This window comes from Cyanistes caeruleus, unplaced genomic scaffold, assembly GCF_971803275.1.
Source record: "Cyanistes caeruleus unplaced genomic scaffold, bCyaCae1.hap1.1 HAP1_SCAFFOLD_78, whole genome shotgun sequence".
Lineage (NCBI taxonomy): Eukaryota > Metazoa > Chordata > Aves > Passeriformes > Paridae > Cyanistes > Cyanistes caeruleus.
In genome coordinates this window covers 1457073-1527090 of record NW_028255889.1, presented here as the reverse complement: position 1 = coordinate 1527090, position 70018 = coordinate 1457073, and the positions used below count along the sequence as shown (strand labels likewise).

Below are 70018 nucleotides of genomic sequence, written 5' to 3'. Positions count from 1 at the left end.
ACAGTTTAGTAAAATTATACAGTTTAATAAAAAATTAAAATTTATATATATAATCTACTAGCAATTAAGTATGATTAAAGCATAAGCAAAACCGTCCAGGGTACGGAGGCTTCCCACCCTGCTTCACGTTCAAAACAAAGCACTTCAAGCTAAACTCATATACTGTATGCTTATACATATTCATTAATGTTTCCTGTAAGTTTCCTCCTATTTCTGATTTTTCTGACTTTACATCATTTTCCTTCACGGCACATGCCTCGCTTGTTGTTAGGAGGTCTTCAGTCTTCTTTTGGTGGTCTTTTGGCAAAGGCTTCTCCTCTTCCTCATGGTCCTTTGGATAACCTTACAGGTTTGTATGTGCGTACTAAGCCTTGTGTTATATTAATCTACTAATTAGCCTTATATTTACTAGTCCTTACGTCCAATGCTTAAATTTGTTCTAATTTTGGTCCATCTCAAGGCCATTTTGGTCTTGAGACACCATTTATCTTCTAAACTACATCCTGTACCTTAATTTTGACATGTAACATCTGCAAAGGGGCACATCTGCTTTGTAACACTGATTCTTGATTGTTTCTAATAATAACTTTAATAACAGCTACAATTTAGTTAGCACAAACCAATTCCATTTATTACCACTGCAAATACGCCTTATGCACCTTTTTATTGGTTTCCATGCTAACGGCCTTGCTTTCTTCCTTGCTATGGATAAACCTGTATTTTCTCAATTTCTTCTTTTGCTCCCTCAATTGTTTGGCCTGCAGACCAGTTGCTAAGCCCATCCACATTCACCTCTTAGTCTTCAGAGGGAAACTTTGAGCACAGTGAGAATCTCCCAGTGTGCAAGAGGGTCCCTGTGTGCCAGCTGCAGCTGGGGCCTCAGCCATCTCCTCTCTCAACAGGTTCCCCTCTGCAGCTTCACAGGAAAAGCCAAACACCTCCCTCAGGGACACCTGCACCACACATTTCACATCTCCATGCCCATACGTGATGTCCCTGTCACAGCTGCATTACCAGCTTGCTGCTGTGCAGATGCTGCCACCACCCAAAGCAAGGCCCTGTGTCCCTGAAGGGACCCGCCCTGCTCTGTGGCCTGGACTGAAGGTGGGTCCCTCCTGCCAGGGCAGGGCCTGACACAGCTCTTCTGTTCCAATAAAGAGATGGAGCTGTCACCCCAGTGTCTGGCTGGTACCACCAGCAAAGCCCACACAGCACCAGCCCTGGCTGAGCTCCATGTCCAGGAGCAGGCAGGGCTGACCACGGTGTGGGCAGGCAGGAGCCAGGCAGGGGCTGCTGTGACCAGCGGCAGGGCCCCGAGGGGCTGGGGGAGTCTGTGTTGAGTGTCCCTGGGCTGAGGGCACATTTCCTTCAGTGGCATCACCTGGGCCTGGACCTCCTCCAGTGCCATGCCCAGGAAAAGAGGCAACCATCAAGAGCATCTCCTGGGACAGAACATGACCAGCAATGTCAGCAGGCAAAACCAAGGTTTTGTTTAGCAATGACCCTTTGATGAAGTCAAATATTTACAATCAGTCCCGTACAGTTTGGAGTACAGATGGGAGTACACTCGGGGGGTACAGCCAAGGCCATGAGGTCACAGCAGTCTCTGGGGTGACAGCAGGCTGAGGTGACAGCAGGCTCTGAGGTCACAGAGGTCCCAGAGCCCCGTGGTTGCACAGCACCACAAGAACCGAGCAGTCAGTCCTTGACCACGACTGTTGTGGCAGCAGCGGCGGCGGCAGCAGCGGTGCTGACATTGGGACAGCAGTGTCAGGACAGTGGTGGCAGCAAGAGCTGCAGGACTGGCAGTGGACAAGGCACCATGGCCTTTGCTCTGCACCTCTTCCTCCTGCTCCTCCTGGCAGTGGCCCTGCCTGACAGGGCTGCCCAGGCTGCTCCGTGGCGAGCAAGGCGAGCAGGTGAGCCCAGGGCCTGGCTTCCCTTTCCTGAGACAGCACTTCCTTCTCCCTGGGAAGCGTTGGGGATGGTTTTCCCCAGGGCTTCAGGGAGGGTTTCCTCTATGGATGGGAGAGAGTCCCCAGGGGCCCTGGGCTGGTCCCGCTGCCCCACCAGGGATGTTGCATGGGGCCTGCAAAGAGGGTGGAGAGTGTTCAGAGCCAGCCCAGAGCTCTCCAGGCCCCTCTGCAACTTTGGCCATGTCCATTGACATCTGGCTCCCACGGCCTTTCCCAACCCCCTTGCAGTGCCCAGTTCCCTAAGGCAGAAGGGGGTCCCAGCACACCATGGAATGGTTCTGATCTGTGCTCCCTTCTAGATGAGGGTGGTAGGAAGGCTTCTCCAGCAGCTTGGCTTCATGAAGATTTTCTGCCTCTGGAGCCCCATGCAGGTATGTTCTCACTGTCCCAACAAGAAATAATCATTGACAACCTGTCACGAACCAGGTGACAGAAGCTTCTGTGGCTGTTGAGTTACAGGTGTGTCTGCATCAAGGACATTTCAAGCTCCTTTTCTGGTTGCTGCACGCAAGCCCAGCTCCCATCACGGGGGTGAGTGGTGTGTCCTTGCAGATCCCACAGGCTAGAGCCCTGGTTCTGTGGGATCCATTCATCTGAAATGGAAATACTTTTTGTTAAGGTTCTCTGAGAGGGAGGAATAAACCCACAGAAGACAAGATGCTGAGTGAACTGGATAGACGCTATGGTGGGTCCATGTCCTTCAGCCTTCTCCTGAGACTCAGCAGCCGGGGGCTTTCTCTGCACATCTGGACATGCCGTGCCTGGCACAGTGGGAAGGGATCCATGGCAGCCTTGCTGCCCCGCTGCTGCTTTCTTGGCCTTCAGGGCTGTTTCCCAGCCTGGCCTGGCTACAGCTTCTCCCCAGCCTCTGCAGGAAGGCATTTGGCATCAGCTGACAGGGAGCCCAAACTGCAGCACAGGCCATGCAGAGCCAGAGATCCCTTGCAATTTCCCAGTCTTGGGGTAGATGTGGAATGGCAGCTCTTTGGAGGAGGGAAGGCCCTGGCCTGGCTCCGAAGTTTTGATGGCTTCCTGAACCTTATTCATGACTTGGACAAGTATTGCCTTTTGAAGATGCCACCTTCCTGTTGGGGAACAGCCCCACCTGATCCAGCTGTGGCTCTTCTTTTCTCCAGAGATGAACCCTAAGGCTGTGCTGAAGGCAGCGTTTCCCGGAGGAAGCAGTGGCTCATGGGCAGCCTCTGCTGCAGGAAGGGAGGCCATGCCAGGCACAGTCCCAGGAGGTAATTGCTGTGCCTCTGGGCCTGAGCCCTGCTGAGGCTTGAGCTGCCATCTCTGTTGCTTGGCTTTGTGAGCACAGTGCAGAGGAATTATCCTGAGCAGGCTCAGGGCACTCGGCTACTGAGCAGTTCTGCTGAAGTCCCTCCATGGGAGACACATCCCAAAACCTGGCAGCGGCTGCAAGGAATGCCCATGGTGGGGAAAGGGCTGAGGGGAGGGTAAAGCTCCAGTGTGCCCTGAGAGGGCCTGGCTCTGTCCCCTTGGGCTGGGGGAGCTGTCCCAGCTGAAGGACGGAGGGCAGGAGAGAGGGCAGGACGGAGGTAGGGATGTCTGTGGCACTGAATGCTGCAGTTTGGCCCAGGGCTTAATGGTTTCCTCTGTGGCAGGGAGAGCCCCTGGGCCCTGGGCTGGTGCCGCTGCCCCACCAGGGATATTGCACAGGGCCTGCAAAGAAGGTGGAGAGTGTCCAGAGCCAGCCCAGAGCTCCCCAGGCCCCTCTGCAGCTTTGGCCATGTCCACTGACATCTGGCTCCCTTGGCCATCCCCCGACCCCCTTGCAGTGCCCAGTTTCCTAATGCAGAAGGGGGTCCCAGCACACCATGGAATGGTTCTGATCTGTGCTCCCTTCCAGATGAGGGTGGTAGGAAGGCTCCTCCAGCAGCTTGGCTGCATGAAGATTTTAAGCCTCTGGAGCCCCATGCAGGTATGTTCTCACTGTCCCAACAAGAAATAATCATTGACAACCTGTCACAAACCAGGTGACAGAAGCTTCTGTGGCTGTTGAGTTACAGGTGTGTCTGCATCAAGGACATTTCAAGCTCCTTTTCTGGTTGCTGCACGCAAGCCCAGCTCCCATCACAGGGGTGAGTGGTGTGTCCCTGCTGATCCCACAGGCTGAGCCCTGGTTCTATGGGACCCATACATCTGAAATGGAAATACTTTCTGTTAAGGTTCTCCGAGAGGGAGGAACAAACCTACAGAGGATAGTAAGTCGCTGGAGACATCCAAACACATGGATAAGATGTTGAGTGAACTGGAGAGACGCCATAGTGAGTCCATGTCCCTCAGCCTTCTCCTGTGACTCAGCAGCCGGGGGCTTTCTCTGCACATCTGGACATGCTATGGCTGGCACAGCAGGAAGGCATCCATGTCAGCCTCGCTGTCCCACTGCTGCTTTCACGGCCTACAGGGCTGTTTCCCAGCCTGGCCTGGCTGCAGCTTCTCCCCAGTCCCTGCAGGAAGGCATTTGGCATCAGCTGACAGGGGGCCCAAACTGCAGCACAGGCCATGCACAGCCAGAGATCCCTTGCAATTTCCTGGTCTTGGGCTAGATCAGGTGTAGGGGCTGTTTGGAGGAGGGAGGGCCCTGGCCAGCCCAAATAACCTGGCCTTTCTCCTGATCCTTAACCATGACTTTAACAAATATTGCCACTTGAACATGCCACCTCCTCAATGGGGAATGGTTCTATCTGATCGAGCTGTGGCTCTTCCTTCCTCCAGAGATGAACCCAAAGGCTGTGCTGAAGGTGCCATTTCCCGGAGGAAGCAGTGGCTCATGGGCAGCCTCTGCTGCAGGAAGGGAGGCCATGCCAGGCACAGTCCCAGGAGGTAATTGCTGTGCCTCTGGGCCTGAGCCCTGCTGAGGCTTCAGATGTAAATCTCTGCTCCTTGGCAGTGCCTGCCTTTCAGGGATTTTGCACAGAGCATGGAAAAGGTGTTGAGAATGTCCAGAGCCAGTCCAGAGCTTTCCTCAGGCCTCTCTGCAGCTTTGGCCATGTCCATTGACATCTGGCTCCCACGGCCTTACGTGACCTCCTTGCAGTGCCCAGTTCCCTAAGGCAGAAAGGGATCCCAGCACACCATGGAATGGTTCTGATCTGTTCTCCCTTCTAGACTGGGATCGTGACATGGAGCATCTGGAAGTGCTGGTAAATGGCGGTTTGAAGACCTTGCCAGATGCTGGAGGCAAGTTCTCAATGTCCCTTTCCGCACAGAACAATCCGTGTCAAGGTGGCAAAAGCTCACTCATGTGCCATTTCCCTCAAGAGTCTGAAGGTTGACGGATTCTGGAAACCTTGCCCTGCTCCCTTCTGGAGCCCTGAGTGATCCCACAGCATTGCTGTCAGTGGGAGGAAGGAGCATTTAGCTGTCAATCCTCTTCCTGTGTGTAATGCCAGTGTCTCCTTCCGTGTGCTCTGTACAGCCACGGAGAAGAGCAGAGAGGGAAGGGCTGGGCTCAGGGCTGTGCCCTGGGGCTCTGCCTTGTGTGGCTCCTTTCTGGCCCCAGGGAACCTGAGATGCTCCTGCTCCAGCTGCCAAGCCCTGGCCCTGCTTGAGGCTCAGTTCAGAGCTGCTGGCAGCTCCAGGGAGTCCTTTCTCCCCTGACTGCCGTGCAAGGGGCTCCTTCCATCCCACTGTGGGCCCACTGCAGGCACGTGGTCCCCCTGCCCTTGCTACTGAGTTGAAAGCAGAGATGAGGAAGTGCCTTGGAGGGCAGCAGTCACCTGGGTGTACTCACTGCCACTCCAGCCTGAAGAAGAATCTTCAGCAGTGTCACGGGAGTTGTTCTGTCCTGACTTTCTTTGCAGATGAACCTGATGATGAAGATGATCCGGATTACCAATCCATATCAGTTACTGAGCCTGATGATGAGGAAGATTCTGAGGGTAGGTCAAGGCCTTTCCCCCTGGGAGAGCCGCCAGCTCAGAGCCCAAGGGTCGGCCACGGTGGCATCTCTGCAGGTGCCAGGACAGAGCCGTGCATGGTTGTGCCCTCACCCTGCGTGATCCTCTCACTGCTCCTGTGGCTCAGTGCTGCCTGTGCAGATCAGCAGACATGACTGAAGCTTCTGTGGCTGTTGAGTTATAGGTGTGTCTGCAGGGAGGACTTTCCCAGCTCCTGAGCTAAATTCTGCCAGCAAGCCCAGCTCCCATCGCTGGGGTGTGTGGTGCCTCCCTGCTGATCCCACAGGCTGACCACAGGTTCTGTGGGATCCATTCCTGAGAAATGCAAATACTTTATATAATGGTCCCCTGAGAAAGAAGGACAAACCTATAGGAGATAGTAATGTAGCAATGGGGGAACTCAAATACCTGGACATAATCCTGAATGATCTGGAGGGACGCCATGGTGGGTCCATGTCCCTCAGCCTCCTCCTGACACTCAGCAGCCAGGGGCTTTCTCTGCACATCTGGACACGCCGTGCCCGGTACAGCAGGAAGGGATCCATGGCAGCCTTGCTGCCCCACTGCTGCTTTCATGGCCTACAGGGCTGTTTCCCAGCCTGGCCTGGCTGCAGCTTCTCCCCAGCCTCTGCAGGAAAGCATTTGGCATCAGGTGACAGGGAACCCAAACTGCACCATGGGGCACGCACACCTTGAGATCCCCTGAAAATTTCCAGTCTCAGGCTAGTTCAGGTTTAGGGTCTGTTTGGAAGAGGGGTGGCCCTGGAGCATTTCCAAAACCGTGGGCATTTTCCTGATCCTTATCCATGTCTTTGACAAGTATTGCCTGGAGAAGACCAGCACAGCACAGAGAAATTGTGCCATTCGAGCTCAGGGGGTTGAGCAGTCTTGTGCCAAGGGGTGGCAAGGTGCCTGCAGGCCCCAGCTCTGGGGGAAACAGAGAACGTCCTGGCTGTATCCAGCGTGCTGCCAGCTCAGCAGTGGAGCACAGCAAAGGCTCACGCTGCCCATTGCTCCCACAGATGCAGCTGGCACCACAGCACATGCTCAGAAGATCTGGGAGAGCATGAGAAGAGTTTTCTACCAGGGAACAGATGGTTTGATTAAGTTAATGGCCATTGTGGCTGGTGGAGCAGTTTTCCTGATGATGTGCTGTGCCGGAATCTGGTATTGCTGGAAGGGAAAACGGTGAGTGTTTTGCGATCTCAGCCTCAAACAGCTTCTTGAAAGGCTGCTCATAGTCAGGAAACATTCCCAGTGAGGCTGCTGTGCACTTGTGGGTAGGCCTTGGTTGCCCAAATAACTCTGCTGAGAGTTCTGCTGCTGCCCAGGCCTTTCATTGGCCTCTTAATTGCTGGGCCTTGTCCTGGGGAGCCCGCTGGGGCTGCAGCCAGTGCTGGCTCCCACTGAGGCTGCCTGGCCAAGAGCAGCCCCAGGAGCAGTGGGCAGAGGCAAAGCAAGGTGGGCAGGAGAAAGAGCGGGGACGAGATTGCCCTTGAAAGGCAGAGGTGCTCTGGGGCCCGCTCCCGGCCAGGGACCCTGCCCAGAGCCATCCCCTGCTCGCTGGGGCCTTGAGGGGCAGCTGTCCAGCTGGGCCAAGCTGTGCCAGCAGCTCCAGCGGTGCTGGGGAGCCTTGGCCGCTCTGGGCCCTGCTGTTCAGGAGGGTCCCTGAGTGCCAGCAGTAGCTGGGGGCCTCAGCCACCTCCTCTCTCCACAGGAGCACCTCTGCAGCTTCAGAAGAGCAGCCAAAGATTCCAGTGTCTGAGAAGCTGACCTGTTATCCTCGCTCTCCACATCTCTCCCTATCTGCTGTGCTGCAGCTGCAACCCCGTCTTGAGGGCATCCCAAGACCCACACCTCCCAAGCGAGACCCTCTGCCCCTGAGCCCCCTGGCCCTGTTCCCTGGCCAGGACTGAAATTGGGCAGCCCCTGTCCACCAGAGTGTTGCTGCCTGTTAGTTTACCTTCATTAAGTATGTTTGTTCACCTTCATTGAGTTTAGAGTTGGTTTGCCCCAGTTACTCCCCACTATATCGATATAGTTTGTTCCCAGTTGCCTGTCATTGTAAACCTCTCCCCTCTTTCCAGATTGTTCCCCATCCATCACTTTGGTCCTACCCCCAAGCCCTATCAATCTATGTACACCACACCTTTTGTTCTGGTTCCTTCCCTGCTCATCATCCCTTACTCGATGCCCTATTGGTTGTATAGCTATCCTACCTCCCCCAAGTCCCTACCATTGGATTTGTGTATTGTAACCCCTTCCCACAACACCTCCCCTGCTGCAATATTATTGGTTGTTGTATGAGCCGCCCACGGGCTTTAAAACCTGGCGCACAGAGGTGCCCAGGGGCTCGGCTCGGACTTTCTCCTCGAGATCCCAGCCCTGTCCCTCATCGCCTTCTCCCTGCACCTGCTGGAATAAACTTGTTCCTGGGAAATTGGAGGACTCCGAGCACTCTCTCTCCCTTTACTTCACCTCGTGTCTCCCTGCATACTATAGAGCCCAAGCCCAAAGGAGCTCTAGAGGTTCCAGGTCGAGCCACATAGTGCTCACCTGGTTCCCCACTCCTGCCGCCGACGCTTGGCACAAGCTAGCCGGGGTGTGAAGGGCCGAGCAGGCAGCGACACCAGAGCAGGGGTTGGCCCATGTTTTTTGTTCAAATAAAGAGATGGAGCTGTCACCCCAGTGTCTGGCTGGTACCACCAGCAAAGCCCACATGGCACCAGCCTTGGCTGAGCTCCATGTCCAGGAGCAGGCAGGGCTGACCATGGTGTGGGCAGGCAGGAGCCAGGCAGGGGCTGCCGTGACCAGCGGTGGGGCCCCGAGGCGCTGGGGGAACCCGTGCTGAGCATCCCTGGGCTGTGAGGGCACATTTCCTTCAGTGGCATCACCTGGGCCTGCACCTCATGAGGCACACAGGGAAAATTTGGGCTCTCTCCTAAGGTGTGCAGGGATTCCCCAGGAGGAGTGCAGTGGGGTTAAACTGAGAGGGTTTTTTACTCTTCTCAGCACAGCAAAGGGGACAGTCTTGGCCAAGGTTTTGCAGAGCTGGGAGGAAGCCTCTTGTGAGCCCTTGGGCCCGGCCTGTGGGCACAGCGGGCAGGTGGAGCCCATCCCTTGAGGCCAGTCCGGGCTGCTCGGGCCAGGCTGGGCCGGGTGAGCCGGGCCATTCTCTGGGGCACAGGAGGCACCCAGGGCTATAACTGGGGCCGTGGCTTTTCAGCTTGAAGGGAGGCTGGCTCTGTTGGTTCAGAGGGCACAGCTTAGATCCCAGTTACCTTTGTAAACCTGCTGGGGAAGTGTTGAGGGCAGAGAGTTCCAACCCTTCTCACTGGGAAGCTGGGCTGATGCTGTGGGGTTTTTTAATTTTTTGGCCTCTAAATTTGTGTCCTGGCAGAGGATTAAGTTTGCTTGCTCTCAGTAAGCCCCTTTTCTTCTTGGTGCTGTTGTAAATGAAATTAAAATCAGACAACAAGATCTATTGAGTTAACAGCAATTAAATAACAAGGGAAAAAATTATACAACTTAGTGAATTGAATACAAGGATGCAATATAATAAAATAATACTATTTAGTGGATTGAATAGAAATTTGGTATAAAAGGAAAACAATTCAGTAAAAGAGTACAATTTAGTGAATATCTTCATATATATATATATATATGTGAATATAATTTGCTAGTAATTGAGTATGATTAAAGCATGAGCAAAACTGACTGGGGTATGGGCAGGGCTTCTCACCCTGCCTCACGTACCAAAACAAAGCAATTCAAACTAAACTTATATACTGTATGCTTATACATATTCATTAATGTTTCCCCTAAGTCTCTTCCTATTTTTGATTCTTTAATTTTACATCACTATTCTTCATGGTGCAAGCCTCACTTGTTGCTAGGGGGTCTTCAGTCTCCTTTCGATGGTATTTTGGATGAAGGCTTACGCTCATCCTCATTGTCCTCTGGATAACCTTACAGGTTTTGCATGGGTACTAAGTGTTATGTAAATAAGCATTGTGTTCCACTAATTAGTCTTACACTTCATAATCTTCAGGCCTATGCCTAAAGTTGTTCCAACTTTATCCATCTCAAGGTTGATTTCTTCTTGGGACACCACTTACCTCAAAACTACATCCTGTACCTTAATTTCAACACGTAACATCTGCAAAGGGGTACATCTGCCTTGTATCACCAATTCCCTTGATTGCTTCTAAGAATAACTTTCCAAATAGTTACAATTTAGTTAGCACAAATCATTTCCATTTATTACGCTCCCCAAATTCCACTCCCAACATCTCCCCCGCTTCCAGCTCAGGATGGTGCCCCAATGAGACCCCTCCCCAAATCCCACCCCCAAGACACCTCCCCATCGCTGGAAAATCCCCCAAATCTCACTCCAAAATTGGGAATCCTCCCTGAGACCCCTCCCCAAATTCAGGCCTCCCCAAAATGCCCCTCCTCACTGGGATTAGGACCTCTCCCCATCAATGGAAATTCCCCCAAAAGACAAAAAATCCTCCCCAAATCCCCTTCCCAAAATCAGAACTCCACCAGGACCCCTGAATTTCCCCCCAAAACCACCAAATTTTCCCCCCCAAATCCCCAATTTTTTTCCCCAAATCCCAAATCCTCTCCCTAAAAACCCCAAAGTTCTCCCCAAAGTCCCAAACTTCCTCCCCAAACACCCAAATGTTAGAAAAAAAATCCTTAAATTCTTGCCCTAAAACCCCAAAATTCCCCCCAGGACCTTCAGAGTTTTGCCCCAAAACCCCAAATTTCCCTCTGAACCCCCAAATTTCTCCAATTCCACCTCAAATCCTGGGAGAACTCCCCAAAAAACAGCAAGCCTTCCCAAAACCTCCAACAAAACTGCAACTCTCTCCCTAAAAATCGCCAAAAATCTGAGAACATAAATTTTTTCACGCCGCGGGTGGGGGGAGAAACACCAGAAATCTCAGGATTTTTCCCGTTTTTTTGGGGAGTGGGGTCTCCCTGTTTCCTGTACCCCCAGGTGACCCCACCCCAAAATTCCTGCCCCTCGGCCCCCCAAATTAAGTGTAAATAAATAAAAAGATGAAAAAAGGAAAAAAAAAAAAGAGGGGGGGGGAAAGGTAAAAAAAAAAAAAAGCCAGAGAAAAAAATTAAAAAAATATTTTCTCACCTCAGTTTGGGGGGAAGGGGATGGAGGAAATATTGGGGGAGGGGGTGAACCTCCAGAAAAAAAAAAATTGAGGGACCCCCCGTGTCCTGGGTTGATTATGATGTTAAATTGTATCCCCATTCGTCCACCTAACCCAGACACAGATTTTGTATTCTTAATATTCCATCTAAAAGTGAGTGGAAAAGAAGCACTGAGCCTGTTATCAGACTGTACTTGCTCCCCCCACATCGGGAGTTTTGACTACAGCACAGACAGACAACAAGACACAGATCGCCTTGGCTTTCCAACTAGCCGGAGCAGAGAGGTCTTCCTGGACTGTTTTCTTTCCCTTTTTCTGAAACGAATCGAACCTGCTCTGGACTGGGGAGTCGGGGGAGCACCGGGAGCTTGCACCCGTGGACTACCGAGAGCCCAGCTTGGGCAGCGGCATTTTCCAGCACCAGAGGGACTGATAACAGAGCGAACACCCACAGAAAGAGACCCTCTGAAGTTTGTCATCTCTTCTGAATGGCGAGAGGTTTTGTAATTTGATATCATTAATTTTTGTGCTGGGTAGAGCTGTGCCTGTGAAATAAACAGGATTTTTCCACTTCTCTCAGAGAAATCTCTTCCGAACCGGTTGAGGGGTGGGAGAAAAGGGCCACCTGGGTTTGCTTCCCGGGGGGAGCCCCATTGGAGGTTTTCTCCCAAATTTGCCCTAAACCAGGACAGCGGCCCTCGGCAGTTGGCGGCCTTTGGGGTGGAGCCCAGTGGCACGCGAGCGGCCTTTGGTGGCTGCTGTCGGCCGGCGGCTGGGCAGACCTGCTGTCGGCCGGCGGGCCGCCGTGTGACGCGTCGAGCGGCTCTCCCCTATCGGCCTGAGCGCCTCGCCGCCTTCGCGTCTCCCTGAGAGGGAAGGAGGGAACCCTCAGAAGCCGGCGGCGCTCCCTCCCGCGTCTGGGCCCGAGCAGATGGCGGCCCTGCTCCCGCCTCGGTTTCTGCCCGGCTGGCTCGGTCAGCGGGGCTGCCGTCCGCCTGCAGGTTTCGGTGGGGCCGGCCGGGGGCGAGCGGGAAGGAAGCCGCCGTCGGAGCGAAAGCCTCCGAGAGAGCGCCGGCGAGAAAGCTTCCTCGGAAAGGGAGGAGACCGAGCCTCAAGCCGCCGGCGGCCCCGTCGGCCCGCTCCTCAGCCCCCGCAGGCGTTGTCGCGGTGCCGAGCGGCCGGCCGCTTGAGGAGCCGCCTGGGCCGTGGGCGGGGAGGGGCCGACGGCGGCGGCCCGAACCCAAGCCGCAGGGGGGCGGGGAAAGCCCGGAAGGCGGTGCCAAGGCAGGGTGACGTCAGAGGGCGGGGCCGCCCGGCGAGCCCCCGGAGGCGGGCCCGGGGCCAAAGACCTGCGCGGACCGCCGAAGAGCCGGCCTGTGCAAGCGGCCGCCCGCTCGCCGCCTCTGCCGGGGATTCGAGTCGAGTTACGCCGGGGGCCGGCGGCTTCCAGCCGCGTCCCACCGCCCGCTTCCGCCTGCTTCCTTTTCCCCGCTGTCCGCCCCGAGGTGCCGCTTGCTGGCTGGTGCCGTGTCTGCTCCCCGCGGGGTGGGGACGCCCCGTTGCCGGCCTGTGCAAGCGGCCGCCCGCTCGCCGCCTCTGCCGGCGACTCGAGTCGAGTCACTATGACTCTTAACAGAGGTAAGTTTGCATTCCTAACTGGGCTTAGCCGCTGAAATCAGACCTCCTCGTGGTCCCGCTGGATACCCGCAAGGGTAACTAGCTGATTTCTGCCCCAGTGTGAGTGAGGTTGTGTTTTTCACTGCCTCCCTGCCTTTGGACTCGCCACCCAAAGTGCAGTTTCACGATTTTGCGTCGAAAAGTTATCGGCAGAAGCTCCTTAAAAGCTCCCTGTCTGAAACCGAGCCCGCGGTCAAGTTGGGCAAAGCTGACAGCGCTTGAGGGGGTGCTGTTAGTCAATATTCCCTCAATTGGACTTAGTTTTACTTTGAAACGGCACCACGGTAAAGGCTTTAAAGCTACTCCGTGTGTCCACGGCAACTCAAACTAATTTTAAAGACTGGCATATAAAATCGCCACAAAACCCAAATTTTAAACCCTCAGAATTGGAAAGGGAGGTTTGGAAAAGTTTAAAACTGGAGTTCTACAACTCGATGCATTGTGCCGAAGAATGTAATGCCCATTGTGTGGGGCGGGAGGGGCTGGAGGAATACCCTGATGTGTACTATGATGATACAATGACTTCCTTATCTCTAGATGATAACGGGATTGATAAGAGCCAGGAAAAGACTGCCACACCCCCACCCACCCAGGAAGAAGCAGCCGTTTTATCAGAGCCAGAGGAAACCACTATTCAACCACCAAACAATGGGGAATCAGAAGACTGCCCTGTCATATCAGTTCCAGATGAGAATCCACCCTGCCCGTGCTGCGGTATTAAAACGAATAAAATGCCTGGATTAATTGAACATTTACTCAGAGCACATGGAATTAGAGAATGCAAATTTAAATGCACCAAATGTGATTTGGAAAATACAAATTTTCACAGCATTGCCTGCCACTATCCAAAATGCAAAGGTAAAATAAAAAAAACATCCCCAGGAAAATGGCCCTGCAATGTATGCCAGATGAGTTTTCAAACTAAAATTGGACTGGGACAACATAAAAGAATTGCACATCCAGCAGTCAGAAACCAGGAGAGGCTAGAAGCCATGAGACCAAAAGAAACATCAGCAAGAGGAGCCCACAAGAAATGCTGGAGTGAAGAGGAGGAAAATCTGCTAATCCAACTAATTAAACAATATGAGGGTAATAAAAACATTAATAAACTGATTGCTGAACACATCCCATCCAAAACTGCAAAACAAATCAGTGACAAGAGATGCTATCTGATGTTAAAACAACAAGCCTCAATTGGATTACAAACTAACAGAAAAACAGAAGAGCAGCCACAGGAAAAAATTCAAAAGCCATCAAAGCGTAAAGAAACCAAAATAAAGCAGTTGAAAAAACACTAGGAAGATATTATCCCATCAAAGATCAGTGATGGCACCTTCATTTTGTATCAGGAAGCCTTCCAAGAAATTCTCAAAAAGAAAAATAAGAATCCCACCCACACCATTAGTGAAATAACCAAAGACTGCATGAAGGTATTTAAAGAGATGCACAGCTGGGAAAAGAACACGGCCTCGTCCGTGGGGCTGTGCCTGGCTGTGCTGCTGGAGCTCCACAGGGACCTGATCTGCAAGGCATTCTCCATTTATTTCAAGACTGTTCTTTTATCATTTTTCTGTAGTGTATAAATAAAAGATGTGTTCTAATAAACAGACTGCAAGACTGTTCTTTTGCTGCCCAGGGTCTGCAGGGCATAGGGGAAGAGGGGGAAAAGGGTCTTTGTGCTCAGCAAGCTGCCCAGGTGTGCAGTGGTGCAGGGAAAATGGCCAGAAGCCCCTTGGCCTTTGGTGGTTCTGCTGAAGGCACAAGCCCTGTCCCAGCCTGGCAGTGCCGTCTGTGTCCTCCTGCCCATGTGGTGCTGGCTGGATTGCTGAGGGCTCCCAGGTGCATCTTGCTCCAGCTCCATGAGCAGCCCCCAGGCTTGATTTGCCTTGTTCCTGACAGCCGGCTGCTCTGGTGCTTCCCTGGGGCTCCTAACTGGAGCAGGTTTATCTGAGGGGGTGAGAATGCCAGGATGTGCCAGGACCAGAGCCCTGGGGTTTCCAAGGAAGAATCCATCAATCCCCTTTTCCAGGAGATCCCAACCCTCTGAATCACACCTGGGATAGAGAATAGCAGAATCGCTGGAGTGCTTAAGACCGGAATGCTGGGAAAAAACCTGATCTTTAATTAACCCCATTTCCTGATGGGAAATAATCCAGGAATTTGGTTCCTGGAATTGGAAAAAGAAGGAAATGTTTTTTTGGGAGGTGCCATAGGTGCTCCTGGACGGGGGATTTCCCTAATCCATCCTTCCCTGATTGAGGAATGGAAGTTTGTGGGATGAGCCAGGATTAACAGACCCCTCCCTCAGGTGTGTGATCCAGGATTTTTCTGCTTTTTCCCAGCCCAGGTGAGCCATGTGCAGCCTTCCAAATGGATTGGTTCAAACCAGGAAGGATTTTATTCCCCATGGGAATAAACCTGGGCTCCAAAACACTCCCAGAATGGCAAAATCCTGATTTTAGCAGCTTTTTCCAGCTCCACATTGGAGGAATTCATGGATCTGCTGGATGATGGGTTCTCATCCCAAATAATCTGCCTGTTTGTCGAGGAACACTCTGGTGATGGTGCTGATACAAGTTGTGCTGACTCAGTCTTCTGAGAGTTTTGGGGATTTTTTTGGGGGCGGGATTTCAGGTGTCTGAGACAGTGGGGAGTGAGGCAGGAGAGAATCCAGATCCAGAAAAATACCGGATAGTGCAGGGAATGGGGAAATCGCAGTAGAAACAAGCACAAAGGAACTGGGAAAAAAAGCATTTTTAAGAAGGGAAAAAAAGGATAACATTCCAACCAAATGCACTGGATGCATATGGATGCTGAAAGCAGGCAGGGAGCACAGAGCCTGTGTGAAACTGAGTCACACAGGCTTCTCTCTCTGGCCTGGGAAAGCATAAGAAGGAATCCCAACAGTCCTTGTTAAAGGACACCAATTGGCAGGTGTTGTTTAGTCAAGGGCTGGTGTTCCACTTAAGCAATGAAGGTGATGTGTACCTTTAATGAGCAATGGGAGTTTTACCTCTCAGACCTTCTCAACCATGTGTATAAAAGTAGATTAAGAATAATAAACTTTGCTCTCTTGGACAATGCAGCCAAGGGAGTCAGTGTCGTACTCCTCGCCGTTCCTAATACAGTGCGAGAGAAAAGAATAACTTGGAGGTGGAATAGGAGAAATTCCAACACAACAGGTTACCAAGGCCTGGGAGAGCCCAAATTTTTCATTTTAGTTGGGAAATTTTTTGGTGTTTATCAATGTTATTGCATTTTGGTTTTTTCCAGGAAAATCCCGGTTTCTTTCTGATGGGACTTGCAGTTGCCTCCTGTTCTTGTAGTTCTGATTTTGCCCATCCTCATTCCCAAAATTTTTTAGAAATTTCTGTAAAATGATGAAAATGATGATGGACTGTGGCCTTTTTTCTTTCTCCTTACTTGTGATGCTATTGCAGTGAAAAGAAGAAGAAAAAACACTGATAAGAAATGGTAAAAAAAAAGATAAAAAGATCAGCATTTTACCATGTATCAGTGCTTGGCTATTTGTTTTAAAGCTTTTTGGCAAATGTTCTTTTTGCTATAAAATAGAATTATATGAAGCCCTGAGGAGGTTTAAAAAATAAGAGAGAAAAAGTAAATTATAATTTAAAATTTAGCTTCTTTTTCAAAGGAGCAATCCTTTTAGACTACAAAAGTGTCGTGGTTTTAAAGCAGTAACTAAAAAATTACTAGAAAATTTACTTATTTCTTGCTATGAGATGTGGATTAGAACAAGAGCAAAACAGGCTTAAAACTTAAAAGGAATAAAGTAAGTTCATTAACAAAACTACAAGAATAAGAACACCAGAATAAACCTCCAGAAAAACCTTTTTATCCCCCACTACTTAACCATTCCCTTGTTCAAATGACAACATAGAGACAAAAAAGTTTGGAACTCAGGTGTTTAAAACAGTCCCAATTCCTGATAGAGTCTTTTCATCAGCCTTTGTAGAGAAACAGAAGTCTTCTTCTGCTAATCTATGGAGTTTCTCACAAGAAAACTATTTTTGTTATAGCTTTCTATTTTTCTGATGTCCAGAAATCTGTCATCATATTTTCTCCTCCCATTTCACATCACTCTGAGGTGTGTTATGGGCCATGAGTCTAGGGATGTCATTTTTAAGGATGAGTTATTCAAAGGCAAAAGTTCTCTTCATTTGTCTTTGTGAGCTTCCCTGGAAAAAAGAAATTTTCTCTTTGCCTCTCAAGGCTTCAAATCTTCAACTATTACTTCTCCCCACTCTGTTCCAGCACTTCACTGTATCACAATTCCTCCACCTTTTGCTCAAAATCTATACTTTGAACACTCCATTCCTCCCTATATACTCTGTCATGAATTGAAGGAGTTTTTTCAGGACACTATTGTCCATCTCCATAACTTTAACAGAAAAGTATTTCAGCTTAATTAAAGCATCTCCTTATTCTCTACCTCTTCTGAAGCTTAACTCTTTTCTTTACTGTCTCTGATAGTTTATAAAGTCTCTTTACATGTTGATTACTATATTTTTCTTTTTCTGGAAAAAAAGGATTAATCTGAAAGTCTCATCTGGGTGATGAAAGAGTTAAAATCTTGCCCAGGCTTTGTAGATGGTTCTGTGATCTCTGCCGGAGCAGCAGCTGGAGTTGTCTGTGATGGAAGATTGTTCATGGCTGCTCTGGAGAGTGTGGTCACTGTCTCAGCCCACCGCAGGTCAAGAGCTTCTTTTCTTTCCTTACTTGGCAGTCTCTGGTGAATTCAGTCACAGCAAAAACTGCAGCCAAGCCAGGGACCGGCCTGGCTCGGCCAGAGCCCGGGGCAAGCCCCGCAGGCCCCATCTCCCGGCCGGGAGCTGCGGCAGGCCCAGCCCAGCCCCTGCCCGGGCCGCATGGGCTGGGCCGGGGACGGGAAGCCAGCTAAAGCTCAGTTACCTTTCACAGACAGGAAACAAAGAGACCAAGAAATTCCCAGGCTTAGGTCTTAAGGTGGTGTCTCACTTTTCAATGGTTAAGAACTGCTGTCAATTCTTAGAAATGACCAGCTGTTGGCTAGGAGACAAACTCCCATCAGGCTCCAGCGGTTTGAACTTCCTTAGGTGTTTCTCTTTGTTTTCTTAAATGCCAATCCATCACAGTTTGATAGACCATGCTGGATTAAATAGCATTTGTTGTTGGCCAGTTTTCCTGATTACATAGGGTCCAGTTTCAGAAATTTTTGGAGTCATTCTAATTGGTGGCTGTGTGGTAGGTATTACAACATGAACATTAAGCTCTCCCCAATATCTGGTATTGTTTTTACCACACACAAATTTGGAGGACAATTGTACAGCTGTTAAATTCAGCCAACAATCTTGATTCCAAGTTTCACAAGATTTAACCTGGCCACGAGATCCGGCGACTTGACTGTGTACAGGCTCAGTGTGGGATCCAGTACTCAGTCATGAATTAAAGGAGTCTTTTTAAGCTACTATTGTCCATCTCCATAGCTTTAACAGAAAGGTATTTCAGCTTGTAAAGCATCTCCTTATTCTCTCTTCCCCATTTAAAACTTAACTCTTTTCCTCACTGTTTTTAGTGGTTTTATGATGTCTTCTTCATGTTGATTGTCTCTCTCTTTCTCTGTCTTTCTGGGAAAAAGGAGTAATCTGTACGTTTTATTCAGGTAGTAAAAGAATTAAAAGCTTTAGAAAAGCTGCAAGAGTTCATGGTGTCAGGTTTCAGTCCAGCAGCAGAAACTGAAAACTAAACCAGGTTGGCCGGCTCTGCTTTCTTTTCCTCCGCCCCCCCCCTTCGTCCTCTGTGGCCTTGTCCGGCCTGGAGGGCGGGGGGGGGAGAGGAGGAGGCCAAGACAGAGCCTTGTTACCTTTTCAGAAGCCAGAAACAAAAGAGGACAAGAGTGCTCTGACTTTACATCTTAAGGAGGTGTTCACAGCGTGACTCTACGTTTTAATGGTCAAAACTGCTGTCAATTGTTAGAAATGACTGATAATTGGTCTGGAGGAAAGACTGCCATCAGCCACCAGCACCTTCAACTTCCTTAGCTCTCAAAACTACCATAAAGGTAAAACCACCCCGTGACACTTTGACACAAGCGCTGTGAATGTCCCAGTTTCCACCTCTCTGTGACAGCACAGCAGGGACAGCCCCAGTGTTCTCCTCTCTGTGACAGCACAGCAGGGACAGCCCCAGTGTTCTCCTTTCTGTGACACCACAGCAAGCACAGCCCCAGTGTTCCACTCTCTGTTACGCCTGTCGTGGTTTTAAAGCATTAGTTAGAAAATCACTGTAAAACTTACTCATTTCTTGCTGTGAGATGTGGATGATGAGAAGGGCAAAAGAAGCTTAAAACCTAAAGGAATGAGTAAGTTTATTAACCAAACTACAAGGTTAAGAATGCAGAATAGAACTTCCAGAAACCCTTTTTCCCCACCACGCTGCCATTCCTGTCTTTAATTGACAACATAGAGGAAAAAAACCAAGCCCTGGTGGTTAAAACAGTCCAAACTTTGCTATAGTCTTTTCAGCAGTCTTTGTCGAGAAAAAGAAGTTCTTTTTTGTCAATCTATGGAGTTTTTCATAAGAAAACCATTTTCTCGTGGCTTCCTATTGCTCTGATGCCAGTGGCCCAGAAAACTCTGCCATCAGTCCTTTCCTCCCATTTCACACCACTCTGAGCTGTGTTCTTGGGCCATGATTCAAGGGGTGTCCTTTGAAGGATGAGATCTTCCAAGGCAAAAGTTCTCTTCATTTGTCTCTGTGACCATCTCTGGAAACAGAAATTTTTGCTTTGTCTCTTAAGAGCCACAAATCTTCAACAACTCTCACTTCTCCTTTTCTCTTCCAGCATCTCCTAGGATTACAACCACTTCACCCTTGACTCAGCTTTATCAATGAATTACTTTTGCTCAGATCTACACTTTGAAATACTCCATTCCCCCCAAAATACTCTTTCAGGAATGAAAGGAGTTTTTTCAGGACATTATTGTCCCTCTCCATAGCTTGAACAAAAGAAAACTTCAGCTTATTCAGGCATCTCCTTATTGTCTTTCCATCTGAGGGTTAATTCCTTCCCTTGCTGCCTTTGATCCTTGATGCTGTCTCTTTCCATGGTGATCCCTCTCTCTTCCCCTCTCTCTGGAAAAAGGATTAATCTGCAAGTCTCATCTGCCTAGTGAAAGGGTTAAACTCTTGCCCAGGCCTTGATCTCTGCCGAGGCAGCGGCTGGAGCCGTTTGCCAGGGAAGGTTTTTGGTAGCTGCTCTGGAGGAGTGTGGCCACTGTCTCAGCACGCCGCAGCTCAAGAGCTTTCCCTCCCCTTCCTCGGCAGTCTCTGCTGAAAGCCAGCAGCGTCAGAAACTGCAGCCGAGCCAGGAAGTGGCCTGACCCGGCAGCCCCGCTGCACAAGGCGCAGCGAGCCCTGCAAGGGCTTCAGCCCCTCTGGGAAGGGGCTCCTGTCACTTCACAGTCGCCATCCAGCACCAGGAACCGCAGAACTCCAGCCAGCCCGGCTCCCCGCCGCGGCCTTGTCTGACGTGGAGCGGCGGAGGCTGAACCAGAGCCCTGTTACCTCTTCAAAAGCCAGAAAGCAAAGAGAAAGAGAAATTCCCAGGCTTAAAATTGAAAGGGTGGTGTTCACAGGTTGATGTCACTTTTCAATGGGCAAAACTACTGTCAATTCCAGAAATGGCCAGGTATTGGCCAGGACAAAAATCTCCAATCAGTTTCCAGCAACCTTAACTTCCTTAGCTGCTTCTCTTTTTTTCATAAATGTCAATCTAACACACACTAGCACAAGTGACAGCCCCAGTGTTCCCCTCTCTGTGACACCACAGCAGGGACAGCCCCAGTGTTTTCCTATCTGTGACACCACAGCAGGGACAGCCCCAGTGTTCTCCTCTCTGTGACACCACAGCAGTGATAGCTACCATGTCCTCCTCTTTGTGACACCACTGCTGTGACTGTCCCAATTTCCCCCTCTCTGTGACACGACAGCAGGGACAGCCCCAGTGTTCTCCTCTCTGTGACACCACAGCAGGCACAGCCCCAGTGTTCCACTCTCTGTTACGCCTGTTGTGGTTTTAAAGCATTAGTTAGAAAATCACTGTAAAACTTACTCATTTCTTGCTGTGAGATGTGGATGATGAGAAGGGCAAAAGAAGCTTCAAACTTAAAGGAATGAGTAAGTTTATTAACCAAACTACAAGGTTAAGAATGCAGAATAGAACTTCTAGAAACCCTTTTTCCCCACCACGCTGCCATTCCTGTCTTTAATTGATGTCATGGGGTGGCTTTACCTTTATAGTGATTTTAGGAGCTAAGGAAGTTGAAGGTGCTGGTGGCTGATGGGAGACTTTCCTCCTGACCAGTTATCAGTCATTTTTAAGAACAATTGACAGCAGTTTTGACCATTAAAAAGTGAATTCAAACTGTGAACACCGCCCTAATATGTAAAGTCAGAGCACTCTGGTCCACTCTTTTGTTTCTGGCTTCTGAAAAGGTAACAAGGCTCTGTCGTGGCCTCCTCCTTCTCCCCTGCCCCCTCCCCTCCCAAGCCGGACAAGGCCGCAGAGGACAAAGGCGGGGGACGGGGGCGGGGGGGGCGCAGAGGAAAAGAAAGCAGAGCCGGCCAACCTGGTTTAGTTTTCAGTTTCTGCTGCTGGACTGAAACCTGACACCATGAACTCTTGCAGCTTTTCTAAAGCTTTTAATTCTTTTACTACCTGAATAAAACGTACAGATTACTCCTTTTTCCCAGAAAGACAGAGAAAGAGAGAGACAATCAACATGAAGAAGACATCATAAAACCACTAAAAACAGTGAGGAAAAGAGTTAAGTTTTAAATGGGGAAGAGAGAATAAGGAGATGCTTTACAAGCTGAAATACCTTTCTGTTAAAGCTATGGAGATGGACAATAATAGCTTAAAAAGACTCCTTTAATTCATGACAGAGTATTGGGAAGCTTGGAGTGTTCAAAGTGTGGATTTTTGAGCAAAAGAGAGAGTAATTGTGATACAGTGAGTTGCTGGAACTGAGTAAAGCGAAGATTTTGAAGCCTTGGGGGCAATGAGAAAACTGTTTTCTAGGAAAGCTCACAGAGACAGATGAAGAAGACTTTTGCCTTTGAATGACTCATCCTTAAAATGACATCCCTAGACTCATGGCCCATACACACCTCAGAGTGATGTGAAATGAGAGGAGAAGAACTGATGACAGATTTCCGGGCAGCTGGCATCAGAGCAACAGAGAACTGTAACAGAAATAGTTTTCTTGTGAGAAACTCCATAGGTTATCAGAAAGAGACTTCTGTTTCTCTACAAAGACTGTAGCAAGAATTGGGACTGTTTTTAACCACCAAAGTTCAAAATTTTTTTTGTCTCTATGTTGTCATGTATACAAAGAAATGGTCAAGTAGTGAGAGATAGAAGAGTTTCCTGGAAGTTTATTCTGGTGTTCTTATTCTTGTAGTTTGTTAATAAACTTTCTTTATCCCTTTTTAAGTTTTAAGCCTGTTTTGCTCTTGCTCTAATCCATATCTCACAGCAAGAAATAAGTAATTTTTTAGTTACTGGTTTAAAGCCATGACATCTCCTTTCAAAACCTAGTTGAAATTTTGCAGAAACAATTAGATGAAGAAAGGAATGAGATCCATCTCTTGCCAGTGGCCCGAAGAGAGGAATGGGTTAAAAATTCAAAGAATGCTTACTCACCAAAAAAACAGTGGAGAGGGAAACCCCTCTCATTAATCAAATTTAGCCTCAAAAAGAACTAACTGATGAAAAATTGTGGGCAGCACTGCTGTCCTAGCTTGAAACCTTTAATTAAAACAATATAATCATATTGTCATGGAGTTAACTTTACCTTTAAGGGAGTTGGAGTTGCTGGGAACTGCCTGGAGTCTTTTCTCCTGACCAATTATCGGTCATTGCTGAGAATTGACAGCAGTTTACGCCATTGAAAAGTGGGATCAACTTGTGAACCCTACCTTAAAGTGTAAAACCAGAGCTCTCTTGGTTCTCTTTGTTTCCTGGCTGTGAAGGGTGGCAGAGCTCCAGGCCTCCCGTTCCCTGCCCAGGCCATGCGGCCGGGCGGGGCCGGGGCCGGGGCCAGCCGCGTGTCCCGGCCGGCAGATGGCGGGGGGCCTGCGGAAGGTTTTCCTCGGGCCGGGCCGAGCCGAACCGATCTCTGGCTCAGCTGCAGGTTTTGCTGTAACTAAATTCACTGGAAAATGCCGAGAGAAGAAAGAGAGAGGCCCTGGACTTGCAGCGGGCTGGAGCGGCGACTACACTCTCCAGAGCAGCCATGAGGAACTTTCCATCGCAGACGGCTCCAGCTCCTGTTCAGCAGAGATCACCGAACCACCTACAAAAGCCTGGGCAAGATTTTAACTCTTTCATTACCCAGATGAGACTTGCGGATTAATCTTTTTATCCAGAGAGAGAGAGAGAGAGAGTGATCAACATGAAAAGAGACTTTATAAACTACCACTGACAGGAAAGAAAAGAAGCTTCAGAAAAGGTAGAGAATTAAGAAGATGCTTTAATTAAGCTGAAATATCTTTCTGTTAAAACTATGGAGATGGACAGTTCTGAAAAGAACTCCTTTAATTCATGATACAGAATCTAGAGAGGAATAAAGTGTTCAAATTGTAAATTTGAGTAAAAAGTAGAGTAATTGTGGTATAGTGAAGTGCTGGGAGATTTGAAGCCTTGAGAGGCAATGAGAAAACTGTTTTCTAGTGAAGCTCACAGAAACAGATGAAGAAGACTTTTTGCCTTTGAATAACTTATCCTTAAAAATGCTACCCCTAGACTCATGGCCCATACAAACCTCAGAGTGATGTGAAAATGGGAGGAGTGGGCTCTAATAATAGCAGCTCTGGGCAGCTAACATTAGGGCAATGGAAAACTATAACAAAAATAGTTTTCTTCTGAGAATCTCCATAAATTAACAGGAAGAAACTTCTGTTTCTCTACAAAGACTGGTGAAAAGACTGTAGCAAGAATTGGGACTGTTTTAACCATCAAAGTTCCAAAGTTTTTGTCTCTGTTGTCATGTGAACAAGGAAATAGTGAGTAGATAGGGGATGAAAAGGTTTTCTGGAAGTTTATTCTGGTGTTCTTATTATTGTAGTTTGTCAATAAACTTTCCTTTTTCCTTTAAAGTTTTAGGCCTGTTTTGCTCTTGTTCTAATCCATATCTCACAGCAAGAAATAAGTAATTTTCTCAGTTATTGGTTTAAAACCACGACATCTCTTCAAAGTCTTTCAAATTCCAGAAACATTCCACAAAATCTCCACAAATTTGTACACAAACTATGAAAAATCTTTCAAAATGATTCAAGTCTAGTCAAAATCCAACAAAATTCCACAAACATCCCAACAAACTCCCTAAATCTTCTCAAAACCCCACTAAATTCCAGAAACATCCCACAAAAACTTTACAAATTTCCACACATCCTAGAAAAATCCCTCAAAATTCTTCAAGTCTTCTTAAAATCTCACTAAATTCCAGAACATTCCACAACATTCCAAAAAAATCGCACAACATTCCAGAAACCTCCCAGAAAATTCTTTACATTTTCGCAAAACTCCACCAAATTCCAGAAACATCCCACAAAATCTCCTCCAATTAGCACGCAATCTAAGAAAAATACCTCAAAATCCTTCATGTCTCTTCAAAGTCTACCAAATTCCAGAAATTTCCCACAAAATCTCCTCCAATTTGCACGCAATCTAAGCAAAATTATTCAAAATTCTTCATGTCTCTTCAATGTCCTTCAAAATTACAGAAATTTCCCACAAAATTCCACGAACATCCCAACACACTCCTTAAACCTTCTCAAAACAACACCAAATTTCAGTAACATCTCACAAAATTCTAGAAAAATCTTGTCAAAACCCCACCAAATTCCAGAAACTTCCCACAAAAAGCTTACAAATTTCCTCACATCCTAGAAAAATCACTCGAAATTCATCAAGTCTCCTCAAAATCTCACTAAATTCCAGAACATTCCACAACATTTCAAAAAAATTGCACAACATTCCAGAAACCTCCACAAAATTCTTTATATTTTCGCAAAACTCCACCAAATTTCAAAAACATCCCACAAAATCTCCACAAATTTCCACACAATCTAAGAAAAATACTTCAAAATGCTTCATGTCTCCTCAAAGTCAAAAACCTTAAAAATTTCCACACACCATAGAAAAATCCCTCAAAATTCTTCAAGTCTCTTTAAAATCTTACCAAATTCCAGAACATTCCGCAACATTCCAAAAAAATCGCACAACCTTCCAGAAACCTCACACAAAATTCTTTACATTTTCACAAAACCCTACCAAATTCCAGAAACTTCACACAAAAACTCCTCCATTTTACACAAAGCTAAGAAAAATACCTCAAAATGCTTCACGTCTCTTCAGTCTACCAAATTCCAGAAACATCCCACAAAATCTCCTCCAATTTGCAAGCGATCTAAAAAAAATCTTTCAAAATTCTTCAAGTCTAGTGAAAATCCCACAAAATTCCACAAACATCCCAAAAAATTCCACAAACATCCCAACAAACTCCCTAAGTCTTCTCAAAACGCTACCAAATTCCAGAAACATCCCACAAAATCTCCACAAATTTCCACACAATCTAAGAAAAATACCTCAAAATTCTTCATGTCTCCTCAAAGTCTTTTGAAATTCCACAAACATCCCACACAATTCCACAAACATCCCAACAAACTCCTTAAACCTTCTCAAAGCCCTACCAAATTCCAGAACATTCCACAACATTTCAAAGAAATCACACAACATTCCAGAAACCTCCCACAAAATTCTTTACATTTTCGCAAAACTCCATCAAATTCCAGAAACATCCCCCAAAATCTCCTCAAATTTCCACACAATCTAAGAAAAATACCTAAAAATTCTCCATGTCTCCTCAAAGTCTTTCGAAATTCCACAAACAACGCACACAATTCCCTAAATCTTCTCAAAACCCTACCAAATTCCAGGAACATCCCACAAAAACTTTTCCAATTTCCACACAATCTAAGAAAAATACCTCAAAATTCTTCATGTCTCCTCAAAGTCTTACAAATTCCACAAACATCCCACAAAATTCCACAAACATCCCAACAAACTCCCCAAGTCTTCTCAAAACCCTACCAAATTCCAGAAATATCCCACAAAATCTTGACAAATTTCCACACAATCTAAAAAAAACCCTCAAAATTCTTCATGTCTCCTCAAAGTCTTTCAAATTCCAGAAACATCCCACAAAATCTCCAAAAATTTCCACTCAATTTAAGAAAAATACTTCAAAATGCTTCATGTCTCCTCAAAGTCAAAAACCTTAAAAATTTCCACACACCATAGAAAAATCCCTCAAAATTCTTCAAGTCTCTTTAAAATCTTACCAAATTCCAGAACATTCCGCAACATTCCAAAAAAATCGCACAACCTTCCAGAAACCTCACACAAAATTCTTTACATTTTCACAAAACCCTACCAAATTCCAGAAACTTCGCACAAAAACTCCTCCATTTTACACAAAGCTAAGAAAAATACCTCAAAATGCTTCACATCTCTTCAGTCTACCAAATTCCAGAAACATCCCACAAAATCTCCTCCAATTTGCAAGCGATCTAAAAAAAATCTTTCAAAATTCTTCAAGTCTAGTCAAAATCCCACAAAATTCCACAAACATCCCAAAAAATTCCACAAACATCCCAACAAACTCCCTAAGTCTTCTCAAAACGCTACCAAATTCCAGAAACATCCCACAAAATCTCCACAAATTTCCACACAATCTAAGAAAAATACCTCAAAATTCTTCATGTCTCCTCAAAGTCTTTTGAAATTCCACAAACATCCCACACAATTCCACAAACATCCCAACAAACTCCTTAAACCTTCTCAAAGCCCGACCAAATTCCAGAAACATCTCACAAAATTCTAGAAAAATCTTCTCAAAACCCCACCAAATTCCAGAAACTTCCCACAAAATCTTTACAAATTTCCACACATCCTAGAAAATTCCCTCAAAATTCTTCAAGTCTTCTCAAAATCTCACCAAATTCCAGAACATTCCACAACATTTCAAAAAAATCGCACAACATTCCAGAAACCTCCCACAAAATTCTTTACATTTTCGCAAAACTCCATCAAATTCCAGAAACATCCCACAAAATCTCCACAAATTTCCACACAATATAAGCAAAATACCTCAAAATTCTTCATATCTCCTCAAAGTCTTTCGAAATTCCACAAACTTCCCACACAATTTCCTAAATCTTCTCAAAACCCTACCAAATTCCAGAAACATCCCACAAAAACTCTTCCAATTTTCACAAAATTCCACAAACATCCCACAAAATTCCCGAAAAATCTTCTCAAAACCCTACCAAATTCCAGACACATCCCACGGAATTCCACAAAAATTTCAACAAATTCCAAAAACATCCCACGGAATTTCAGAAACATCCCAAAAAACTCACTAAATCTTCTCAAAACCTTAACAAAGTCCGGAAACATCCCACAAAAGTCTCCACAAATTACCACACAATCTATGAAAATACTTCAAAATCCTTCATGTCTCCTCAAAGTCTACCAAATTCCAGAAACATCCCACACAATTCCTTAAATCTTTTCAAAACCCCACCAAATTCCAGAAACATCCCACAAAAATTTCCACAAAATTCTACAAACATCCCGCAAAATTCCAGAAAAATCTTTTCAAAACCCTACCAAATTCCAGAAAAATCCTGCTAAATCCCTCAAAAATCACACCAAATTCCAACAACATTCCACGGAATTCCACAAACATCCCAACACACTCCTAAATCTTCTCTAAACTCTTCCAAATTCCAGAAACATCCCACAAAATCTACAAAAATTTCCACAAAATTCCACAAACATCCCACAAAATTCCAGAAAAATCTTCTCAAAACGCTACCAAATTCCAGAAACATCCCACAGAATCTTGACAAATTTCCTCACAATATAAAAAAACCCCTCAAAATTCTTCATGACTCGTCAAAATCTTTCAAATTCCAGAAACATCCCACAAAATCTCCACAAATTTCCACACAATCTAAGAAAAATACCTCAAAATTCTTCATGTCTCCTCAAAGTCTTTCGAAATTCCACAAACATCCCACACAATTCCCTAAATCTTCTCAAAACCCTTCCAAATTCCAGAAACATCCCAAAAAATCTCTTCCAATTTCCGCAAAATTAAACAAACATCCCACAAAATTACAGAAAAATCTTCTCAAAACCCTACCAAATTTCAGAAATATCCCCCAATATCTTGACAAATTTCCACACAATCTAAAAAAAACCCCTCAAAATTCTTCAGGACTCCTCAAAGCCTTTCAAATTCCAGAATCATCCCACAAAATCTCCACAAATTACCACACAATCTATGAAAACTCGTTCAAAATTCTTCAAGTCTAGTCAAAATCCCTCAAAATTCCAGAAACATCCCACCAAATTCCACAAAAATCCCACCAAATTCCAGAAACATCCCAAAAAAATCCACAAACATCCCAGCAAAATCCCTAAATCTTCTCAAAACTCTACCAAATTCCAGAAACATCCCACAAAAACTCTTCCAATTTTCACAAAATTCCACAAACATCCCACAAAATTCCCGAAAAATCTTCTCAAAACCCTACCAAATTCCAGACACATCCCACGGAATTCCACAAAAATTTCAACAAATTCCAAAAACATCCCACGGAATTTCAGAAACATCCCAAAAAACTCACTAAATCTTCTCAAAACCTTAACAAAGTCCGGAAACATCCCACAAAAGTCTCCACAAATTACCACACAATCTATGAAAATACTTCAAAATCCTTCATGTCTCCTCAAAGTCTACCAAATTCCAGAAACATCCCACACAATTCCTTAAATCTTTTCAAAACCCCACCAAATTCCAGAAACATCCCACAAAAATTTCCACAAAATTCTACAAACATCCCGCAAAATTCCAGAAAAATCTTTTCAAAACCCTACCAAATTCCAGAAAAATCCTGCTAAATCCCTCAAAATTCCCACCAAATTCCAAAAACATTCCACGGAATTCCACAAACATCCCAACAAACTCACTAAATCTTCTAAAAACCTTAAAAAATTCCAGAAACATCCCACAAAATCTCCTCCAATTTGCAAGCGATCTAAAAAAAATCTTTCAAAATTCTTCAAGTCTAGTCAAAATCCCACAAAATTCCACAAACATCCCAAAAAATTCCACAAACATCCCAACAAACTCCCTAAGTCTTCTCAAAACGCTACCAAATTCCAGAAACATCCCACAAAATCTCCACAAATTTCCACACAATCTAAGAAAAATACCTCCAAATTCTTCATGTCTCCTCAAAGTCTTTCGAAATTCCACAAACATCCCACACAATTCCACAAACATCCCAACAAACTCCTTAAACCTTCTCAAAGCCCTACCAAATTCCAGAACATTCCACAACATTTCAAAGAAATCACACAACATTCCAGAAACCTCCCACAAAATTCTTTACATTTTCGCAAAACTCCATCAAATTCCAGAAACATCCCCCAAAATCTCCACAAATTTCCACACAATCTAAGAAAAATACCTAAAAATTCTCCATGTCTCCTCAAAGTCTTTCGAAATTCCACAAACAACGCACACAATTCCCTAAATCTTCTCAAAACCCTACCAAATTCCAGAAATATCCCACAAAATCTTGACAAATTTCCACACAATCAAAAAAAAACCTCAAAATTCTCCATGTCTCCTCAAAGTCTTTCAAATTCCAGAAACATCCAACAAAATCTCCAAACATTTGCACACAATCTAAGAAAACCCTTTCAAAATTATTCAAGTCTAGTCAAAATCCCAAAAAATTCCAAAAACATCCAACCAAATTCCAGAAAAATCACACAAAATTCCACATACATCCCATCAAACTCCCTAAATCTTCTCAAAACCCTACCAAATTCCAGAAACATCCCACAAAAACTTTTCCAATTTCCACACAATCTAAGAAAAATACCTCAAAATTCTTCATGTCTCCTCAAAGTCTTACAAATTCCACAAACATCCCACAAAATTCCACAAACATCCCAACAAACTCCCCAAGCCTTCTCAAAACCCTACCAAATTCCAGAAATATCCCACAAAATCTTGACAAATTTCCACACAATCTAAAAAAAACCCTCAAAATTCTTCATGTCTCCTCAAAGTCTTTCAAATTCCAGAAACATCCCACAAAATCTCCAAAAATTTCCACTCAATTTAAGAAAAATACTTCAAAATGCTTCATGTCTCCTCAAAGTCAAAAACCTTAAAAATTTCCACACACCATAGAAAAATCCCTCAAAATTCTTCAAGTCTCTTTAAAATCTTACCAAATTCCAGAACATTCCGCAACATTCCAAAAAAATCGCACAACCTTCCAGAAACCTCACACAAAATTCTTTACATTTTCACAAAACCCTACCAAATTCCAGAAACTTCACACAAAAACTCCTCCATTTTACACAAAGCTAAGAAAAATACCTCAAAATGCTTCACGTCTCTTCAGTCTACCAAATTCCAGAAACATCCCACAAAATCTCCTCCAATTTGCAAGCGATCTAAAAAAAATCTTTCAAAATTCTTCAAGTCTAGTGAAAATCCCACAAAATTCCACAAACATCCCAAAAAATTCCACAAACATCCCAACAAACTCCCTAAGTCTTCTCAAAACGCTACCAAATTCCAGAAACATCCCACAAAATCTCCACAAATTTCCACACAATCTAAGAAAAATACCTCAAAATTCTTCATGTCTCCTCAAAGTCTTTTGAAATTCCACAAACATCCCACACAATTCCACAAACATCCCAACAAACTCCTTAAACCTTCTCAAAGCCCTACCAAATTCCAGAACATTCCACAACATTTCAAAGAAATCACACAACATTCCAGAAACCTCCCACAAAATTCTTTACATTTTCGCAAAACTCCATCAAATTCCAGAAACATCCCCCAAAATCTCCTCAAATTTCCACACAATCTAAGAAAAATACCTAAAAATTCTCCATGTCTCCTCAAAGTCTTTCGAATTTCCACAAACAACGCACACAATTCCCTAAATCTTCTCAAAACCCTACCAAATTCCAGGAACATCCCACAAAAACTTTTCCAATTTCCACACAATCTAAGAAAAATACCTCAAAATTCTTCATGTCTCCTCAAAGTCTTACAAATTCCACAAACATCCCACAAAATTCCACAAACATCCCAACAAACTCCCCAAGTCTTCTCAAAACCCTACCAAATTCCAGAAATATCCCACAAAATCTTGACAAATTTCCACACAATCTAAAAAAAACCCTCAAAATTCTTCATGTCTCCTCAAAGTCTTTCAAATTCCAGAAACATCCCACAAAATCTCCAAAAATTTCCACTCAATTTAAGAAAAATACTTCAAAATGCTTCATGTCTCCTCAAAGTCAAAAACCTTAAAAATTTCCACACACCATAGAAAAATCCCTCAAAATTCTTCAAGTCTCTTTAAAATCTTACCAAATTCCAGAACATTCCGCAACATTCCAAAAAAATCGCACAACCTTCCAGAAACCTCACACAAAATTCTTTACATTTTCACAAAACCCTACCAAATTCCAGAAACTTCGCACAAAAACTCCTCCATTTTACACAAAGCTAAGAAAAATACCTCAAAATGCTTCACATCTCTTCAGTCTACCAAATTCCAGAAACATCCCACAAAATCTCCTCCAATTTGCAAGCGATCTAAAAAAAATCTTTCAAAATTCTTCAAGTCTAGTCAAAATCCCACAAAATTCCACAAACATCCCAAAAAATTCCACAAACATCCCAACAAACTCCCTAAGTCTTCTCAAAACGCTACCAAATTCCAGAAACCTCCCACAAAATCTTTTACATTTTTGGAAAACTTTCTCAAATTCCAGAAACACCCCACAAAATCTTAACAAATTTCCACACATCCTAGAAAATTCCCTCAAAATTCTTCAAGTCTTATCAAAATCTCACCAAATTCCAGAACATTCCACAACATTTCAAAAAAATCGCACAACATTCCAGAAACCTCCCACAAAATTCTTTACATTTTCGCAAAACTCCACCAAAATTCTTCATGTCCCCTCAAAGTCTTTCGAAATTCCACAAACTTCCCACACAATTTCCTAAATCTTCTCAAAACCCTACCAAATTCCAGAAACATCCCACAAAAACTCTTCCAATTTTCACAAAATTCCACAAACATCCCACAAAATTCCAGAAAAATCTTTTCAAAACCCTACCAAATTCCAGAAATATCCCACAAAATCTTGACAAATTTCCACACAATCTAAGAAAAACCCTCAAAATTCTTCATGTCTCCTCAAAGTCTTTCAAATTCCAGAAACATCCCACAAAATCTCCACAAATTTCCACACAATTTAAGAAAAATACTTCAAAATGCTTCATGTCTCCTCAAAGTCAAAAACCTTAAAAATTTCCACACATCATCGAAAAATCCCTCAAAATTCTTCAAGTCTCTTTAAAATTTTACCGAATTCCAAAACATTCTACAACATTCCAAAAAATTCGCGCAACCTTCCAGAAATCTCATACAAAATTCTTTACATTTTCACAAAACCCTACCAAATTGCAGAAACTTCCCACTAAACCTCCACCAATTTGCAAGCAATCTAAGAAAAATCTTTCAAAATTCTTCAAGTCTAGTCAAAATCCCTCAAAATTCCAGAAACATCCCACCAAATTCCAGAAAAATCACACAAAATTCCACATACATCCCATCAAACTCCCTAAATCTTCTCAAAACCCTACCAAATTCCAGAAACTTCCCACAAAACCTCCTCCATTTTGCACACAAGCTAAGAAAAATACCTCAAAATGCTTCACGTCTCTTCAGTCTACCAAATTCCAGAAACATCCCACAAAATCTCCTCCAATTTGCAAGCGATCTAAAAAAAATCTTTCAAAATTCTTCAAGTCTAGTCAAAATCCCACAAAATTCCACAAACATCCCAAAAAATTCCACAAACATCCCAACAAACACCTTAAACCTTCTCAAAGCCCTACCAAATTCCAGAAACATCTCACAAAATTCTAGAAAAATCTTCTCAAAACCCCACCAAATTCCAGAAACTTCCCACAAAATCTTTACAAATTTCAACACATCCTAGAAAATTCCCTCAAAATTCTTCAAGTCTTCTCAAAATCTCACTAAATTCCAGAACATTCCACAACATTTCAAAAAAATCGCACAACATTCCAGAAACCTCCCACAAAATTCTTTACATTTTCGCAAAACTCCATCAAATTCCAGAAACATCCCACAAAATCTCCACAAATTTCCACACAATATAAGCAAAATACCTCAAAATTCTTCATTTCTCCTCAAAGTCTTTCGAAATTCCACAAACATCGCACACAATTCCCTAAATCTTATCAAAACCCTTCCAAATTTTAGAAATATCCCACAAAATCTTGACAAATTTCCACACAATCTAAAAAAAAACCTCAAAATTCTTCATGTCTCCTCAAAGTCTTTCAAATTCCAGAAACATCCAACAAAATCTCCAAAAATTTGCACACAATCTAAGAAAACTCATCAAAATTCTTCAAGTCAAGTCAAAATCCCTCAAAATTCCCGAAACATCCAAACAAACTCCCTAAATCTTCTCAAAACCCTATCACATTCCAGAAACATCCCACAAAACTCTCCACAAATTTCCACACAATCTAAGAAAAATATTACAATTCCATCATGTCTTTTCAGTCCTTAAAATTGCAGAAACATCCCACAAAATTCCACAAAAATCAAACAGAATTCCAGAAACATCACACATAATTCCACAATCATCCCAACAAACTCCCTAAATCTTCTCAAAACCCTACCACATTCCAGAAAAATCCCACAAAAACTTTTCCAATTTCCACTCATCCTAGAAAAATCCCTCAAAATTCTTCAAGTCTCTTTAAAATCTCACCAAATTTCAGAACATTCCACAACATTCCAAAAAAATCGCACAACCTTCCAGAAACCTCCTACAAAATTCTTTACATTTTCACAAAACCCTACCAAATTCCAGAAACTTCCCACTAAACCTCCACCAATTTGCACACAATCTAAAAAGAATTTTTCAAAATTCTTCAAGTCCAGTCAAAATCCCACAAAATTCCAGAAACATCCCACCAAATTCCAGAAAAATCACACAAAATTCCACATACATCCCATCAAACTCCCTAAATCTTCTCAAAACCCTACCAAATTCCAGAAACATCCCACAAAAATCTCCACAAATTTCCACACAATCTATGAAAATACTTCAAAATCCTTCATGTCTCCTCAAAGTCTTCCAAATTCCAGAAACATCCCACACAATTCCTTAAATCTTTTCAAATCCCCACCAAATTCCAGAAACATCCCACAAAAATTTCCACAAAATTCTACAAACATCCCGCAAAATTCCAGAAAAATCTTTTCAAAACCCTACCAAATTCCAGAAAAATCCTGCAAAATCCCTCAAAATTCCCACCAAATTCCAACAACATTCCACGGAATTCCACAAACATCCCAACACACTCCCTAAATCTTCACTAAAGTCTACCAAATTCCAGAAACATCCCACAAAATCTACAAAAATTTCCACAAAATTCCACTAACATCCCACAAAATTCCAGAAAAATCTTCTCAAAACCCTACGAAATTCCAGAAATATCCAACAAAATCTTGACAAATTTCCTCACAATAGAAAAAAACCCTCAAAATTCTTCATGTCTCCTCAAAGTCTTTCAAATTCCAGAAACATCCCACAAAATCTCCAAAAATTTCCACTCAATTTAAGAAAAATACTTCAAAATGCTTCATGTCTCCTCAAAGTCAAAAACCTTAAAAATTTCCACACACCATAGAAAAATCCCTCAAAATTCTTCAAGTCTCTTTAAAATCTTACCAAATTCCAGAACATTCCGCAACATTCCAAAAAAATCGCACAACCTTCCAGAAACCTCACACAAAATTCTTTACATTTTCACAAAACCCTACCAAATTCCAGAAACTTCGCACAAAAACTCCTCCATTTTACACAAAGCTAAGAAAAATACCTCAAAATGCTTCACATCTCTTCAGTCTACCAAATTCCAGAAACATCCCACAAACTCTCCTCCAATTTGCAAGCGATCTAAAAAAAATCTTTCAAAATTCTTCAAGTCTAGTCAAAATCCCACAAAATTCCACAAACATCCCAAAAAATTCCACAAACATCCCAACAAACTCCCTAAGTCTTCTCAAAACGCTACCAAATTCCAGAAACCTCCCACAAAATCTTTTACATTTTTGGAAAACTTTCTCAAATTCCAGAAACACCCCACAAAATCTTAACAAATTTCCACACATCCTAGAAAATTCCCTCAAAATTCTTCAAGTCTTATCAAAATCTCACCAAATTCCAGAACATTCCACAACATTTCAAAAAAATCGCACAACATTCCAGAAACCTCCCACAAAATTCTTTACATTTTCGCAAAACTCCACCAAAATTCTTCATGTCCCCTCAAAGTCTTTCGAAATTCCACAAACTTCCCACACAATTTCCTAAATCTTCTCAAAACCCTACCAAATTCCAGAAACATCCCACAAAAACTCTTCCAATTTTCACAAAATTCCACAAACATCCCACAAAATTCCAGAAAAATCTTTTCAAAACCCTACCAAATTCCAGAAATATCCCACAAAATCTTGACAAATTTCCACACAATCTAAGAAAAACCCTCAAAATTCTTCATGTCTCCTCAAAGTCTTTCAAATTCCAGAAACATCCCACAAAATCTCCACAAATTTCCACACAATTTAAGAAAAATACTTCAAAATGCTTCATGTCTCCTCAAAGTCAAAAACCTTAAAAATTTCCACACACCATAGAAAAATCCCTCAAAATTCTTCAAGTCTCTTTAAAATCTTACCAAATTCCAGAACATTCCGCAACATTCCAAAAAAATCGCACAACCTTCCAGAAACCTCACACAAAATTCTTTACATTTTCACAAAACCCTACCAAATTCCAGAAACTTCGCACAAAAACTCCTCCATTTTACACAAAGCTAAGAAAAATACCTCAAAATGCTTCACATCTCTTCAGTCTACCAAATTCCAGAAACATCCCACAAACTCTCCTCCAATTTGCAAGCGATCTAAAAAAAATCTTTCAAAATTCTTCAAGTCTAGTCAAAATCCCACAAAATTCCACAAACATCCCAAAAAATTCCACAAACATCCCAACAAACTCCCTAAGTCTTCTCAAAACGCTACCAAATTCCAGAAACCTCCCACAAAATCTTTTACATTTTTGGAAAACTTTCTCAAATTCCAGAAACACCCCACAAAATCTTAACAAATTTCCACACATCCTAGAAAATTCCCTCAAAATTCTTCAAGTCTTATCAAAATCTCACCAAATTCCAGAACATTCCACAACATTTCAAAAAAATCGCACAACATTCCAGAAACCTCCCACAAAATTCTTTACATTTTCGCAAAACTCCACCAAAATTCTTCATGTCCCCTCAAAGTCTTTCGAAATTCCACAAACTTCCCACACAATTTCCTAAATCTTCTCAAAACCCTACCAAATTCCAGAAACATCCCACAAAAACTCTTCCAATTTTCACAAAATTCCACAAACATCCCACAAAATTCCAGAAAAATCTTTTCAAAACCCTACCAAATTCCAGAAATATCCCACAAAATCTTGACAAATTTCCACACAATCTAAGAAAAACCCTCAAAATTCTTCATGTCTCCTCAAAGTCTTTCAAATTCCAGAAACATCCCACAAAATCTCCACAAATTTCCACACAATTTAAGAAAAATACTTCAAAATGCTTCATGTCTCCTCAAAGTCAAAAACCTTAAAAATTTCCACACATCATCGAAAAATCCCTCAAAATTCTTCAAGTCTCTTTAAAATTTTACCGAATTCCAAAACATTCTACAACATTCCAAAAAATTCGCGCAACCTTCCAGAAATCTCATACAAAATTCTTTACATTTTCACAAAACCCTACCAAATTGCAGAAACTTCCCACTAAACCTCCACCAATTTGCAAGCAATCTAAGAAAAATCTTTCAAAATTCTTCAAGTCTAGTCAAAATCCCTCAAAATTCCAGAAACATCCCACCAAATTCCAGAAAAATCACACAAAATTCCACATACATCCCATCAAACTCCCTAAATCTTCTCAAAACCCTACCAAATTCCAGAAACTTCCCACAAAACCTCCTCCATTTTGCACACAAGCTAAGAAAAATACCTCAAAATGCTTCACGTCTCTTCAGTCTACCAAATTCCAGAAACATCCCACAAAATCTCCTCCAATTTGCAAGCGATCTAAAAAAAATCTTTCAAAATTCTTCAAGTCTAGTCAAAATCCCACAAAATTCCACAAACATCCCAAAAAATTCCACAAACATCCCAACAAACACCTTAAACCTTCTCAAAGCCCTACCAAATTCCAGAAACATCTCACAAAATTCTAGAAAAATCTTCTCAAAACCCCACCAAATTCCAGAAACTTCCCACAAAATCTTTACAAATTTCCACACATCCTAGAAAATTCCCTCAAAATTCTTCAAGTCTTCTCAAAATCTCACTAAATTCCAGAACATTCCACAACATTTCAAAGAAATCGCACAACATTCCAGAAACCTCCCACAAAATTCTTTACATTTTCACAAAACTCCATCAAATTCCAGAAACATCCCACAAAATCTCCACAAATTTCCACACAATCTAAAAAAAAACCCTCAAAATTCTTCAGGACTCCTCAAAGTCTTTCAAATTCCAGAATCATCCCACAAAATCTCAAAATCCCTCAGAAGTCCAGAAACATCCCACCAAATTCCAGAAAAATCCCACCAAATTCCAGAAACATCCCACAAAAACTTTTCCAATTTCCACAAAATTCCACAAACTTTCCCCAAAATTCCAGAAAAATCCCACAAAATTCCACAAACATCCCAACAAACTCCCTAAGTCTTATCAAATCCCTACCCAATTCCAGAAACCTCCCACAAAATCTTTTACATTTTTGGAAAACTTTCTCAAATTCCAGAAACACCCCACAAAATCTTAACAAATTTCCACACATCCTAGAAAAATCCCTCAACATTCTTCAAGTCTTCTCAAAATCTCACTAAATTCCAGAACATTCCACAACATTTCAAAGAAATCGCACAACATTCCAGAAACCTCCCCCAAAATTCTTTACATTTTCGCAAAACCCCATCAAATTCCAGAAACATCCCACAAAATCTCCACATATTTCCACACAATCTAAGAAAAATACCTCAAAATTCTTCATGTCTCTTCAAAGTCTTTCGAAATTCCACAAACATCCCACACAATTCCTTAAATCTTCTCAAAACCCTTCCAAATTCCAGAAACATCCTACAAAATCTCATTCAATTTCCACAAAATTCCACAAACATCCCAGAAAATTACAGAAAAATCTTTTCAAAACCCTATCAAATTCCAGAAACATCCCAAAAAATCTCGACAAATTTCCACACAATCTAAGAAAACACTTTCAAAATTCTTAAAGTCTAGACATAATCCCTCAAATTTCCAGAAACATCCCAACAAACTCCTTAAATCTTCTCAAAACCCTACCACATACCAGAAACATCCCACAAAATCTTCAAAAATTTCCACACAATCTAAAAAAAATACCTCAAAATGCTTCATGTCTACTGAGTCCCTAAAATTGCAGAAACAACCCACAAAATTCCACAAAAATTTCAACAGATTCCAAAAACATCCCACAGAATTCCACAAAAATCCCAACAAACTCCCTAAACCTTCTCAAAACCTTACCAATTTCCAGAAACTTCCCACAAAAATTTTTCCAATTTCCACACATCTTAGAAAAATCCCTCAAAATTCTTCAAGTCTCTTTAAAATCTTACCAAATTCCAGAACATTCCACAAAATCTACAAAAAAATCGCACAACCTTCCAGAAACCTCACACAAAATTCTTTACATTTTCACAAAACCCTACCAAATTCCAAAAACTTCCCACAGAACCTCCTCCAATTTGCACACCAGCTAAGAAAAATACCTCAAAATGCTTCACGTCTCTTCAGTCTACCAAATTCCAGAAACATCCCACAAAATCTCCTTCAATTTGCAAGCGATCTAAAAAAATCTTTCGAAATTCTTCAAGTCTAGTCAAAATCCCACAAAATTCCAGAAACACCCCAAAAAATTCCACAAACATCCCAACAAACTCCCTAAGTCTTCTCAAAACCCTACCACATTCCAGAAACATCTCACAAAATTCTAGAAAAATCTTCTCAAAACCTCACCAAATTCCAGAAACACCCCACAAAATCTTTACAAATTTCCACACATCCTAGAAAATTCCCTCAAAATTCTTCAAGTCTCATCAAAATCTCACCAAATTCCAGAACATTCCACAACATTTCAAAAAAATTGCACAATATTCCAGAAACCTCCCACAAAATTCTTTACATTTTCGCGAAACTCCATCAAATTCCAGAAACATCCCACAAAATCTCCACAAATTTCCACACAATCTAAGAAAAATGCCTTAAAATTCCTCATATCTCCTCAAAGTCTTACAAATTCCACAAACATCCCACACAATTCCCTAAATCTTCTCAAAACCCTTCCAAATTCCAGAAACATCCCACAAAAACTCTTCCAATTTCCACAAAATTCCACAAACATCCCACAAAATTCCAGAAAAATCTTTTCACAACCCTACCAAATTCCAGAAACATCTTGTAAAATCCCTCAAAAATCCCACCAAATTCCAAAAACATTCCACGGAATTCCACAAACATTTCAACACATTCCCTAAATCTTCTCAAAACCTTCCAAATTCCAGAAACATCCCACAAAATCTACAAAAATTTCCACAAAGGTCCACAAACATCCCACAAAATTCCAGAAAAATCCTCTTAAAATGCTACCAAATTCCAGAAATATCCCACAAAAACTTGAGAAATTTCCACAAAATCTAAAAAAACCCACAAAATTCTTCATGACTCCTCAAAGTCTTACAAATTCCAGAAACAACCCACAAAATATCCAAAAATTTCCACACAATCTAAGAAAAATACCTCAAAATGCTTCATGTCTCCTCAAAGTCCCACAAAATTCCAGAAATATCCAACCAAATTCCACAAAAATCCCACAAAATTCCACAAACATCCCACAAAATTCCACAAACATCCCAACAAACTCCATAAATCTTCTCAAAACCCTACCAAATTCCAGAAAAATCCCACAAAAACTTTTCCAATTCTCACAAAATTCAACAAACATTCCATAAATTCCAGAAAAATCCCACAAAATTCCACAAACATCCCAACAAACTCCCTAACTCTTATCAAAACCCTACCAAATTCCAGAAATATCCCACAAAATCTACAAAAATTACCACACAATCTAAGAAAAATACATCAAAATTCTTCAAGTCTTCTCAAAACCCTACCAAATTCCAGAAACCTCCCACAAAATCCTTTACATTTTTGCAAAACTTTCTCAAATTCCAGAAACTTCCCACAAAATCTTTACAAATTTCCACACATCCTAGAAAATTCCCTCAAAATTCTTCAAGCCTTCTCAAAATCTCACCAAATTCCAGAACATTCCACAACATTTCAAAAAAATCGCACAACATTCCAGAAACCCCCCACAAAATTCTTTACATTTTCGCAAAACTCCATCAAATTCCAGAAACATCCCCCAAAATCTCCACAAATTTCCACACAATCTAAGAAAAATACCTCAAAATTCTTCATGTCTCCTCAAAGTCTTCCGAAATTCCACAAACATCCCACAAAATTCCACAAACATCCCATAAAATTCCAGAAAAATCTTTTCAAAACCCTACCAAATTCCAGAAACATCCCACAAAATCTCTTCCAATTTCCACAAAATTCCACAAACATCCCACAAAATTCCAGAAAAATCTTCTCAAAACCCTACCAAATTCCAGAAATATCCTGCAAAATCCCTCAAAAATCCCACCGAATTCCAAAAACATTCCATGGAATTCCAAAAACATCCCAACCAACTCCATAAATCTTCTCAAAACCCTACCAAATTCCAGAAACATCCCACAACAATCTCCAAAAATTTCCACAAAATTCTACGAAAATTGCACAAAATTCCAGAAAAATCTTCTCAAAACCCTACCAAATTCCAGAAATAACCCACAAAAACTTGACAAATTTCCACAAAATCTAAAAAAAACCCTCAAAATGCTTCATGTCTCCTCAAAGTCCTTTAAAATTCCACAAACATCCCAACCAACTCCCTAAATCTTCTCAAAACCTTCCAAATTCCAGAAACATCACACCAAATCTACAAAAATTTCCACAAAATTCCACAAACATCCCACAAAATTCCACAAACATCCCAACAAACTCCATAAATCTTCTCAAAACCCTACCAAATTCCAGAAACATCCCACAAAAACTTTTCCAAGTTCCACAAAATTCCACAAACATTCCACAAAATTCCAGAAAAATCCCACAAAATTCCACAAATATCCTCACAAACGCCCTAAGTCTTATCAAAACCCCACCAAATTCCAGAAATATCCCACAAAATCTTTACAAATTACCACACAATCTAAGAAAAATACCTCAAAATTCTTCATGTCTTCTCAAAACCCTACGAAATTCCAGAAACTCCCCACAAAATCTTTACAAATTTCCACATATCCTAGAAAAACCCTCAAAATTCTTCAAGCCTTCTCAAAATCTCACCAAATTCCAGAACATTCCACAACATTTCAAAGAAATCGCACAACATTCCAGAAACCTCCCACAAAATTCTTTACATTTTCACAAAACTCCACCAAATTCCAGAAACATCCCACAAAATCTCCACAAATTTCCGCACAATATAAGCAAAATACCTCAAAATTCTTCATGTCTCCTCAAAGTCTTTCGAAATTCCACAAACATCCGACACAATTCCCTAAATCTTTTCAAAACCCTTCCTAATTCCAGAAACATCCAACAAAAACTCTTCCAATTTCAACAAAATTCCACAAACATCGCACAAAATTACAGAAAAATCTTTTCACAGCCCTACCAAATTCCAGAAACATCTTGCCAAATCCCTCAAAAATCCCACCAAATCCCAAAAACATTCCACGGAATTCCACAAACATCCCAACACACTCCCTAAATCTTCTCAAAACCCTACCAAATTCCAGAAACATCCCACAAAAACTTTTCCAATTTCCACAAAATTCCACAAACATTCCACAAAATTCCAGAAAAATCCCACAAAATTCCACATACATCCCAACAAACTCCCTAATTCTTATCAAAACCCTACCAAATTCCAGAAATATCCCACTAAATCTTTACAAATTACCACACAATCGAAGAAAAATACCTCAAAATTCTTCATGTCTTCTCAAAACCCTACCCAATTCCAGAAACCTCCCACAAAATCCTTTACATTTTTGCAAAACTTTCTCAAATTCCAGAAACACCCCACAAAATCTTTACAAATTTCCACATATCCTAGAAAAACACTCAAAATTCTTCAAGCCTTCTCAAAATCTCACCAAATTCCAGAACATTCCACGACATTTCAAAGAAATCGCACAACATTCCAGAAACCTCCCACAAAATTCTTTACATTTTCACACAACTCCACCAAATTCCAGAAACATCCCCCAAAATCTCCACAAACATCCCAACAAACTCCCTAAATCTTCTCAAAACCCTACCAAATTCCAGAAACATCCCACAAAAACTTTTCCAATTTCCACAAAATTCCACAAACACTCCACCAAATTCCAGAAAAATCCCACAAAATTCCACAAACATCCCAACAAACTCCCTAAGTCTTCTCAAAACCCCACCGAATTCCAGAAATATCCCACTAAATCTTTACAAATTACCACACAATCTAAGAAAAATACCTCAAAATTCTTCATGTCTCTTCAAAGTCCTTTAAAATTCTAGAAAAATCCCACAAAATTCCATGAACATCCCAACAAACTCCTTAAATCTTCTCAAAACCCCATCAAATTCCAGAAACTTCCCACAAAAACTTTAGAAATTTCCACACATCCTAGAAAAATCCCTCAAAATTTTTCAAGTCTTCTCAAAATCTCACCAAATTCCAGAACATTCCACAACATTTCAAAAAAACTGCACATTCCAGAAACCTCCTACAAAATTCTTTACGTTTTCACAAAACTCCACCAAATTCCAGAAACATCCCACAAAATCTCCAGAAATTTCCATACAATCTAAGAAAAATATTTCAAAATTCTTCAAGTCTAGTCAAAATTCCTCAAAATTCCAGGAACATCCCAGAAAATTCCAGAAAAATCCCACAAAATTCCACAAACATCCCAACAAAATCTCAAAATCTTCTCAAAACCCTACCATTTTCCAAAACCATCCCACAAAATCTTTACGGATTTCCACAAAATCGAAGAAAAATCCCTCAGAATTTTTCAAGTCTCCTCAGTATCCCACAAAATTCCACAAAAATCCCACAAAATTCCAGAAACATCCCACAGAATTCCACAATTATTACACAAAATTCCACAAATATCTCCGAAAATTCCAGTAAAATCTGATTAAATTGTTAGCGTTCAGGAACACACATAACCACAAATGATTATATGTGGGTGCTTTATGAAGAGATCATGGTGTCAGGGGTACACATACCCAAATCTCTCTCATCTTGGTTTTGGGTTGAACATATTTTCATAGTCTAGCATTATATAACTCACATATTAATTATTAAACTTACATTGTTCTATTGTATGCATTGTTTTTACCCAAGCATGGATTTCTCCTGATCCACCCCAGCCCCCTAACATTGTTCCTCACATTCTTTAAACAATAATTACAGCTAATCACATCTAACAATTGTATCATGATCATCGACTGATTACACAGGTGCAATTTTGACCTGATTTTTAGCAAGTACAAGGCCTAACATTTCCCAGGGCCAACTTTTCCAAGGCCTTTCCAAACCTAACTAACTTTATAAGTCCCCAAATTTTCTAACATTTTGAGACCTTTTACTATCACTTTCAGGACTTGTGTGCTCCAGACCCCTCACCAGCCTTGTTGCCCTTCTCTGGACACGCTCCAGCCCATCCATGACCTTCCTAAATAAATTGGGGGCCCAGAACTGGACACAGCACTCGAGGTGCTGCCCAACCAGTGCAGAGTAGAGGGGAGGAATCCCTGCCCTGCTCCTGCTGGCCACACTGTTCCTGATCCAGGCCAGGAGCCATTGGCCTTCTTGGCCACCTGGGCACACTGCTGGCTCATGCCCAGCCTGCTGTCCATCAGTGTCCCAGCTCCCTTTCTGCCTGGCTGCTGTCCAGCCACTCTGTCCCCAGCCTGTAGCACTGCAGGGGTTGTTGGGGCCAAAGTGCACGACCCGACACTTGGACTTGTTAAACCTCACCTTGTTGGGTTTGGGCCCTGGATCCAGCCTGTCCAGCTGCCTGTGCAGAGCCCTTCTACCCTGCAGCACATCAACACTCCCAGCCAAGCTGGTGTCACCACGGTTCCAGGGGGCCTTAGAGTGTCACAATGGTCTCCAGGATTCCATGAAGCCTCCCAGCAATCCAGTTTTGGATCATACTGGGAGTGACTGGACTCATACGGGGAGTATCTGAGAATGACTGGGAACATACCATGCACATCATCCCCCATACTGGGGGTGACTGGGAGCAACTGGGAGCATGCTGGGAGCCAAAGGCATCATACTGACTGGGTTGATCTAGTCAGAGGCAAATGGGACCATCCTGGGAGTGCTGCCATGTGACAAGGATCATACTGGAGCTTACTGGACTCATACTGGTGTTGAAAGGGAACAGCTGGGATCTCTGAACACCAAAGGTTTTTTTCCTGCCCACTGAAGAAGGAGCTTCCCAGTGTCCATGTGTGAGGGGACCTTCACCTGAACCAGATGCTGTTAGGAGAAAAAGCTGCCTCTGCTGGCAAATCCCACACAACAAGTCAATGCCAAGAGAGAGCATTTTACTTTCACAACTTCCCTCCTGGAGTCATAGTCCTTTTGAATCACACAGCAAGCAAGAGAACAGCACAAAATATAAGGCTGTGTCCAGTTTTTGGCTGGGTGAGCAAACAGAGGGAGTGCCAGGGTCCGCTGCCACAGACTCTCCTCTTGGGGAACAGAACCCCCCAAGGCTCCATTCCAATGCTGTGCACACCCTGCTGGCTACAAACAACTCCGTTTTTAAGAAGTTGTTGGCAGGAGCTCTCCCAAATAAATGGCATCTTAATGGCAATTTTCATTCAAAATCACCTCCGTTCCAAAGGATGAACAGAAAGCCCACAGCAATCCCAAAGGCACATATGGTGCACCTGGGGAAATCCTCAACTTCAGGGCCCAGTGGGTTAAAAAATACCCATAAGAAGCCACAGAGTCCAGAGTGCAAAACTGCAACAACCACTTGCTGGATCATTTTGGCTGTGCTGCACATGTCTGCAGACTCTCTGTCCCCCTGCAAGGACAGAAGGACACCCATCAGGGGCTGGGCTGGCTGCTGAGAATGCCTCGGGCAGGACGATCCTCAGACAATGAGCAGGTGCCCAGAGCCGCTCTGACACTGAGGCCTCTGTGCCCCACAGCAACGGGAACACCACAAGGACACGGCAACGTTCCTGTGACATCACAGCAGCAGCTCCCCCAAAAATTGTTTGCAAGGTTCTCCTGGGTCACCAAGGAGCACAAAGGATCCTCAGAGGGCACAACCTATTGCTCAAAGGATCCAAGAGGAGCTCAGAAAATGCAGCAAATGAGGACACCCCACAGCCCAGCCTGAACACTGAGAACGAACAAAGAAGTGACCAAACCAAAGGAAATACAACTTTTGGTCACTGATGCTTCTGACTATAACCAGCAAGGCTTGTTCCATCTGGGATCTTTGTTCTAGTTCTAGAAACAAGCAACGTTCTCTGCTGTAACTGTACATTCCATCACCAGCTAGAGATCCTCATTGACGAGGTCACCCAGCATCCCTGAGGCCACAGCAGGGAGTGCTCCTGGCATCTGGTACAGCACTGTGGCTTTCCTGGGATCCTTCTGGTGCCTGTGGCTGAGAGGAGTGGGGTGGATGGAACCAGGACAGGTCACAGATCAGCAGCCCCACTGCAAGCAGTGCTTTCTCCTGCTGTGTTGGGACCGTGGGGTGACTGATATTGGGACTCCTCTGGCTTTGGCTCCTGCAGACCACACAGTGGCTCAGACACTGGCCTGAGGGAAGGGGTCTCATGGAAACCCGGCACAGGCATTTCTCTTTGGAGAGGGGGTTCTGCAGGGAGAAGGGAGAACAAGAGACGTTCCTGTCTCCTGAGATTCCCCCTCCTCTTTCAGCAGCCATACCACAGTCCATCAATGCCAGAGTTCATAGGATCACTTCCATGCCAGGGAGCACAAGGCACTCAAAACTGAGCCCTGCCAGAGCCCAGCCCTGCCTGCCCATTTGGAGGGTGTGGGGGAATGGAATTTCAGCAGGAGCTGACCCACAATGATACTTTGCCACTTGTGGGTTTCTCACAGCCTTAGAAGGAGTTTGAGATCTCTGTCCCCAACACCCGCTCACCCTTCAAGTGTACACACGCGCCTGGGGGCAATTCAGGGTCCCTGGAGTGGTGGCTGCTAATCTTGGAAACAGGAGCTGTTGTCTTTTCCAATGGCCTTAACTCCCTTCTAGCTATTAGAAAGAGGCTGAATAAAGGAAATGTCCCAGGAGAAAGGGGACCAGAGCCTTTGAAAAAGATGAAACATGTCTGAATTACAAATTAAATTGCTTTCATTTATTTCTTTAGTACTACTCTATTACTACAAACAAAAACATGTTTCTGAGCTGATTGTATTCGAGGCCTTATTTCCGGTTCTTGTTGTTATTATTGTTTATTAGCATTACTTTTTACTGTCAAGGCTTTTAAATCTTAGACATAAATAACAATGGCTGGATGTCACACACTGGGAAAATTCCCTTGTTTTTCCCACCAGAATTAAACTGGACACTCAACTCCAAGTTGCCAGTGGATTCTAAAGACGGAAAATCCTGTTAATGCCGGGTTTGGTGTGGTTTGGAGCTGGGGAAGGGTCTCATCCCCTCCCAGAGGCGCCCCAAGCCCGCTCTGCTGCCACGTCTGCGCTCGCGGCCCCTCACGGCGGCCCTGCCCTGGGGACATGGTGGGACCCCCTCCTGCCAGGGCTGAGGCTCCTCATGGCCCCTCACAGCCCCTCATGGCCCCATAGAACTTTTCATGGCCCCAAAGAACCTCTCATGGCCTCTCATGGTCCCTCATGGCCTCTCAAAGCCCTTCATGGCCCCTCATTTTTCCTCACGGCCCCTCTCAGCTCCAGGCGCGGGGCTCCTCCCAAAGGAGAAGGGGTCGGGCCCTGCTCTTTCTCCTTTTATTTCTGTCCCTTCATAGCGACGAGTAAACAAAGGCTGAATGGAGCCTTTCCCCAGCGTTTCCCTCGGGGTTCATTGCAGGCTGAAGCTCTGTGCTGGCGCTGGCCCGAGCACCAACATCCCTGCAGCCCCCAAGGCCTTTGCTGTCCCCCCGTGTCCATTCCCTGTCCCCGAGTCCCGCCCGGCTCTGGCAGCAGCAGCAGCCGCAGCGCAGCGGGCGCCGGCCCGGCCCGGCCGGGGCTCCCGGCCACGAGCAGCAGCAGCGCCGGCCCTTCCCACCTGCTCCTGCCTCGGCTTGCCAGGGCTTTTGCCAGGGCAGTTCTGGACTACAGCAACAATCCCCCACAAACAGCCCTGATTCCTCAGGCCCGCCTCTGCTGCCCTCAGCCAGCCCTCAGAGGAAGAAAGGATCGGGTTCCAGCGCTGTTTTCAGCACTGTTTTACTCACCCTGAGGTGACAGCAGGAGGCTGTTGGGGCCTTGGCCTTGGCAATTGTGGATCCCAGCTGATCTTGCCCCTCTTCTGCTTGCCACTTGAATTTTAGCAGTACAGCTGCAATTGCCTCTTTCAATCAGTGCTACCCACTGTGCTTTTCTGACAGGGAACTCGGACTGCTTGTTAAAAAGGCCTCATGAGTAGTAGATCTCCAAATGCTCCCAACTCCCTGAGCACAAAATCAAAGAGAATTAAAGCCACACAGGTCACATTTGCAGTGATCAAACACAGCCCTGTTGCTGCTGCTGCTGCTGAAATAGAATCAACTGACAGAGGCCATCACAGAAATTGCCTTTACAGTGGCAAATAAAATGAAAAAATCGACTAGGAGAAAAAAAACCCAGAACTCCCCAACTCGCTTCACTGTTTCTACCGAGCAGCAGAAGAAAAAGGAACAGGGCACCTTTCAGGCAGTTCCACAAGCTCAGGGTTCTCATTTCATGGGGAATCTGAGATGCAATTGGCCTTTTTAAAAGGCTAAAACAAAGGGAATGAATTGGAAATTATTAGGAAAAAATGTACCTTCTTATATACAAAGTTCACCAAGTCATTCCCTGCATTTCTCCTTTTCACATTCTTTCTGTCATCCAGAGAGGTCCAGCTTATCATGTTCTGATGCTTATCATCCACTGATTGTGCTCTTGATTTCTCCCACTGCAAGAGATGTAGAATCATCTAAACTGAACACAGAAACAAAGTCTCTCTGTCAGCCCATTTTCATGTTCCAGATCACTTTCAAGGTGTCCATGGGGGATTTGGAATGATCAGCTCTCCACTTCTGGCTGCACACCCTGGAGATTCTTTCTTCACATTCAGCCAGGCTTGTATTCCCTAACAATTCCCGGTACCTCATCATGTTTTCTTTGGGTAGAAGAGTAACAGTGGAAACCTTACCAATGGCACAACTCCCCAGTGCACAAGGAAAAGAAAGAACAAGTTTCAAGTGCTTCAAATATTTGTTCTGCTTTGCTGCAAGAGTTGTGCTGCAGTCACTTACAGTGTGGGAAGCCAAGAGAAGCTGCAGCTGGGGGCACATCTTGTGATAGGAGCTGTGCCTTGTTCTCCAGGACAGGTTTTTGGAAAGAACAGACGGGACTGTGGAGAAGATTCTGGGAAAATTGAAACAACTTTCTTATGAAATGAAAATCAAATCAAAAGAAACAACCAATATGTTTTTCTCTATTTTTCTCTATTTATTTTTATGTTCCCCTTTTCCATCTTGCACTTTCTCCATCCCATTCATTCCAAATGGATCTCACCTCTAAGATCTGAGACTTGGCAAGTTTTAGACACTGTAAAATACCATGAGCTATACCCAGTTTGCCTTGCCCTGTTTTCCTTGGAAAGCAATGCTGGAGACACAAGTGCAGCGCTTGGGTCGGGTACAAATTCTGCATTCAGGGAATGTGCTCAGATGGTGCCTGACCCTCAGCAGGGACAAGGCACAGCAGCAGCCAAGGGCATTCCTGTGCCCCTGTGCAGGAGTCAAGACTCTGGCTCTTGGCTCAACACGGCAAAGTTCCCGTGTTTGGCAAGGCTCAGGGGCTGTCCGGGGAGTGCGGGGCTCGGGCCGGGGCCGAGCGGGCAACGGACAAACGGACACGGGGACAAACGGTCCCGGTGCTTCAGTTGCAGCGGCGGCAGCGGCGGCAGCAGCAGCAGCGGCGGCAGCAGCAGCAGTGGAAGCAGCGAAAGCAGCCAATTTATCACTTTTCTGTCTCTCCTCTCCCTTTCCCACTGTCCCACATTCCCTCCGGGTCTCCCTTTTCCTGCGTCCCCCCCTCTTCCAGGTTCCCTCTCCCCGTACCCGCCCGGGCCATGCCCCCGGCCCGCCCCCGGACCCGCCCACGGGCCCAGGCGGGGTTGCCCCGGCCCCGGCCCCGGCCGTCCCGCCGTGGTCTCGCCTCCGCCGGGCTCTGGCTGTGCTGGCGCTGGCGCTGCTGGGCGGGCATCATTGCCTGGGGCTGGGGCGGAATCGCTGCCCTTTGGCTCCGCCTTGCCCGATCCCGGCCCCGGCCCCGACGCAGGCTCCGGTCCCGACCCCAGCTCCGGTCCCGACCCCAGCCCTGCCCCCGGCCCCGGCCCCGGCCCCGGCTCCTCCCGGGGCCCGCGGAGGACACAGGCGGCGGGGCCGCTGCCGCCGCCTCCGCTGCGGCTCCCCCGGCCCGAGCTCCGCCGCTCAGCAGCGCGGCCGCTGGCCCCGAGCCGCCGCTGCCGCGTTCCAATGAGGGAACGCCTGCGGATGCCCGGCCCGGGGAGCTCGGGGAGCGCTCGGGGGCCGTTCCTGTCCCCGGGCCGAGCGCTGATGGCCGCGACTCGCCCCCAGGGAAGGCGCAGGAGGCCCTGCAGCAGCGCTACGAGCTGGGCCCGCTGCTGGGGCGCGGCGGCTTCGGCAGCGTCTTCGCGGCCACGCGACTCTCGGACGGCGCCCCGGTGAGCGGTGGGCAGAGGAGGAGGAGGAGGAGGGGGCGGAGGAGATGGCGGGGGCGCGGCGGGGCGGGCAGCGAGCTCAACCCTCTGCTGCTCCTTGCTTGCAGGTGGCCATCAAATGTGTGCCGCGGGATCGCGTCCGGCTCTGGGGCGAGCTGGTGAGTGTGCGGGGCCAGCGGCAGAAGCCGGGGCGTGCCGGGCAGGGATGAGCCGGGGCCCGGCGGGGTGGGAGCCGCCGAGAGCCCTGCGGGGAGAGCGGGCGTGGGGTGAGCGAGGTGTGCAGAGCATCCCGGGCTGGCTGAGGGGTCCCAGAGCCCTGGCCCGGCCTCAGCCCCACTGACAGCACCGTGCTCCTCCCGCAGCCCGACGGCACCCGTGCTCCCATGGAGATTGTGCTGCTGGACAGGGTGTCCTCTGGCTGTGCTGCAGTCATTCAGCTGCTGGAGTGGCTTGAGCTCCCCGACAGCTTCGTGTTAGTGTTGGAGCGTCCACAGCGGTGCCAGGACCTCTCGCATTTGCTGGCGGAGCGGAGGTTCCTGCCAGAGGAGGAGGCGCGGGGGCTCTTTCGCCAGGTGCTGGAGGCCGTGCAGCACTGCAGCAGCTGCGGGGTCCTGCACAGGGACATAAAACCGGAGAACATCCTGCTCGACCTGGCCACTGGGCAGCTGAAATTGATCGACTTTGGCTGTGGCGCCTTCCTGCAAGACACAGCCTACACCCAGTTTGCAGGTGAGCCCTCGCAGGGGATGCTCCTGGCCATCTCATGGCCCAGCCTGGCTGTGGCACCGGGGATTCCCCGTGGTGCTGCCAGGATGGGATCAATGCTTGAGGCAAATTGATTTGGATGGGGGTGTGAGGGGGGCCAGCTCCCAGCCCTGCCAAGAGCCTTCAGCACCCACTGTGCCCTGGGCTGGGGCTGGGACAGCCAGCCTGACAAAAACCCCCATGGGGGTAGCAGAGGGCGGGGATCGGACCCCATGCCCCAGAGAGTTTAGTGAGTCAGCGAGGAAGGGCTTGAACTCCTCTGCTCCCCACGTTTGCCTTGGCCTATTAACAATGTTTTGGAGGCCATGCAGGCAGCGAGGAGAGTGTGTTTTCTCTACCACGGGGTGTGTTTTTATTTGGTTGCCATGGTTGGGCCTCCCCAGTGCTTCTGCTGCCCTCTTCCAGCCGCAGTGGCTTCTTTTCCAACCTTGGGTTTGTAGCCAAGTGCCAGGTGCTGGCAAGAGGGCAGTGGGTCACCCCGTGTGCCGCTGGGGCAGCCCCCACATGCCCAGGGATGCTGGGGCCAGGCTCTGGGAGCAGCAGCATCCCCCTGATGAGCTCCATCTGTGTTCCACAGGAACCCTGTCCTACAGCCCACCAGAGTGGATCCACCAGCAACGCTACCATGGCCAGGCAGCAACAATCTGGTCGCTGGGCCTCCTGCTCTACCAGCTGGTCATAGGGAAGCACCCATTCATGAGGGGCCAGCAGATCATCTGGGGGCGGATCTTGTTCCCACGACGGCTCTCCCAAGGTGAATCCTCATCTCTGGGCACAGGGGGAACACCAGGCTTGGGAGACAGCTGTGGGCTCATGAGCATCCTGCTCTGGCAGCTGCTGAGGAGGTGGCACATGTCCTGCTCTCCTGCAGACAGGGAATCCATGGGGAAGTTGAGGCCCAGCTCTGGGCACACCCAGCATGGCCTGGGCACTGGAAGGGGGCGGCAACTTCTCCAAGTGACTGGTGATTCCTGGTTTCTCTCTTCAGAATGCCAAGATATTATTAAGAGGTGTTTGTCCATGCAACCCTCGGACAGGCCATCCTTAGAAGACCTTTTGCGCGATCCTTGGATGCAGGCTGTTCATCTGCCCTAGGAGATGGGAGAGATCCACATGCACAGTTGGATCCAGGGGCCTGGCAGGTAACAGCTCCACACATTTCTTGGCAATCGGTGGCAAAGCAAACCAGGCTGTTTTTGTCGTGCCTGTAGCTCTGAGCAGGGGTCATCAGAAGGGAACACACAGCTCTTGGGCTGGAGCTGAGCTGGACACCTGGTGTGGCAAGCACTGGTGGCCACCATTCCCCCTGCTTTTGCTTGTCTGCTTCACTGATGGCTGGGACCCTGGGCAGAGCACTGACAGCCTGGTCTGGCCCCTAGGCAAGGAGAAGGAGCCCCTGGAGAAGCTGTTACCAGCTGGGGCTGCTGCTGGAGACACTAAGGGCAACCTCAAGGATGGCAATCTCTTCCTCCAGCTGGCCAGCTGAAGATGATGGATTTCAATTCTGGCATGTCTTCTTCAAAGACTCACTCCACGCCCAATTTGCAGGTGAGTCCACAGCCAGGGGATGCTCCCTGATCTGGGCATGGCACAGCCTGGCCAGGCACCAAAGGTTCCCCCCTTGGCTGGGGTGGATGCAAGCAATTCTTCAGTTGGCTGCCAAGCTGTTTTTTGTCTCTGGACAGCTGCTGAGGGGCTGGGTCTGCCGTGGCTGGCTGCAGGCTGGGCACATGGCCTGCCCTCCTGCTCTGCTCCCAAAGGCAGCAGTGATGGGCAGCTTTGGGCCCAGCTCTGAGCACGGCCAGCATGGCCTGGGCACCGCGGGTGGCTGGGACAAGGGGACAGGAGCCTTCAGCTGACGGGCAGTTTCTGGTTTCTCTCCTTGCAGCCGGGCTCTGCGGATGCTGAGGCTGCTCTGGGCTCTGCCAGGGCTCTGCTGGGCTCAGCCCCAGGCACAGCTGGGCTCACCCTGCCCTCCCATTGCTCTGACAGCTTTGCATCACACGAGCCCGTTCCCAGCACACCGCCTGAGCTTTCTGCTTTTGCAGGTGAGTGAGACTCTCCTGCAGGCCAAGAGATTGCAGTTAGGGACACACATCCAATTGGCAAGAACCCAAACTCTCCACAGTCCCAGCTGAATGCCTGCATCTGCACAGGATGTTTTCTGTGTCCCACTCTTCCTTTCTTTTTGGCTGCAATTGTGCAATTGCACTTTCTTCCTCCTCTAGAAGTGCCACTGCTGTGTTCCTGAGGCAGTTCAGTCTGGAGCTGATGGATGAAGAATCGCCCCTCTGCACTTCCAAACCAGAGCAAAAAGCTGTAAGTGGGACTTTGCATCTTTAAGAAACCCCTGAATGTTTGAAAGGGAATGTGCAGCTCATTCACAGGGTGAGAAGGAAGGGCACCTTCTAAAGGATTTGGGGTTTGACAGAGTTTAGATTCCCAGCGCTGCTTGGAGCTGGCAAGGCGCAAAGCACTTTCTTCTTGCTTCACTCCAATTTCACCACAATTTAAAATAACAATATTGGAATCAAACCCCAAAAACTTTTTCAGAAAGGTTTCTGAGGCCGGTAAGATGCATCATGCCATCAGCACATTTACAAAGTAAATAACTGTGTTTTATGTTTCAAAAGACCAATTACACCTTAATTCAAAGTTAGAGAAGATTTTTCACTGTACGCTTGGGTTCTGTTTTTATCTTTCACATTTTATAGAAGTTTTTTTTCTTTTATTTTTCCGCATTTTTCCCCTTAAAACAGAAATCATGCTATGAAAAAGAAGTGTCCTTTGCTCCTGGTTCCTGTGTGGAGCAGCTCCCTTCCCGCTGGCTGAGCTGCTCAGGCAGAGCCCAGCAGCTCCTGGCCCTGCAGGGCTGAGGCTTTTCCCCGTTGCTGGGTACAGACTGATGGAGCAGCACTGCTGAACACAGGGACACGCAGAGGGAGCAGAGCAGCTGCCTTTGCCCACCTGAAGCTCCAAGGCCAAACTCTGAGCAGACACGGCTGGAAGAGACTCGCAGGTTCCCTGTTGGCTCTGCTGCCCCACTTGTGCCCGGCCCAGCTCTGCGTGAGGCACAGGGAGAAGAAGGGGCAGCTCCCTCCCAGCCCCAGCCCAGGGACCCCTCCAGCCCTGGGCCTTGGGGCACTGTCAGCACCTGTTGCTCCAGCCACGGCTTCTGCTGGCACTGACAGCAACAATCAAACTGGGGCTGGTCCTGAGGGAGCAGCAGCAGTGCCTCGATCTGATCCCTCAGTGTGGGGCAGTGCTGGAAATATGATCGCAGCAGCAGCACCACCACCAGCAGCAGCACCAGCAGCACCAGCAGCACCAGCGCCAGCAGCACCAGCAGTAGCATCAGCAGCAGCACCACCAGCAGCAGGAGCAGCAGCAGCAGCAGCAGCAGCACCAGCAGCACCAGCAGTACCAGCACCAGCAGCAGCACCAGCTTCACCAGCAGCGCCAGCAGCAGCACCACCAGCAGCACGATCAGCAGCAGCACGAGCAGCAGCACCAGGGGCAGGATCAGCACCAGCAGCAGCACCAGCAGCACCAGCAGTACCAGCAGTAGCAGCAGAACCAGCTCCAGCAGAACCCGCTCCAGCAGCTCCAGCAGCAGCAGCAGCACCAGGGGCAGGATCAGCAGCAGCAGCAGCAGCAGCAGCACCAGCAGAACCAGCTCCAGAAGCACCAACAGCAGCAGCAGCACCAAAAGCAGCACCAGCAGCAGCACGACCAGCAGCCGAAGCAGCAGCAGCAGGACCAGCAGCACCAGCAGCACCAGCACCAACACCAACAGCACCAGCAGCACCAGCAGTACCAGCACCAGCAGCACTAGCAGCAGCACCAGCACCAGCAGCACCAGCAGCACCAGCAGTACCAGCAGAACCAGCAGCGGTAGCAGCACCAGGGACAGGACCAGCACTAGCTTCACCAGCAGTGCCAGCAGCAGCACCACCAGCAGCACCAGCAGCACCAGCAGTACCAGCAGAACCAGCAGCGGTAGCAGCACCAGGGACAGGACCAGCACTAGCTTCACCAGCAGTGCCAGCAGCAGCACCACCAGCAGCACGAGCAGCACCAGCACCAGCACCAGCAGCACCAGCAGCACCAGCAGTACCAGCAGAACCAGCAGCGGTAGCAGCACCAGGGACAGGACCAGCACTAGCTTCACCAGCAGTGCCAGCAGCAGCACCACCAGCAGCACCAGCAGCACCAGCAGTACCAGCAGAACCAGCAGCGGTAGCAGCACCAGGGACAGGACCAGCACTAGCTTCACCAGCAGTGCCAGCAGCAGCACCACCACCAGCACGAGCAGCACCAGCAGCAGCAGCAGCAGCAGCAGCACCACCACCAGTGCCAGCAGCACCAGAAGCACCACCACCAGCAGCACCACCAGCACCAGCAGTAGTACCAGGGGCAAGATCAGCACCAGCACCACCAGCACCACCAGCACCACCAGCAGCACCACCAGCAGCACCACCAGCAGCAGCAACAGCAGCAGTACCAGTAGTGCCAGCAGCACCAGCGGCAGTGCCAGCAGCAGCACCAGCAGCACCTGCACCAGTACCAGCAGCAGCAGCTGCACCACCAGCACCAGCAGCAGCAGAAGCAGAAGCACCAGCAGCAGCATCACCTGCAGCACCAGGACCAGCAGCACCAGCAGTACCAGCAGAACCAGCAGCAGCACTACCACCAGTGCCAGCAGCAGCACCACCAGCACCAGCAGTAGCACCAGGGGCAGGATCAGCACCAGCAGCACCAGCAGCAGCACCAGCCATAGCATCAGCAGCAGCACCAGGGGCTGGACCAGCACCAGCAGCAGCAGCAGCACCAGAAGAAGCAGCATCAGCAGCAGCATCAGTGGCAGCAGCAACAACAGCAGCAACAATAGCAGCAACAGCAGCAGCACCAGCAGCACCTGCAGCAGCACCACCAACAGCACCACCACCACCAAGAGCAGCACCAGCAGCACCAGTACCAGCAGCACCAGCAGCAGCACCACCACCACCAGCACCAGCAGTGCTAGCAGCAGCACCAGCAGCAGCAACAGCAGCAACAGAACCGCCAGCGCCAGCAGTAGCACCAGGGGCAGGATCAGCACCAGCAGCACCAGCAGCAGCACCAGCAGCAGCAGCACCAGCACCAGCAACAGCAGCATGAGCACTGCCAGCACCAGCAGCACCAGCAGCAGCACCAGGGGCTGGACCAGCACCAGCAGCACCAGCAGCAACATCAGTGCCAGCACCAGCAGTGCCAGCACCAGCAGCAGCAGTAGCACCAGCACCAGCAGCACCAGCAACAGCAGCACGAGCACTGCCAGCACCAGCAGCACCAGCAGCAGCACCAGGGGCTGGACCAGCACCAGCAGCACCAGCAGCAGCACCAGCAGAAGCACCAGCAGCAGCAGCATCACCAGCACAGAAGCAGCAGCAGCAGCAGCAGCAGCATTTGCAGCACCAGCATCACCACCAGCAGCATCAGTGGCAGCACCAGCACCAGCAGCACCAGCAGCACCAGCAGAACCAGCAGCAGCACTGCCACCAGTGCGAGCAGCAGCAGCACCAGCAACAGCACCTGCACCAGTACCAGCAGCAGCATCACCAGCACCAGCAGCACCAGCAGTATCACCAGGGGCAGGATCAGCAGCAGCAGCAGCAGCAGCACCAGCACCAGCACCAGCACTAGCACCAGCACCAGCATCACCAGCACAGCAGCAGCAGCAGCAGCAGCACCTGCAGCACCAGCATCACCACCAGCAGCATCAGTGGCAGCACCAGAACCAGCAGGACCAGCAGCACCACCACCAGCACCTGCACCACCACCAGCAGCAGCAGCACCAGCACCAGCAGCAGCACCAGCACCACCAGCACCAGCACCACCAGCACCAGCAGCACCAGCACCAGCAGTGCCAGCACCCGCAGCAGTACCAACACCAGCACATGGAGCTGACTTTCAGTGCAGCCTCTGCCATGCTTCCCTCCCTGTGCAGCGGTGTCACAGCAGCCTGAGGCACCTGGGAGCCCTCAGTGCCAGCAGGTACTTGAGATGGCAGCCCTGGGCTCCTGCACGTTACACCAGGAACAGAGCTGGGGACTCCCTCCCCATGTGGAGCTTCCAGATGGAAAAGGCTGCTGTGACCAGGCAGCTCCAAGGGCACAGAAAGGAGGGGCTCAACCCCTTGATCTGTGCCAGTCCCACAGTCCTGGGCAGCAGCCACCAAGCCCTGGGGGAGCAGAGGGCACAGCAAGAGGGACAAAAGCAGTCAAGGTCAGAGACTGGGAAGAGCCAGACCTGGGAGCAGGAACAGCTGCTTCATTGAACTCCTGGAGGAAGCTCTTGGCTGGTTCAAAGCCCTGAAAGGTGTGAAGGGCAGAGAAGAGGCCACACCAAACAATGCTCCTGTTTTCACACCTCCCCTCTCTGTGTCCCAGAAGGAATTGGATGAACTGTATTCTTCTCTCTGGGTCGTCTCGTTCAGTGTGAGCAGCTCAGCACCAGGAGCTGAAGGAGCTGAAGCCTCAGGCCACAAGAGCTGAGTAAGAGGGGGCTTTTGGGCCAAAGTAATGCTGCTAAGTAATGGACCTAGCTGAATGCAGCAGATAGAATCCTGCAATTATAGAATCCATTTTGCTGGAAAAGGCCTCTGAGCTCATCCAGTCCAGCCAGTCACCCAGCAGTGTCAAGCCCAGCACTAAACCTCGTCCCTGAAGTGCCAAGGTCTGAACAACAGGCCCTGAGTGAGGCCTGAACAACAGGCCCTGAGCCAAAGGTGACCTCTGGATGAACCTTCCAACCAGAGGTTATCTGTCTGTCTGCTCATTACTGAAATATGCATGGTCATTAGCACTGTGATAGATGGATCCACTCATCAATGAAACATGGATTGACCTTTCTGTGTTTAGAAGCCAGACAAGGCCATTAAATCCGACATCTGGCCTTGTTTGGGGTGTATGGACAGAGTCAACTCCCTTGGTTCCTCCTTGAGGCCTGGCCAGGCTTTGGTAGGGACGCAAGAGGAGGATGAAACCAGATGTTCCCACAGCAGAAGTGCTGTCAGTTTGTTCATTCAGCACTATCAAACCTGGGCCCTCTCTCACAGCCAGGGTTGAGCCTCACCTGTGGCTGGAGGCACCTGCAGGATTTCCCAGTGTCCGGGAGTGGCTCTCCAGTCCTTGGCTGTGACAGCATCCCCAGCTGATGGGTGGATCTGGGGATGGCAAAGTCTGAGGGGAACTGGATCTTTGTTAATGCCTGCAGGCAATCTTTGACAGTGATGATTGGGTGCATTGCTGAGCTGCTCCTTTTGTGATCCTTTGCTGCTTGGAGCTGCAGTAAGTGACACTGATTCCTTCAGGTGGTGTTGGTGCCTTTGGTGCTGACTCTGCCCACTGGTGAAACAAAATTGGCAAAGTCTGGCCAGATCACAACAAAATATCACTTTTTAAATGTAAATGTAAGGAATCAGTCCCATCTGAAGTTCCCAGAAGAGAAGCCCTCCCCAGAGTTCACTGGCTCTGGAGCGGGGCTGAGGTGGGAGCATCGTGCGAGCAGTGGGGCAGTCGGTTAAAAGAGGCTGAACCGCAGGATGTCTTAAAATGCATCCAAACATTGCATATGGAAAAAGGAAAAGAACTTGTGGGTTTGGGAAGACAAGGATGGATTTTCTTAACAGCACCAACAGAAGGAACAGTTGTTTTTTGGAATGCTCCCACATGAAGGTACAGAAAAAGGTTTTAGTCTTGAGCTCAGATTTGTTTGTGCAAGTAACATAATAACAATAACAATAACAATAACAACACAATAATATATATTTATATATATAACCAAAACTCAATAATGTGAAATAATGCTGAAAATACCAATTTGTGAGCTTTGGCTGCTCACTGTAACACTAAATACCCTACAAAAAAGAACTGGCAAAGACCCAAATGTCAGTGGTAAACTTTGTGAATTTTATACAAGGAATAAAGGAGGAACGGATAAAATTGGCTGTTTTTATAGGGTTTGTTGATACTATGATGCAGAATGCTTTGTCTGTTCCTGTGAAAAACACACTGATTAAGACTGCTGGGTTTTTCATGTACCAGACTCTCTACAAGCTGCAGGATTGGTTGAACAGGTGAAGGAGTTGTTAAGAGAGCAGTTGATAAAATGAGGAAATGGGAACCTGTCCTGGTGGAGAACCCATCTCCCAGATGTGTTCCATGCCCTTAACAATGGGCCCACTGGGGAAATGGAAACCCCTGGGTGTGCAGGGCTGCACCCAATTTGCAAACACAACCATGGACAGTGAGACTTGGACTGCCTGGGAAATTGTTCTGGGTGTGATGGCCCCTGACAGGGCCACCCCAGAGGCTGCAGGGCTGGACCTTCCTGCACTGGAATTAATTAGGAAAAAGCCAAAGCAAATGAAAGTTAACAATACAAGAATAGGAATTCAGATTCCTCCAGAACACTTTGGTTTGGTAACTGCTCACTTGAGCTTGGCCTTGCAAAGTGTTGATGTCATGGGAGGAGGAATTGATGCAGATTATGAAGGAGAAATTAAAGAAATTCTGTTAAAAATGAATGAACAAGATTGGATTATTCAACCCCATGACAGGTTATCACAAATATTGATATTGCAGTTTAAAAACGATTGTGAAAGAAGGAGATCCACCTCCAATCAGCACTGTTTGTGGAGATAAAAGGTTTGGATGCAGCAGTCCTAATAATTGGTCCAGAGTGTGGGTCCAGAGGCCAAATGGCCCTCCAGAGGCAGCTGAAGGAACAGCTCTGGGGAAAGACAACACTGTTTGAATCCTGAAACCTGAGCATGAAGAATGGGAATATGTCCCTGCAGCCAAGTGTTCTCTGCCAGAAAAAGTCAATATTGTTTTACAGATGCTGCCAGAGCAAATCTCCCTGTTTGGCCCAACAACCCCTTTGGAAAATGCTCTGATCCACGGGGCTCCATGTGAAGGCTGATGTGACACTGAGGGACTTGCACACCAATTCCAGCCAGGAGCTGGAAACTGGGATCCTCTCCCCTTCGGCTGGAGAAGTGCCAGGTCCCAGTCCCTGACGGGCACCCAGGCTCCTGGCTGGAATTGGTGTGGAAGTCCCTCAGTGTCACATCAGCCTTCACATGGAGCCCCGTAGATCAGAGCATTTTCCAAAGGGGTCGTTGGGCCAAACAGGGTAATTTGCTCTGGCAGCATCTGTAAAACAATATCCCATAACATCAGCTTGTTGTGGCAGAGAACACTTGGCTGCAGGGACATATTCCCATTGTTCCTGCCCAGGTCTCAGGATTCAAACAGCGTTGTCTTTCCCCAGAGCTGTTCCTTCAGCTGCCTCTGGAGGGCCATTTGGCCTCTGGACCAATTATTAGGACTGGTGCATCCAAACTCTTGATCTCCATGAACAGAGGTGATTTGAGGTAGATGTCCTTCTTTCACAATTGTTTTTAAAACTGCAGTATTAATAACTGTAATACCCTGCCATGGGGTTGGAAAACAAAATCTTGTTCATTATTGTTTAACAGACATCAATTTTTCCTTGATAATCTGCATCAATTCCTCCTCCCATGACATCAACACTTTGCAAGGCCAAGCTCAAGTGAGCAGTTACCAAACCAAAGCATCCTGGAGGAATCTGAATTCCTATTCTTGTATTGTTAACTTTCATTTGCTTTGGCTTTTTCCTAATTAATTCCAGTGCATGAAGGTCCAGCCCTGCAGCCTCTGGGGTGGCCCTGTCAGGGGCCATCACACCCAGAACAATTTCCCAGGCAATCCAAGTCTCACTGTCCATGGTTGTGTTTGCAAATTGGGTGCAGCCCTGCACACCCAGGGGTTTCCATTTCCCCAGTGGGCCCATTGTTAAGGGCATGGAACACATCTGGGAGATGGGTTCTCCACCAGGACAGGTTCCCATTTCCTCATTTTATCAACTGCTCTCTTAACAACTCCTTCACCTGTTCAACCAATCCTGCAGCTTGTAGAGAGTCTGGTACATGAAAAACCCAGCAGTCTTAATCAGTGTGTTTTTCACAGGAACAGACAGAGCATTCTGCATCATAGTATCACCAAACCCTATAAAAACAGCCAATTTCACCCCTTCCTCCTTTATTCCATGTATACAATTCACAAAAGTTTACCACTGACATTTGGGTCTTTGCCAGTCCTTTTTTGTAGGGTGCTTAGTGTTACAGTGAGCAGCCAAAGCTCACAAATCAGTACTGTCAACATTATTTCAAATTATCAATTTTTATTTATGTATATAAATATATATTATTGTGTTATATTATCATTATCATTATCATTATCATTATCATTATCATTATCATTATCATCATTATCATCATTATTATAATCATTATCATCATTGTTCTTGTTGTTGTTTTTTCACTTGTACAAACAAATCTGAGCTCAAGACTATAACCTTCTTCTGTCACTCCACATGGGAGTGTTCCAAAAACAATTGTTCCTTCTGTTGGTGCTTTTTCCTATTTGCTGTTAACAAAACCCATCCTACTCTTCCCAAACCCCCAAATTCTTTTCCTTTTTCCACATGCAATTTTTGGATTCATTTTAAGGCTGATTTACTAAAACATGGATATGATCTGGTATCAATATCCAACTGAGAAAGACAAAGACTCCTTAACTGTTTTAGGATTAAAAAGTGTATGTTTATTCACAGCACTGGGCTGATGTGTCAGGTCACCCCTTAATACACACGGCCCCAAGCACAGGTGAATACAGGCTTTTTATTTACAGAAGTATTGAATACAAATACATATTCATGACCCAGTTCCCACCAACTTTTCACTTCCTATGCTACTTAGGAAAAAAAGCAGTTAAGCATGATCCTTGAAATGGGTCAGTGGTCTTTTTCTGAGGAGGGGTCACAGAAGGGAGGAAGGGATATGGCTCTTCCTTGTTCTGCCCTTTCAACCTTTTCAATGCAAAGTGACAAATGGACCCTTGGCTGGGCTCCTTGTTTCATATCTTCAATGAGTTTCTGATTTGCAACTGTATTATGTTCTTGAAGTTCTTTACCAGATACTTTATTTCTCACTATAAGCCCAACTGAACAAGCATAAAGTTGACAATTAGTTATTAGCCCATGCTTAACCTCTATTTTAGCAAGGCCTCTTGTGGATGCTAACTGAAACAGAGAGCACGGTGCCTATGGAAATTGCAGGCCACATAGCTTTCTCAGTCTTGCCTTAGAAAGTGGCCTGGGAAATCATGAGGAGGAATTAAAACAATCCTCAGAGACAGAAAACAGCCTTGCAGGTGCTGTTTGTCTGTTCCTTGTTTTCTTGCAAGAGAAGGTCGAGGGGTGGTGTACCCCACTGACCAATGATAGTGATGTGTTAGTTTACTAACCAATAAGAGTTTCTTTTCTGTACTTTTCACGTATCGGTCTATAAAAAAGACCTGAGGTAATAAACCAGAGAGAAATTCTCCTGATCGACTCCCAAGAGAGTCTGTGTCGTTCTTCTCGCCGTTCCTAATAGAGCGACATCCTCTCTATCTACCTTTAATTTTAGCAAGGCCCATCTATTGATTTTAATTAGAGTTAGCAAGGCTTCTTTTTAATTAAGGCCTCAGCTTCTCTAGAATCTTAAATTCTTCAAAGTTTGTGTCTCACCGTGCCCCTTCTGCTTTTTGTGTGTTTTGTTGTAAAAAGGCAGAATTGGCAGGATTCAGTTCTGAGGCCGATTCTGCAGCTGCTGCCTTGCGGGGCTGGTGCTGTCCCTATGCAGGCCCAGGTATTTCTCATGCAGCTTCCTCTGTGGGGGCTGTAGGAAAACTTGAGGGGAAAGTATTTTATTATCTTTCCTTGGTTAATTTTTTAGTCACCTCCCTACGCCTAAGATGGACTTGATGCGAAAAATTGGGACAGGGAGCAATTGGTTACTAAAACAAAAAATGTGATTGGCTTTAGGCAGTGGCATTGCTTGCCACTGAACTGGAACATGTTTAAAAGGAAAATGACTGGAACAAAAGGAAGGAAAATGGTACAACAACATTTGACATGGACAGTCCTCCCACAGGGATATCCGGCGTCACTGGTTTTGTTTGGGCAAGCTTTGCAGAAAATATTAAGAGAGTTTACTCCAGCCTCAGGAGTTAGGATGTTGCAGGATGTGGATGATTTGCTTTTGTCAGGGGGACAAAAAGTGGTTGAAGAGGCTACTGTAAAGCTGCTTAATTTTCTTGCTAAAAAGACTTAAGGTGTCTGAAAAGGAGGCCAGTTGGTAGGAAAAAAAATAATAATAAAAAGGTCATATATAGAGCTGTCCTGGGGTGACTTTATGATCCTGGTATCCCCAGTCGTCTGGTTTATGTTATATATTAAGTTGTGCACCTTTAAGCCTGGCTCTGAGAGCGAAGGGGGCGGAAGAAGAAGTGCGCAATTTGTGTTGAAAGAAAACATCACTCCCCCACATCCCGCTCCTGGACTGTGGTGTCTGCAGCACGGACACACTGCAGGACACAGCTTCTCTCTGGCTTTTAGTTAGTTTTAGCTAGCTGAGGCAGAGGAGTTCCCTGGACCTTTGTTTTTTCCCTTTTTACCTGCATCTGTGCAAGCCTGCTCTGGACCGAACACGCAGCCAAACCCCGGGAGCTCACGCCTGTGGCCCACCAGGGCCTGGGCCTCGGCACTTTCCAGCGCCGAAAGGACTGATAAGAACCTGAGCGAGCCGAGCTACAGCACATGAAAAGGACTTTTCTTCCTAGATTTGCCATCCCATTCAACAGCGAGAGATTTTCTTACTTAATATTATTCAATTTCTGTTAAATAAACAGCTTCTCCCACTTCTCTCCGAGGAAATTCTTTTCCTTTCCCGGAACAGTTGGGGGGGGAGGGGTCATTTCCCTGGGGAAACCCCCACTTGGAGTTTTCCTCCTAAATTGGCCTTAAAGAAGGACAAAAGGCCAACAAAACTCCACAAAAATGCCACAAAATTCCTTAAATCTTCTCAAAACCCTACCAAATTCTAAAAACATCCCACAAAATCTCCTCCAAATTCCACACAATTGCAGAAAAATACCACAAGATTGAAGAAAAATCCCACAAAATACCCTAAATCTTTTCAAAACGCTATGAAATTCCAGAAGCATCCCACAAAATTCTTTACAAATTTCCACAAAATCTCAGAAAAATCCCTCAAAATTCTTCGTCTCCTCAAAATGCCACAAAATGCCACAAAAACCCCACCAAATTCCAGAAACATTCCACAAAATCTCCTCCAATTTCCAGAAAATCTAAGAAAAATCTCTCAAAATTCTTCAAATCTCCCTAAAATCCCACAAAATGCCAAAACATTCCACAACATGCCAAAAAAATTCCACAAAATTCAGGAAATGTCACACAAAATTCAGGGAAATTCCCACAAAATTCCAGAAATATCCCACTAAATTCCTGAAAAATCCCACATAATTCCCTAAATCTTCTCAAAACGCTACCAAATTCCAGAAACATCCCACAAAATTTTCTCCAATTTCCTACAAAATTCCAGAAAAAGCTGAGAAGATTCCACAAACATCCCACAAAAAATCCAGGTACATCCCACAAAATTCCAAAACATTTCCTCAAAATCCCACACAATTCCAGAAAAATCCTACCAAATTCAATAAAAATTCCACAAAATTCCATAAATCTTCTGAAAACCCTACCAAATTCCAGAAACATTTCACTAAATCTCCACAAATTTCTGAAAAAATCCTGAAAAATTTCACAAGATTACAGAAAAATCCCACAAGATTGAAGAAAAATCTACAAAATTCCAGAAACATCCCACAAGATCTTTACAAATTTCCACAAATTCTAAGAAAAATCCCTCAAAATTCTTCAAGTCTCCTCAAAATCCTACAAAAATTCCAGAAACATCCCACAAAATTTAAGAAAAATCCCACAAATTCCTGAAAAATCCCGCAAAATTCCCTACATCTTCTCAAAACCCCACCAAATAACAAAACATCCCACAAAATCTGCACAAGTTCCAAGAAAATCTAGAAAAAAATCCCACATCATTCAAGGAAAATCCCACAAAATTTCAGAAAAATCCCACCAAATTCCAGAAACATCCCACAAAATCTCCTCCACTTCCAACAAAACTCCTGGAAAATAAAAAAAAATCCAGAAAAATCCCACAATATCTCCGTCAATTTTGACAATATTCCATAAAAATCTCACAAAATCCTTGGAAAACCTCACAAAATTCAAGAAAAATCCCATAAAATTCCAGAAACATCCCAAAAAATCTCAATATCCCACTAATATTCAAAAAAATCCCACGAAATTCCTTAAATCTCCTCAAAATACTTCCAAATTCCTGAAAAATCCCACGTAATTCCAGAGAAATCCCACAAAATCTCATCAATATCCTGGTAAATTGCAGAAAAATCACAAAAAATTCCCTAAATCTCCTCAAAACCCTACCAAATTCCAGAAACATCCCACAAAATTCCAGAAAAATCCCACAAAATTGCCTGAATATCCCATAAAATTCAAGAACAATCCTTCAAAATTCCAGAAAAGTCCCACAAAATTTCCGAAAAATCCCACGAAAATAATTTTAAAAAATCCTACAAAATTTTAGGCAATTCTAGAACATTCACAAAAATCCCACAAAATTCAAGAAACATCCCACAAAATTATTTTCATTTGTTCAAAGTCTCACATACTTCCACAAAAATCCCACAAAATTGAAAAAAAATCCCACAAAATCCCCTAAATCTTCTCAAAATGCTACCAAATTCCAGAAATATTCCACAATATCTCCACAAATTTCCACAAAATCTAAAAAAAATCCCTCAAAAGTTTTCAAGTCTCCTCAGTATCCCACAAAATTCCATGAGAATCCCACAAAATTCCAGAAACATCCCACAAAATCTCTTCAATAGCCAGAAAAATCCAAGAAAAATCCCACAAAATTCCAGAAAAATCCCACAAGTCCCTAAATCTTCTCAAAACCCCACAAAATTCAAGAAAAATCCCACAAAACTCAAGGAAAATCCCACAAAATTCCAGAAAAATCCCACAAAATTCCAGTAAAATCTGATGAAATTGTTAGCGTTCAGGAACACACATAATCACAAATGATTATATGCAGGGGCTTTATTAAGAGATCTGGGTGTCAGGGGTTCACATACCCAAATCTGACCCATCTTGGTTTTGAGTTGAACATGTTTTATACTCTGTTATTATATAACTTATATATTAATTATTAAACTTACATTGCTCTATTGTATGCATTGTTTTTACCCAAGCATGGATTGCTCCTGATCCACCCCAGCCCCCTAACATTGTTCCTCATGTTCTTTAAACAATAATTACAGCTAATCACATCTAACAATTGTATCATGATCATCTACTGATTACACAGGTGCAGTTTTGACCTGATTTTTAGCAAGTACAAGGCCTAACATTTCCCAGGGCCAACTTTTCCCAGGCTTGGCAAACCTAACTTTCTAAGTCCCTGGATTTTCTAAGATTTTGAGACCTTTTACTATCATAACATATTTGTATTATATATTTGATATTACATATCTAAATGAAAGCATTTTCACTTCACTATAAGTGCAAATGTTTTCACTTGATACAGTTCTTTGTTTCTGAGTTTATACTTGATGTTCTTTGAATCCTTGATTGATGTAAACCTCATCCAGGTGAGCTGTCCTGGATACTGTCAGGAACTGGAGAACCAGAAGATGGTGGATCTCACATCAGTGCCTTTATTATTTTCTGGTTCCAGGACATTTTCTTCTGTATTTCTACCTTGAAGATGCTGCAAACTAACCAAATTGCTAAGAATACAATTAGTAAGATTATGGCACTCTCAATGATAGATTTACTCCACGACCTCACATTCCACCCTAACCCTTTGAAGATTCTCCCTAACCAATTGTAGTCAAATCCTTTTGCTCTTCCTGTGCTCCATGCTCTATTTGTTGCAACTGATTGATGTCATATTCTACATCTGCAGTTACATTTGGGATGTGGATGCAGCAATGATCAATCCATCCCTTTAAAAAACCCACACACTCCATGCTCTTTCAGGAGTAGTAAATTGTAATTGTATGTTTAGTTCTTTAAATCTTTCTCAGGTCACTCTTGCTAATTTATCTACCTGACCTGTAAGTTTGTACAACATTTCTTTATTCTGATAGTTTGCTATAGGACCAAGCAAAGACTCTAGGGCCCACCCAAATTTCGCTCTACTAAAGGGTTCTTACCAAGTGTCATCTTGATTCTATTCCTATCTTAATCCTTCCTAGCTCTGCCTGTGTCTAGCCACTGAGTTGATTTTGCCATTGTTAGCATCCATACCAAGATTAATTTTTGTTTTAGCAATTTTACCAATGTTTCTGCACCCCAATGGCATTTGTTATATTTAATTTGTAGAACTTCTCTCATTATCAAGGGGGTTAACACTATTTGTCTTTGTGCAGTTACATACCACTCTTCTGAATTATTTTGTGCATTTAGCAAATGTCCCAATTTCTCATCTTTTACTGAATATTTTGGTTTTGGAGGCAAATTACATTGAGATACATTAACTTTTAAAGGTATCAATGCCATTGTTGTTTGCACTTCTCAAGCAATCTGTCGAGCTGTCCAGTCTGCTTTTCGATTTTCCTCACAAATTTTGGAGTTTCTTGATTGGTGTGCTTTACACTGTATAATTGATACTTTTTCAGGTTTTTGTATTGCTTTTATCAATTGCAGGACTGCATCTTGATGTTTAACGTGTGTACCTTGAGAAGCCAGTAGTCTTCTTTCTTTCTACAGTGCTCCATGTACATGTACTACTCCAAAAGCATACTTTGAGTCAGTCCATATGTTTACCCTTTTCCCTTTACTCAATTCTAGTGCTCTGCTTAAGGCAACCAGTTCTGCCCTCTGGGCAGATGAATTTGGTGATTTGTATTTGGTATTTGCTTTTGCCTCCACTATTGTACTGACTGTTGTTACCGCATATCCAGCGTATCTGGTCCCGTTCTCCACCAAGCTGCTTCCATCTGTGAATAGCTCTCACTCTGCTTGCTCTAGTGGGATGTCTTTCAGGTCTTCTCTTGCCAAATAGGTGTACTCTATTACTTCTACATAGTCGTGCTCTAATGGGCCTTCTTCAGTTGTGGTACGTGGGAACAAAGCTGGATTCAAGAGGTTAGTTGTCTTTAGTGTGACATCATCCTGCTCAGTCAGGATTACCTGGAATTTCATCATCCTGCTTGGAGATAGCCAATGGCCCCCCTTTTGTTCTACAACAGTGGTCACCATGTGTGGCACATAGACATCTATGTCTCTACCCATTGTGAGTTTCCTGGCTTCTTGTATCAGCATCACAGTGGCTGCAACTGCCCACAGGCACGAAGGCCATCAGGCACTCTCATTGTCAAGTTGTTTGGAGAAGTAGCCTACCGGCCTTTTCCAGCCTCCCAAAGGTTGGGTCAGCACTCCCAGTGCTAGGTGTAGTCTTTCATGCACAAACAGGTGAAAATCTTTGGACAAATCAGGCAATCCTAATGCCAGAGCTGTTGTCAATGCCTCCTTCAGTTTGAGGAAGGTCTCCTTCTGTGGTTTGCCCCAGGTAAACGGCTGTGTCTTCTGGGCTTCATACAGGGGTTTTCAATTAGTCCATAGTCCATGATCCACAGGTGGCACCACCCTGTCATCCCAAGGAAAACTCGCAGCTCATGCAGGTTCTGGGGTTCTGGAATAGCACAAATAGCTTGAATATGATCAGTACCCAGCTTACGTTGCCCTTGTGAGATTTCACATCCCATGTAAATCACAGTTTGCCGGGCAATTTGTGCCTTCTCTTTAGACACCTTATATCCTCCCATTCCCAGCTGATTTAAAATTTCAATTGTTACCTTTATGCAGGTTGTTTTCTCTTCTGTAATTGTCAGTGTATCATCAACATATTGGAACAGCAGGTATTGTTCTCTCAGTACTTGCTCATTCTCAGTCCAAATCTCCAGCTCCTTAGCCAGCTGGCTTCCAAATAGGGTTGGACTGTTCTTGTATCCTTGTGGGAGGTGTGTCCAGGTGAGCTGAGTTTTCCTTCCATTTTCTGGATTTTCCCACTCAAAGGCAAACAGTTTCCTACTTTCTTTGTCAAGGGTATGCAGAAAAATTGAGATACATTAAGTGTGTTATCTCATATATTTGTCTCATATATTTATCTCATATATTTTTATCATATATATTTATCAAGGGGTATGCAGAAAAAGGCATCTTTTAAATCAATTACAGTAAACCATTTATATTTCTCTTTTATGGATGTTAACAATGTGCAAGGATTAGCTACCACTGGGTAAATATCTTTAGTTATTGCATTTATTGCTCTCAAATCCTGAACTAGTCTGTATTGGTCAACACAGAAATTTGGGCTCTAGCATTAACTACAGAAGTAATAGGTGCATGTTTGGGACCCACCATTGCTAAAATCAGTATGTCTCCAGTTTTGTTATTTCTAGTGAGCATTTTAAATACAACCAACCTCCACCTCTCTGCTCACCCATGAGAGGCAGAGTTCCCAGTTTCCCTGATTTGGGGTTTGAGGCTGTTTGGGATCCACTCCCAGAAGCTGAGAAGGAGACTGCTTTGGCTCGCAGCCCAGAGCCTGTGGAGGTGTGCTGGGTTATACAGTGGGGCATTCGATACAATGAACTTGGGACAGTGTTAATTAGAAACTACTTTACTCAACTTTTAAGTGATAAGTCATCCATTATGTTTCTGGGGACCCTCTTCTTTATCCTTAGTGACCACCAGTACTGGTGGTTAGAGATTTGTTTTCTCTTTTCTGGGTTTTCATTAAGAGAACCAATGTATCTAACACCCTTTGCTTTCTCTGATTTTTCTTCTGGGATTTTTACAGGTCCATAATTTCTACTGTAATTAATTAACTCTTTTGCAACTTTGCTCCATGTCCAAATTTTATGGTTCCTAGCAGGAGAACGCAGTTGTGAACCTGTCGGCTGAGAGGGGGTGGTGAAGGGAGTAAACCCAGGATCAGTGGAACCAGGTCAATCAGTCAGGTTCCCAAGAAATCTATCTAGTCTATCCACAGGGG

General features: G+C 45.4%; 3 protein-coding genes and 2 long non-coding RNA genes across 6 annotated transcripts; 4 read left to right on the top strand and 1 right to left on the bottom strand.

The window, feature by feature from the left end:
* Nucleotides 1–1656: 1656 nt before the first annotated feature.
* Nucleotides 1657–8342, top strand: LOC147646823 (uncharacterized). Of its 2 annotated transcripts, XM_086872871.1 has the most exons (13): nt 1699–1919; nt 2276–2347; nt 2436–2507; nt 2596–2661; nt 3113–3220; nt 3850–3921; nt 4010–4081; nt 4169–4267; nt 4719–4826; nt 5112–5183; nt 5807–5884; nt 6925–7090; nt 7620–8342. In XM_086872871.1, the coding sequence occupies exons 1-13, from the start codon at nt 1823–1825 to the stop codon at nt 7816–7818; spliced, it is 1281 nt and encodes a 426-aa protein (XP_086728997.1). In that variant the 5' UTR covers nt 1699–1822; the 3' UTR covers nt 7819–8342. The 2 variants fall into 2 exon arrangements, with proteins under 2 accessions (XP_086728998.1, XP_086728997.1); XM_086872872.1 differs by lacking the exon at nt 4719–4826 and having other exon boundaries at nt 1657–1919.
* Nucleotides 2807–8030, bottom strand: LOC147646824 (uncharacterized). The gene is made up of 2 exons (XR_015281795.1): nt 6311–8030; nt 2807–6217 (listed from the first exon to the last, which is right to left on the bottom strand). It is a non-coding gene; the product is annotated as an uncharacterized LOC147646824 (long non-coding RNA).
* A 4005-nt stretch (nt 8343–12347) lies between the features above and the next one.
* LOC147646822 (uncharacterized) lies at nt 12348–14361 on the top strand. The gene is made up of 2 exons (XR_015281780.1): nt 12348–12717; nt 13294–14361. It is a non-coding gene; the product is annotated as an uncharacterized LOC147646822 (long non-coding RNA).
* Nucleotides 14362–49091: 34730 nt separating this feature from the next.
* On the top strand, nt 49092–58560 carry LOC111944918 (serine/threonine-protein kinase pim-1-like). Its single transcript, XM_086872952.1, has 12 exons — nt 49092–49124; nt 49807–50175; nt 50280–50330; nt 50535–50901; nt 51515–51691; nt 51926–52079; nt 52317–52485; nt 52826–52985; nt 53166–53256; nt 53697–54873; nt 55220–55842; nt 55919–58560. The coding sequence occupies exons 1-6, from the start codon at nt 49092–49094 to the stop codon at nt 52030–52032; spliced, it is 1104 nt and encodes a 367-aa protein (XP_086729078.1). The 3' UTR covers nt 52033–52079; nt 52317–52485; nt 52826–52985; nt 53166–53256; nt 53697–54873; nt 55220–55842; nt 55919–58560.
* Nucleotides 52036–58560, top strand: LOC147646821 (uncharacterized). The gene is made up of 4 exons (XM_086872951.1): nt 52036–52079; nt 54287–54810; nt 55148–55911; nt 56258–58560. Exons 1-4 carry the CDS (start codon nt 52036–52038, stop codon nt 57254–57256), a joined length of 2331 nt encoding a protein of 776 aa, XP_086729077.1. The 3' UTR covers nt 57257–58560.
* Nucleotides 58561–70018: the final 11458 nt, after the last annotated feature.

What these genes read in the sequence shown, in the direction of transcription:
- LOC147646823 (XM_086872871.1), top strand. Translation starts at nt 1,823, where the DNA reads ATGGCCTTTGCTCTGCACCTCTTCCTCCTGCTCCTCCTGGCAGTGGCC. An exon ending in GCCAGGCACAGTCCCAGGAG is followed by an intron (nt 3,221 to 3,849) that starts GTAATTGCTGTG and finishes GCTCCCTTCCAG; the next exon opens with ATGAGGGTGGTAGGAAGGCT. An exon ending in TGATGAGGAAGATTCTGAGG is followed by an intron (nt 5,885 to 6,924) that starts GTAGGTCAAGGC and finishes TTGCTCCCACAG; the next exon opens with ATGCAGCTGGCACCACAGCA.
- LOC111944918 (XM_086872952.1), top strand. Translation starts at nt 49,092, where the DNA reads ATGCTGGAGACACAAGTGCAGCGCTTGGGTCGG. An exon ending in GACTCTCGGACGGCGCCCCG is followed by an intron (nt 50,176 to 50,279) that starts GTGAGCGGTGGG and finishes CCTTGCTTGCAG; the next exon opens with GTGGCCATCAAATGTGTGCC. An exon ending in AGCCTACACCCAGTTTGCAG is followed by an intron (nt 50,902 to 51,514) that starts GTGAGCCCTCGC and finishes TGTGTTCCACAG; the next exon opens with GAACCCTGTCCTACAGCCCA.
- LOC147646821 (XM_086872951.1), top strand. Translation starts at nt 52,036, where the DNA reads ATGGGAGAGATCCACATGCACAGTTGGATCCAGGGGCCTGGCAG. An exon ending in CAGCACCAGCAGCACCAGCA is followed by an intron (nt 54,811 to 55,147) that starts GTACCAGCAGAA and finishes CAGCACCAGCAG; the next exon opens with CACCAGCAGTACCAGCAGAA. An exon ending in GAGCAGCACCAGCAGCACCA is followed by an intron (nt 55,912 to 56,257) that starts GTACCAGCAGCA and finishes GAGCACTGCCAG; the next exon opens with CACCAGCAGCACCAGCAGCA.